Genomic DNA, 63,365 nt, shown 5'->3' on the forward strand with positions numbered 1-63,365 from the left:
CATTTAACAACTAAGAATACAACAAAAAATCGGACTTTACTATGAATTTTCGTCGTTAATCTGTGGCTAAATTGCTCTTAGCTAAGATTTTTTTTGTTAATTCGTCATTAATCCGTCGCTAAATAGGCTCAGCGACGAATTTTATTGTTTAACTTCCGTTGATAATTTATGTTTATTTAGTAGTAAAATAATTTAACATATGGTAAAAGAACATTACTAAGAGTTTTCATTTGTGGAATAATGTAACAGAAAAATCATTTAGAATATATTTTATTTTCTACTATTTTATCCTTGTTACTTTGAATTTGCATTTACCTATATGATATTTAACACTACAATATAATAAATTTTGGTTTATTTCTAATTTCTTTCACCACTGGTATTTATTTTATTTAACACGTGATTTACTCTTATATTGTGTAAAAAAAAATTATTATTCCAAGATAAATCATTAGAATTCGAATTGTATTTGGAAGTAAAGGTCTATATATGTTCATTCAGCCGATATTCATTATTTTTTTATAAGATATATTAGCATTTAATTGGTGAATATCCCCTCTATAATTCAATAGCTATTTTATTTTATTCAAAAAAAAAAATCAACTTTTTCATTAGATCAAATTGAAATTTTTGTACCCTGTAAAAAATAAACCAAAACTAACGTCAATAACTATCTAATGATTTGATACATAGTATTATTGTTAAAAGAAATTCTAATAATCAAACGAAAATAAAATTTGTGCATGTAATATTATTTGATATACTAAAATAGAGCTAATCTTGTGAAAAGTTTCTAACTCGAGCTAGTTAATCGGAGAAGAGAAGGTAGTCCAAAATTAAAAGAATACCAAAATATTAGGAATTCTTACCTAGTTCATATAAGGAAGTATTATTAATACATACAATTTTAGTTAAAAATAACAATTTTAGTTAAAAATAACAATTAAATGGCTATTATGTCTATCTATTTCTAAATGGTAAAAAAAGCGAACAACATTTCGCTAAGGCCTTCGTACTTTTATTACCGACACACACACACATTACATGCGGGTGTATAAGTTATATAGAATAATGATAATTAGTTCAAACTAATCTGTGTCTCAAGAATCATTTTATTTCCTTCTTTTAAGCCTTCTATTTATTTTCATCTAAAAGAATTTACACAACAAAAATTGATTATAAATAAATATCACATATCTGAATAAAGTAGATAAACATAAGAAAAAATATATTAAGCAATAAAAATTTTCAATCAATTATTAAAACTTGCACAATAAATTAATAAGAATTTGTCAACATGTCAATTAAAAAAAACTTAAAAAATTAAGAACAACATGGCACAGTAAAAACACTCTAATAGAACCCGTTCCTCCTAATTTCATCCAAAAGAATCATATTTCATACATATCATATAATAAATATTAACAAAATAATATGAAAGAAGAAAACTGAACCTATCAACCACTGAGGGTAGTGGTTAAACAGATTGGACCCCTTTCATCCTTAATCGGAGATATCAACTTCTAGTCCTGAGAAGAAAGCTTTTAAATTTTAAAGAAAAAAATCATGAGTTATGTTTTTGTACAACGTTATTGGTGAATATCTGCTTCACAAAAAATTCAAGAAGAATGATTGAACAGTCGCGTTATTAACCAAACAAAAAGGAAATCGTGTTTTCTAATGCAAAATAGATAATGAACTGAGTAAAGATATTGGGATTTCAAAAAATTCTTGGACTAAATAAATAAAGGCATACCTTATTATGTCATAGTTGGTGTCAATGATGAGTTCACTGCAAAGTAAATATCAAATCACATTAGGAGAAAACAAATGATTTCATCAATGAAAAATAAGTAAAACTCAATATTACAGATACATATGTATTATCCATGTAATCAATTTGAGCATTCTGAAAGAACACACGCTTCAAACGATAATTTTGCATGATTAGGGATAGGAGTGTCAATTTCTGACATACAAAAATAAGAGATCCCTATAATTATTCTTGATCAAATCCGGTTGTTCCCTTCGTTTTCTTATGAGTTTCGATCAATTTCTTTTAAGATATGCTTTTAAACTATAATTGAATTTTTATTAGTACATGGCTAGAAATAAGAAAGTGAAAGTTTTCTAACTTAAATAAAAATGAATTTCTAACAATCCCCAACGTAAATAAGAAAAAAATAGACAGAAACTACCTGCAATTTACTCCCAACATAATCGACACTTACATTAGATCAATCAAGATGTATGGTAAAAAAATCTTATGAATTCTTGATAAGCAAGTCATAAAACCAAGAATATTAGTATGAATAAAATAACATACTTGTACAATAGTTAAAACTTACCAATTCAAGAGGAAAAGAGTTTAATTAGGTTATTGCAAAAGGAGAGACAACGTGTGAATTTGATGAAAGAAATTTGAAGCTTTGTCGAAGTTAAATAGTAATGTTGTAGAAGAGTCTTAATTGATTTGAAGTAAAAAATATTAAGACATAATTTAAATAAGGAAAATTATCGATTTTTAGTCCTAAATCGATTGTATTTACATTAGGCATGCGTGAATATGGTATGTATACCACTTTTTAATTACTTCCATTCCTAAACCCCAGTACTTCCATTGTTATTGTCATTCCAATTTTATTTGCAGCAGGCATGCGTGATTTTGGGGCAGGACTTTAAAATCTAAAATTTTATTTATTAAATTTATTTCCTCATAGACTATTATTTGAGACAAATAATAAATGACAATTTTGTTTATCGTAGTGTCTTTTAATGAAGAGCAAAAAATTCAATTAATATTTCTAAGGTCCTTCGCGCTTTTAACCCAAAGTCTCAAACAACATAACTTCTTATTCCCAAAAAATATTGAATTGGATGGGTAATAACTAATAGAAAAGAAAAGGATATCACCTTAAAGAAGAAAAAAACTTGAATTTTAATCACAAAACTGTATATTGAAGCTACTTTTGACCAAATAAAAAATTCTAATACTAAATTGTTTAGATACTTTCAATCCTGAATTCTTTTTAACCCAAGGCCTTAATCAGCATTGTCTTTTTATTTAAAAAAAACAATTGAATTGAATGGTCAATAATAATGAAAAACAAAATTAAACGGTAAATCAAAACATTCTTACAAACGCATTAAAAACAACAATAAACTAAATCAAGAAAAAATACCCAAGGCTATAGAACAACAGAAAAAAAAAAGTTTAAAGAACTCACCGTATGAATGGAGCAATTCCTACGTTGTCAGCAAATTTGCTACAGATGAGCAAGTAGTTTTATATTATTAGGTGATTATTACGTTTATTTAAGTATGGAAAGAATTGATATAAGGTAAAACATAATTGGTTTTAAATTCCTAAATATTAGGACTCCCTACATAATTTAAATAAGGAAAGTTTTTTAACTAAAGCTTTTAGGGTCAGGTGAAAATTATAAAAATAATTAAATAATAATTTGAGAAAAATAGTAAATGACGATTTTGTCTATTGTGGAGTCATTTAATGAAAGACAAAAAGTTCAATCAATATTCCTAAAGCCCTTCGTGCTTTTAATATAGTATATAGATTAGAAGCATGAGTTTGGAGGTGGTTTCGTCGTCCACCTCCAACTCATGTTAAAAAAAAAACGTGGACAAAAAAAAACGTGGACCCTATATTAAAAATCAAGCAATATAAAAAAAAAAACGTGGACCTCATATTAAAAAATCAAGCAATATCCATGTAATTTCCAAAGGATCCCCCATTACGTCAATAATGGTGCATTCATTCAGTTGGATTTCTATACCACGCGCTGCATTTGTAGCATTTTTGAATGACTGTCCAAAAAAAGTGGCCCCTATTAAACTGTAATGTGACAATCTCTTACTTATCTATCCCTTCAATCTCCATAGCTTTTTTTGTACTCCTGTAGTACTAATATTCAATAGACAGATAAAGTACAGGTAAGGATTAATTTTTCAAAAGTAGTTCTGAATATATTATTATCAAGCTTCATTTTTTTGAAAGTTAGTATTACAACTGATTACATTTTGTAGTTCCATGAGTAATATCTTACCTCACCAACTGTAATTTTATAATCAAATTAATTGAATATTGTTACAACTGATAAAATAAATTACTCGAATGTTTATTGCAGTACTATTTAATATCCTAAAAAGAAACAAAGATGGGTATTACATTCTCAAAAGACATTTTCCAATGTCTTAAGTTTCTAATTATATACGGAGCACCATAATAGTCAAAATAATTTATTAGTACATACTTATGATAGGTTAAGTAAAAAAAAAGGATAGAAATCTTATACTGCATCTATGCCCATATTATATGACACAATATACATAATCACCATATGTATAAAAAAGTTTCACGTTTTAGCCTAGGGGAATGGTAGTTCAAATGACGTTTCCGTATTTAGAAGTAGTTAAAAATTCAATAAGTTTTGAAATTCTGGTTCAAATTTGATTAACGTGTAGTTTAAAAAGTGTCTATTAGCCTTTTTCTTAAATAAAGTCATATAAACAGAAACAAAGAAATAACATCATCGCACAAATTATTGAACCCGTGCTCCCAAAATTTCTACCTTTACATATGTGACTTTCAAAAAATGTTGTAGAATATATTAATTCTTTTTATAATTACATAAAAATAAAATTATAAATATATGTCACGGGCTCTGGTATCTAGTATATAAAAGAAAAGAAAGTCTCAATGAGATTTAGCGTTTTTCCTTTTAAGTTTTACCATTAATAAAATTTTAATCAGTAATAAAATAATAAATCCAAAATAAAATTCAATATTTAAATCCAAGGGACTTTCCTGTAACACAAGTAGACGTGGAAAAATCATGAATAATAATGTTGAATGACAAAAATTTCCCGAAAATATAGATCGATTTAAATACCCTTTTAATCTAACTAGTATTCATACTCCGCGCGATATGCGGACAACAAAAATATGAATCATACTAAATTATAATCTATTTTTTTAAGCACATTAAATTATATTGCTTAAGACAATCACAATTCTCATCTTGTTATTGCATTTATGCATTAATATTGTCCAAAACATGTTAAACAATATTTTATTTATTTGCCATCTGATTTGATATCCTTGCCCACCGGGGGCGGATCTAGCCCATTATGTGGGGTTCAATTGAACCCCCAACCTTCGATACGGAGTATAAATTTATGTGTAAAAAATTTAAAAAATAGTATATATAGTAGATATGAACTCATAACTTTTAAAATATAATGAGCTCAATATTAAAATTCTTAAGATTAAACTCACAGAATCTAAATCCAGGATCCGCTCCTGTTGCCCACAGGCCACGACAATACACATACATACTTTTATAAATCTAAGATAAATATCAAATGAGAGTAAACTTTTTCTTTGATTATGTTATAGTTTCCTCTCTCTTTCGAGCTTCCACCATACCCAAGAACGAAAAAATTTACGTTAGCTTTTCATTTGTCATCTTACTTTCTCCAAAGATATTCTATCTATATATTTCGTATTTTTAATTTGTTAGGCAGTTATCATCTCTTTTTTTTTTTTTCATTTTAATTCTTAATTTTTTTATTTATAACAATAGTGTCGCATATGCATAACGAAGGCATTTAATAGAATTACATTTAATTAAAGAATTACATTTACAAAGCCAGAGAAGAAAAATGCATGGCGAAAGCATAACTAATTTTAGTAACAGTAATGGCAAACGATTTCTAATTCTATTATATTATTTTAGTAATTTCATAATAACTTGATTTTTCACTTGCACATATATAGAAATTTAATAAACGTGAGGATATCACCAACAAATTCAACAACAAAGAAAATGTGATCAATATATTTGATTCGATAAAAATTAATAAAAAATAATAATTAAATAAAGTATATTAGATTAACATCATTAAAATTAGTCAAAAACAACATACTTCATAAAAATTAATAAAAAACAACACACTTCATTATAATTAATCAGAAACAACATACTTCAATCCCAATATACTTCAATCGAGAAGATTCAACCATTACGCATGCATCAACTAAAAGTTATTGAAATGATCTCTTCGGAAGATACAATAGTTAGAACTTCATCCCCTTTTTTTTTATCCCCTTCTTTCTATATTATTTCCTCTGCTATGATATTTTATTTAAAATTTTCATTTAGTATTTAATCCTTTAACAAACTTTTTTTTTAAAAAAGTGCATATAATCCTACTTTATAATACTTAACCAAAATCTCACGAAATTTTATTATTGAACTTCTAGTAGTTGTTATCTTTTAAAGTTGTGCCAGCTTTTAGAGGATTTATTTGTATTGTTATATAATAACTTTTGCATGTTGTGAATGCTTAGGAAAATCTATCAAATATTTGTAAGCGAAGAACGACCAAGTCTTATTTTAAACCCTGAAAGTAACCAAAAACTAAATCCCTTTTTTGCTAACTTAATAGCCCATTTTTAAGGAATTTTACACTGTACACCCTCCCATCAAAATTATAGCCAGAAAATGTATATTTTTGTATAATAATTATAAAGTATGACTATAATAGACAAAAGTATGCATACTTTTTACATAATTAAAGTATATTTTTATATTAGCTAGCGGCTGTACTTATTTTTTGCCCAGCTGTTAAATGTGTTAACTAATCTTTTTTGTATGTATCATTTAATGAGGTCATGTGGGTCTGAATTTTTTATTGGTCACCAAAACTTTTTTTTTCTTGCATAATATCTCAAAGGTGCACAATCTTATAATGAAATTAAAGTGATATCTAAACAAAGACAGTCCCAATAAATTTATAAACGAACTGAACAAAGACTAAAAAGACAAAATTAAAAGAAGTAAAAGCTAAAAGAAAAAAAAAACCTGGCCGGACGACATATATGATCAAAAAACTAAATTCCATAAAATGATAGTATTATTAATAATAATAAAAAAAAAAGATCAAAAGCTAAACGTAATGAACCTAACATGAAAATTCACAGAAAATGCGAATGTTTCTAATTAATTCTATTTTATGGTCTCTAAAGATTTAAGAACTCTCTTCCCTGAATTCTCCTTCTCCCATTAAAAATCAATGGAAACTTTACAAAGATATAAAATAATTAATTTTTTCATGGTAATTTAATTTTTCCAAAAAGGATAAACAGACTCCAATTTCGTAATCCAACATTTTAAAAATGTGTGATGCTTGCATGTCTGCAAGAAGGTCCATGGTTGTTATTTGTATTATTGAGAAGGCTGATTGGAAAATGAAGAGAAGGACATCTTTAACTCAAATACGGCTCAATCAATGTCAGTAACAAGTAAATAACTATTAAAGCATTGGAACCGAACAAATTATATAAATTTACCAATTGTATGCATTACCGCCTAAATTTCTTGATTCAAAAGTCACAATTCATAAGCTTCATAAACCTGCAATAGGATGAAGATATAATAGTCAGTATTGATAGTCTCATGAACTATAAGCAGAAAAAATTACAACTGACAGACAACAGAATTATTGATCAATTGTCAAATTATAAGTGATAGCATACACATATTTATAACTTATTGTAGAACTGCAGACCAAGCAAATAACTAATTGCTACAATTTCTCGAGCAACTAAAATGCACAGTTTACCAATAACTTGTAAATAAAACATTATAATAATAAAATTGACAGTTTAATAATTCAAAAGAACACCAATATAGGGATGACTTTGCATTCGTAAGCCAAAGTAATTCAGATGGCGAAACTAAATTTCTCATTTTCAGAACTTTCTTCATGAAATTTCTAATTGTCATCACAGAATTTTTAGTGCCTGTTCAAGCTGAAAGAATGTTTTGTTTCCGTAAATCTGTGTATATTATTTTCATAAGGTAACAACATTTCGTTTTAAAAAAAAAGGGCAAGAAACATGCCCGTATACGAGGAGTATACCAAAAAATAGATAATCTTACTAAAAGACATGGTTTTCTGCAAACGACACCCAATCTTCTATACTAATAAGAAATAATCCTATACGTACTTTTCATTTTCTATCTTTGACATGTCCTTCTCTTCCATTTTGTTTGTCATTGTCACTATTTAGAGGGTCAAACGTCTTCTAATATTGGCTATGGTTGTGTTTAAAACTAACTTTTATGTACTACCTTTATTAAAAGTCACTGAATAGATGTGCAATATGATAACGTCCAAATACACTCCTCAAAGAGAAAGTGTACACGGTCGTATGCAATATATTTACCCAACTATGAGTCGGGGTCGATCCCACAGGGAACAATGTGCTAGGCGATTAAGAAAGTAAGGAATTTTTGCTAACTAAGCTCTGCCAAACGATAAATGATATTTTGGGTTTTTGAGAAATTTATGACTAATGCGAAAATATATAAACTAACCTAGAAAGCGAGTAAAATGATCAATGGCCACAAGCATGGATACAAGGGAAATTACTCTCAAGTAACGATCCAATGTATTTTACAATTTTACAACTAAGAGTGGGTCTATGTTAATAGATAATGATTTCTAAAATCTCATTGAAAGTTTCTCAACCAAATCAATGAATTTCACTCTAAGCTTTCTCAAGCCTTAGGGTTTGATGTTAAACACAATCAATTCAATCTCAAGTTAACTATCCTATCTCTAGCTCAAGTTATTAGATGGGTTTAATGACCCAAATCCTTGCTATCAAACTCTTTTCCTAACTTTCACTTTCTTTCTCAAGCAAAGTAAAAGTGCTTAGGCACAAATAATGTTTGCAACCATTAGGAGATATTTAAGCATGAAGAGTTAATAGAAAAACAATAAACCCACTTCATTAGAAATAAAAATCATTCAATACATAAGCATAACAAGAGATTCAATCCAAACTTTAATCAAGAATATTTTCATAAACAAGATTCAAGTATTGAAATGAAATACTACACACTTAGATATACAATACAAAACATGGAATTGAAGAAAGGTTTAAGAATTATCTCATTTAAGAACTTCAATCTTCTCCTCCAATGGTGTAGGTGAAGGAAACCCTAGCCCCCAAGCTTGCAAAATGGCAAAAGATGTGTTTTACAAACCCTAAAAGAGTATTTATATCATCCCAAAAACGGAAACAAAATCTGGGCAAAAATACCCTCGTGCACAACATGCTGCACAACATGCGGTTCGCATGTTCAACATGCTGCACCGCATGTTCAACATGCTGCACAGCATGTTGTTCGCATGTTGAACATGCTGCACCGCATGTTCAACATGCTGCTTCGCATGTTCAACATGCTGCTTCGCATGTTCAACATGCTGCACCGCATGTTCAACATGCTGCACCGCATGTTCAACATGCTGCACCGCATGTTCAACATGCTGCACGCATGTGTTGCTAGCATATGCTGCCAGAAAGTGCTTCTTGTTCAATTTTTGCTCCGTTTTGCTTCATTTTGCTCTCCGGACATCTTATCCTACAAAACAACATAAAAACACACAAAGTAACAACAAAAGTTCTTAAAGAGTCACAAAAATTTAAGGAATTAGCATCGAATATCGCGTAATTTCACGACTTATCAATACCCCCAACTTAAAGTCTTTGCTTGTCCTCAAGCAAATCAAAACTAAAATCTCAATGAGGAATCACTTTAAGCACAAGAACATGACTTTGGTTGGTACCAACAATTAGGCTACAAGCATGTGAAGATTTAACCAAATAACTCCCTCATTTCAAAATACAATTTCAAGAATGCAATAGAGAATTAAAACTAACAAGCAACAACACTCAAGTCTCAATAAGTGACTCAAAACCACTAGTTTCCTAGATATGCTCAATTGACTCAACTTGGAATTTAACATCACCACTCTATCGTAATCCATATGCCCTCACAAGAAAGAAAGTCCCAAAATCACTATATTCACAACAACAACACAAAGGACAAATACACAAAAGTCACTCACGCTCAACAAAGAAGTTCTAGTGCTAACAAATATCACACCATAAGCTTGCCCTTATTTTCGTTCATCACTAACTCAAGAACTTTCAGTCGGAGATCACATAGGGACTTTTTAAGATCGTAATGTAGGCTTAGGGAAGGGTAGGATAAGTATTTGAGATACAAGTGATTACACCCTCCTTGAACACTACACAAACTTTCCTCTTCATTTCAAAACATCGCTCCTTCCTTTGCATACTAGTTTCCCTAGTTATTCAAACTTTTTTTTTTTTTACACAAATGGTTTGCAACCTTTTTTTTTTTTTTTTTTTTCTTCCTTTCTTTTGAATTTTTCACAACACCAACCTTCACCGCTCTCAAGCAACACTAACACCCCCAACTTAGGCTTTTGGCCTCAAATTCACAATTTCATGTTCAAAGAGGGAAAGGTTCAAAAGAGAGACTTTTCATCAAACATGGTAAAGGCTTGTAATGTGGCAATCAAAGAAAAAGTCATAAGCTCAAATGGGGTTACTAGTGATATTATTTATGCAATGGTAGGCTAGAAAGACTAAAGAGGTTTTTTTTTCACAAAGATAGCCCAAGGTCATCTCTCCAACCAACATAATCAAAATTAGCATTGAACGACTAACCGGGCAAGTTCTAGATGATAAAAGTAAACACAAGATTTATTCAACAAACACTCACACACATGGCATATGAACTAGTCAAGATGGATCAATTTCACTTTCCAAGCAAGAACAACTAGTGCAATATCTCATAATCCAAAGTCAACACACTAGTAGGTAAAGAGTCACAAAATGAGCCAAAAAGTTGTCACAAAGATCATTCTTTCCTATGCACCTTGCTTTTTAACTTTCACAACAATTTGGAGAGGTATTCACATTTCAATTTCACATGTAAGAGACTAACTCTATTCGTACCAAACAAGCCAAGAGTTTTCACATTTTTCCTCAAAGGAGAATAAAATAACAAGAGTGATTAATCCACAATATGTCAAAAGAACAAAATTTTCAAAAATTTTGAGCAAGTGTCAAAATATAATGCGCTACCGCGTGCCACCCCCAACTATAAACATTGCAGTGTCCTCGCTGCACATAATCAAAACAAAACATAAAAATAGAAAAGGATTTTTTTTTTTTTTTTTTTTTTTTTTTTTTTTTTTTTGCTGGCATGACATGCGACCGAACATGCGATTCGCATGTATGACATGCGAGTCGCATGTGATGTCATCAGTTTTTTTTTTTTTTTTTTTTTTTTTTTTTTTTAGTCTCTGTCACCAGATGCGACGACACATGCGATTCGCATGTATGACATGCGAATCGCATGTTATGACACCAGAAAAAAATATTTCGCAGCTTTTACTGGTTTTGGGGGCTGTCCGGGTATCCGATTTGCTCAAAATAACTCCAAAAATTCTGAAATTTTGCAGATTAGTCAAAAACCATAGACTAAACTATTCTAAAAAATAAAATTTCAAAAACGATTAAAAACTTTTAAAACGATGGGTTACCTCCCACCAAGCGCTTGATTTAACGTCGCGGCACGACGGTTACCTTTACCACTTTTCCTTCCATTTGGAAGATATGAATTGGGCACCCAACTTGGACTCAAGTTTGTGACCACGAGCGATGGGGGGTGGTAAGTAGATGAACAAGCCAAACGTTAATTTCTTCATTTTGCACTTCTTGGCTTTCAAATGAGGAATGTCATTTTGCCTTCTTACTCTTTCGAATTGCAAGATGTAAGGCACTTGTCTTTCTTCTTCACCATCCAACATGGATGTATGTGGCTCAATTCCCATATCACCATACAAATCCAATGTTGAAAAATGCTTGGAATGAGACTTCAACCTCCCAATTTGCAAAATTTTTCGGATTTTGACATTCTCATTTTCCCCCAAACTAGAGTCAACTTCCACCATTTTTCTCAAGACAACTGTTGACTCTAATTTCTTTTCTTCTTTGGCATCTATACTGAAAATGGATTCGTTTGGAGGACTTTCAATTCTTGATTCCTCCTTTTCATGATTGGCCTCCAACATGGGCATTCTCTCCTCATATTGAGCATTTGAGAATTCTTCTTGATTTTGTTCAAATGCCCACGGAAGATTTTTGTATTCATTCATCAAGTCATTTTGGAGACTAGTTTCCAAGTACTCCTCCAAGACTTTTTGCTTTTCATTTCCTCCTTCAAGTAGGCATTCCATCATGAGCTTGAACTCTCCATTTTGTCCATTCTCAACTTCTTCCACTTCCATTTCCCTATCATTGTCACAACAAAAAGTAGAATCGTCATAGTGGGGGTTCGGGGAAGGGAAGGACAAATAAGCACAATTAGCCCAATGGCCATTTTGACCACCACATCTATCACATATGCTCCACTCATGGGTTCGAGATTGTGCGCACAATCCTCCCCCGGGAGACTTTAAACAATTTTGCCAAGAGTGGGGTCCTCCACAATAGGGACAAGGGTCATCAAAGTATGAACAACTTCCATCCGACCCATTTTCATGGAATGATGCCATATTTTTTTTTTTTTTTTTTTATAAAAATAAAATTCAAGCAAAGAAAACAACTACACTAATATTTACGAATTTGGACCAAAGCAAGCAAGCTTAAATCCCAAACTAACTCAAATACGCCAAATTGTTCCCCGGCAACGGCGCCATTTTTGATAACGTCCAAATACACTCCTCAAAGAGAAAGTGTACACGGTCGTATGCAATATATTTACCCAACTATGAGTCGGGGTCGATCCCACAGGGAACAATGTGCTAGGCGATTAAGAAAGTAAGGAATTTTTGCTAACTAAGCTCTGCCAAACGATAAATGATATTTTGGGTTTTTGAGAAATTTATGACTAATGCGAAAATATATAAACTAACCTAGAAAGCGAGTAAAATGATCAATGGCCACAAGCATGGATACAAGGGAAATTACTCTCAAGTAACGATCCAATGTATTTTACAATTTTACAACTAAGAGTGGGTCTATGTTAATAGATAATGATTTCTAAAATCTCATTGAAAGTTTCTCAACCAAATCAATGAATTTCACTCTAAGCTTTCTCAAGCCTTAGGGTTTGATGTTAAACACAATCAATTCAATCTCAAGTTAACTATCCTATCTCTAGCTCAAGTTATTAGATGGGTTTAATGACCCAAATCCTTGCTATCAAACTCTTTTCCTAACTTTCACTTTCTTTCTCAAGCAAAGTAAAAGTGCTTAGGCACAAATAATGTTTGCAACCATTAGGAGATATTTAAGCATGAAGAGTTAATAGAAAAACAATAAACCCACTTCATTAGAAATAAAAATCATTCAATACATAAGCATAACAAGAGATTCAATCCAAACTTTAATCAAGAATATTTTCATAAACAAGATTCAAGTATTGAAATGAAATACTACACACTTAGATATACAATACAAAACATGGAATTGAAGAAAGGTTTAAGAATTATCTCATTTAAGAACTTCAATCTTCTCCTCCAATGGTGTAGGTGAAGGAAACCCTAGCCCCCAAGCTTGCAAAATGGCAAAAGATGTGTTTTACAAACCCTAAAAGAGTATTTATATCATCCCAAAAACGGAAACAAAATCTGGGCAAAAATACCCTCGTGCACAACATGCTGCACAACATGCGGTTCGCATGTTCAACATGCTGCACCGCATGTTCAACATGCTGCACAGCATGTTGTTCGCATGTTGAACATGCTGCACCGCATGTTCAACATGCTGCTTCGCATGTTCAACATGCTGCTTCGCATGTTCAACATGCTGCACCGCATGTTCAACATGCTGCACCGCATGTTCAACATGCTGCACGCATGTGTTGCTAGCATATGCTGCCAGAAAGTGCTTCTTGTTCAATTTTTGCTCCGTTTTGCTTCATTTTGCTCTCCGGACATCTTATCCTACAAAACAACATAAAAACACACAAAGTAACAATAAAAGTTCTTAAAGAGTCACAAAAATTTAAGGAATTAGCATCGAATATCGCGTAATTTCACGACTTATCACAATATCAACTTGAGAGTTTGCTGCTTGACTACCATACTGTAGATTGTGATTATCTGGTGATCTCTTATTATTTCTGGGAAGTGTTGAAGGATAAAGTTTTCTGATGTCTTACATTTTTCTTATTCCAGAAGAGGAGAAGAAAGTAGGATGTTGTTCACCTCAGCTTGATGATTATTTATCAGAATCCTGCGACAAGACCGATCTTGTTCTAGATACTGCAACTAGTAAGCAGGTGCTTATGACAGATTTGCATTGTGGGATCTGCAAACTGTTGTTGTGCCGGCCTGTAGTTCTAATTGTGGCCATGGTCAGTTCAACTTCCTCCAACTTATATTGATTACTTTCTTTCTTTTTTCTGATAAGGAATTAGTATGTTCCAATCGCCATTTCTTACTATGTGATTTTCCTTTCTGTAGTTTATTGTGAAAATTGTGTGATCAGTCCAAGTGGACACCCCAACGTTTGCTTGGTTCTTGAGCACTTACTGGAAGAGCAATTTCCCAAGTTGTATGCAGAAAGGAAAAGCGCATCAGTGGCAAGATCTGATCATCAGATTCCACCAACACGTATGTCAATACTTCTTTTGTCAGATATCAACTTTAAAAAATTGTATCACTACAACACTCTTTATCTTAAAATTTGTAATATGACATAGACTTTTCACATGCACATTATACTCGTCTTTATGTAAATAATATAATCAACATGGAAACCACCTCAAGTTTCACTGATCATTCAAAATTTAAGGGCTGCAATCTCTTGTGCATTGTGGTAATTTTGCTCCTTAACATGAAAAGCAATAGATGGCGGAAGTCATGTTTGTAAACTCTGATGCTTATGTTGATTAATAATGCAAACTTTCCTTAGTGGTGACAACTTTAAGTGCTCGAATTTTCTATTTTCGATGTTTCCATTCCTTATCACCCCCTACTCATGATCAGATCAGACTCCTATGAGATGATAGATCCTTTTTGCTGCTTCTTGATATATTCGATCTACTAGAAGGTATTTCTATGATTGAGGAATAAAGAAAATCTTTGCAGATTAGAAAGGTGAGAGGTTATAAATGATCCTCAATCTCTTCTTTGTATTTTTCTCCTTGGCTCATGGTACTGTTTCTTGGAACAACTGGTGCTCATGTGTTACGGTGATGATGATCCTATTTTATGTAACATAGTTTTTGATATATCCAATAGGAATAATTGCCCAACTTCCAGAACTCTTCTTTGAAGAAACTCAGTGTTCTGTTTCCACTAAAATTGGCTAGAATTAGGAAATTTCTATTTTACCATAGTGTCTTGATTCAGCTGTCATTGGACTTGTATCACAAGTTGCTATCTTGTATGACAGGAGATGAGGCCAAAGCTGCTGATTGCAAATCGCTACCTAAATTTAATCTTTCAACATGGTTAATGGGTGGAGGATCAGTTCATTATGGATTTGGTTGTGATTGTTGTGGGGTAAGATTAGCTTCTCTTTTATTCTTGTTTTCAGATTGAGAATATTTAATTGATTTTTCACTGTAAAGTTTGATAATGGATGTCTCTGGTGACTTTTTTTCTGTGGTAAAAATACTGTAAACTGTAGTTACATAATTGTTGCTTGCTCAAGAGGCACCAATTTCTGCAGTGGTAAAATGATTGTTTTCAGCATTCAAACCACATTATAAGATTGTCATTCAATCTTAACAAAAGAAAGTATTTACCTAAAACTGCATTTCGTGGTTCTGGATGCAAGTAAAGTTGTCAGAATCTGAAAGATAGGGAAAAAAAGATGGGAATATGAAGTCTCTTTCTTTACATATCTCTCTATTTCGTTGGGCCTTTATTATGAAGTTGATGATGTGTCAGAACATATGCTTTAGGTACCAGGAAATCACTTCCTCTTGTCTGAAATTAAGAACAAATAATTAAAAACCAAAAAGGTGCTTGAATAGCCTACTATTCTTCTAGAAGAAACAATATTTTAGCAGACAACTAAGATAGGAACAGTAGAAAACTGAACTTTCAGTCATATCTCGACTTTGGAGAACTGCATACAGTTAGTAATTAGAGTTAATGGTCAAAAACACACCTAAACTATCACCTTTTATCTAGTTTCATACCTCAACTTTGCATTGTTCCATTTACCTCTCTAAACTATCACTTTGTATTAAACCACACCTCTATGCTAAGTTGGCCTCCACGCGCCTATCGTCTTACAGATATTTGGCCAACTCAGCATCGAGGCGTGTTTTAATACAAAGATAGTGATAGTTTAGAGAGGTAAATGGAACAATGCAAAGTTGAGGTATGAAACTAGATAAAAGGTGATAGTTTAGGTGTGTTTTTGACCATTAACTCTAGGAATTACATGGGTAGTTCCCTGCTATGTTGAATTTGCTTTTGAGCAATTGTCTTTAGAAGCCTGAAAGTTACAGTATTTCTATGTTGGTATTCTAATGGCAACTGTAGTTCCTTTTGCAAACTCAATATACCTGTTACGCACTCTTTTGTTAACAATAAGCGCTCTCTCTCTCTCTCTATATATATATATATGCAGATGTATCCTATTGTTGGGGAACGATACAAATGCAAAGACTGCAAAGAGAAAACAGGATTCGACCTTTGTGAAGGGTGCTATAAAAATTCGTCGAAGCTCCCTGGACGATTTAATCAGCAACACACACCACAACACCGATTTGATCTAGTACAGCCACGCTCAAATCTTTTCTAATGCGTTGGGCATTGGCCGCTTTTGTATTTAATGGGCTTTTTACTTAGTGCATTCCGTTAATGGAACATTAAACTATTTCCAGCCAACAGTTTGTGCTTTATTCTTTCCCTTTTTGACAGAGTAGATAGCTACTTGTTTGAAAACTTCCTTGGTCCAAATTATGCATGGGCATTATGAAGCATGACTCCTGTTCCTGTCACTCCTCTCTTTTTTTTCTTTTCTTCTTTTTCTTTTATGACTTTTTATTAAAAAAATACATGAAGTTCTATCGTCAATTTATGTACATTTCGACTAATCTACCATGTCATTGTTATGTCCTATCAGTGCATGTATTGAGTGACTCTACAAGGTTTAGACCAATGAAAAGAGTTTACCTTAAGTGTCGATTGCCGCATCTTGTAGTTTTTTGGTCAATTTGTGCACATCTAAACTAATCTGCTGGGTGCTTACTATGTCCCGCCAGCACAAGGCATTGATCAACTCTGTCAACCTTAGATTTAGACTTTAGACAAATCCAGATTTAGACTAATGTGAAGAGTTCATCCAGTGTTGCATTTACATGAATTCACTACTAGAAATACACATATTTCTCATGGAATTTCCGATGAGAGTTTGAATATTGGTTCCTAAGAGGCTAAGATTGTCACTCTAACTCTTCTTTTCAGTTTAATGAAAGAAGTAAAATTTAAGAAACAATTAAGGAGCTGGGCATCAGCTTCTTTGGTTGAAATTGCTCAGATTTCTACAATCGCAGATGAATCTCAATGAACATAAAGCTCTCAAACTCACATGCAAAACTTAAAACTTGTCGAATCAGCTTTGTAAAGGAAAAAAAACAGATAGAATTGACTGGAACAAACTTTGAGCAGCAAAAACCGAAACCAAAAACATCAAAAATTTATTCATTTCTTGTTTCACTTAGTAAAAAAAAAGCAAGAAGAAGATACAACGGATACTTCTCAGTCCTCAAGCCTCAGCCAGATACTACATACAACAGACATTCAAGGGAAGGAGAAGCTTGTTCAACCTTTTGCCATGGCAAACTCTTGACCTCGAACCTCAACCAGACACCACTACTTACAAAATAGGTAATTGGTGAACATAGCCAAGTCTTGCTCTATGAACAACAAAATAGAATGAGTACATTCGAGTGAACATTGAGAACCAGATAATAATGCTTCATCATTTTGATCTGCGATATCAGCAGGAGGTGGAGTTGTTCGCAACATCAGCTTTCATTTCTTGAAGAAACATTAGTACATAACAATCAATAAATGCCTCGCTGATATGTCGCATGTCAACTTTGATATAATTAGTTCTATTAAGAAACAAGATCAGAGAGTTCAGTAAATTGGGACCTTCCTGTTTGAAATGACAAAGATGACAAACATTTTGCATTTTCATATACTAGACAGGATCCCAATAAATAAAAATTCATACCCAAATCCATTTCTCCTATAATTCCCTGTTCACAGGTATCCCCAATTTACTCTCATGATCATAGCAGCTAAATATTTCCTCAAATGCTTTCTCCTCATTCAACCATTTATTTTTTCTAGTGGCAATGTTACTGCCAACGTGAAGGAAGATTCAGCCATTTCTATAGCTAAAGTAATGAAAAATAGAGTCGAAGCAATAACAGTAAACTATCAGCAACAAGGAAAACCACCAAACCTAGATACCATATATCAGAAGATTACTAACAAGTATATTACTGTATAAGCATTTTTGTATGGTGTCCTTCCCGTCACCATGTATCACTGGATATTCATTACAAGGTGAACAAATCATCACTAACATCATCATCATATATAATTAGCAGGGGATGGATTAATTGTTCTTAACATCAGCTTTCACTTCCTAAAATCTCAAAAGTACATACCAGTTAATGAAGCACCTCATGATATGTCACATGAAAAGAAAAAACAGTTTAGATTGTAAGCAACTAGGAAAACCACCAGCATGTTCAAAGGGTGGGATTTTCATTCTTCTGGATTTCCCACCAATTCGTTGGATCCCTAGTCTTAGAGCTAAAGAAATTCCTCGGTCTAATGTCATTTACTTTGGTAGTAGAAGACACCAAACACCACAACCAAATAACTGTTGTCACATAAAGTTATTTTATGGACATACGCAAAAAGGAAAAGGGCAAATAAAATCTCCAAGTAGATGTGGTGTAAAGATGTCCCTAAAATATGAAATGTCTTTTTCGATATTTGACAAAGCACCAGAGAAGTGTATAAGGAGGAACCAGGGGCGGAGCTAGCCCTTCGAGCGTGAGTTCGGCCGTACCCAGTAGCTTTGGTCCGACCCATATATTTGTATTAAATTTTTGGTCAAATATATACAATTTAATAATTTAGAACCCAATAACTTTAAAGAATTAGAACTCAGAACCCACAAGCTTCAAATCCTGGCTCCGCCTCTGGGTGGAACTCGTACAAGTCATTAGCTACACCATTGTCATTCATCTGAGCTTCTGCAACCTTTAGTCTTGTTGTGTGCGAGGTTCATCTTGTAAAAAGGGACAAACTAGGCTTTCAATGTGGATGTCTGCCTCAATACAGAAACGAAACTTAGCAACCTTTGTATATCTGATCGATTCATCCTTTGGATTGTATCTCATGAAAGTTGATCTACGCATAAGCAATATTTCACCTTTGTTTGACATGAAAAGCGTTGGAGAAATACCAGAAGAAAATAAATTCTCAAGATCACTAGGATATCTAATGGTGTACATTTTTGTCCAAGACTCTTTAACCCCATACTGCTTCATAACCCACACATCTGTGTGAGTTCTAGGATAATTACAAAATACAGAAAGATCACTTCCCAACGCTCCCAGCAACAAAAAATTGTATCCTTCATCATAGCATGGCTGCTCCACCTTTCCCCATTTCTCATCAGCCAAATCGATAGAAATGATTTTCCACTCCTTATGCAAATCACGACAATCATTATTAGCCCAATATATTCTTCCATTTACAAACTTTCCTGTCCTAGCGAATTGAATCTCGCCCGAAAAATCCTCATCATGAGTTCTCCAATAATCACTCTTTAGACTATATAGTTTTACCTCAACGTGACGCGAACGGCCATGTATGTAACAAAACATACCTATTACCTTATAATCATCATGACACTCATCATATCCAAAACCATATTTGAAACATGCAGGTCTACCGGTAGGTCTAGAATCAGGCAATTTCTTGAAATTTCTAGTAGACGGATTCCATAGAAACAAGTCAGTGAACCCAATGGCAAGACAAATCAATCCATTGACAGAGCCCACAATCCAAACATTTTTGAGGGGGTTATTCATGGGATAATCCAAGTCAAATGACTCAATCACAGAGTCATTATTAAGTAAAGAGCTAAGAGAACAACTCTCAATATTGTATTGGTATTTATGAACAGAAGAAGTCAATACAAACTTGTGATGTGTCAACACAAGTCTCTGGTTATTAGCTGATATACTGAGATGGGTATTGATAAATTCAGGGGTAGAGATCAAAGCAAGCCAAGATTTTGAAACAGACCTGAATTTCAAGAGTGATTTCACTGGTAGCCTTAAAAGTATTTCAATGATGAGTTCTTCTGGAAGGGTAGGGATTATCAAGATTGATTCTTGAATTGAAGTTGATGAAAAATGAGACTTGTTTGTGGGTTTGTTCTGTTTTGGGTGTTGATGCGAGCCTTCATCTTCATCATATTCCATTTGGGTTGCAGAAATTTGAGTTTCTTCAAGTTCGAATTCTTTTAGCCCAACAACACTGTTTGTGTTACTTAAAGGGGAAGAAATCAACTTAGGGGTCCGTTTGGTTTGAGGAATAAAGGAGAATAATCCCAAAAATAAATTTGAGATTACAGTCAAACCTTTTATTATTGTTATTCGTCGTACCTAACACTCAAATATTGTATAATAATATTTTATAATAACAAGAGATAATACATGCAGAAGTTAACAATAAAAGTGTTGATGAAGAGCCTCAACCTATCACAACTTGGGGTGAGCTTCAGCCTAGTATAAATAATGTAATGATATAAAAGTTATTATGAGATGCAAATCAACTCTAACATCATTATGAGATACAAATCAACTCTAACATCTTACTTCAAACATTCAAAGGATCATAATTTCTTAAAATACATTTCTATCATACTACGCAATTTACTTTCTCTGAAAGAAAATAATCAATAAACATTATTTTTATTATAATTAAAATATCACTCCTTTATGAATAAAATTAAAATTATTTTTAAATAATGAAATAATAAAGTATGATACGGTTTCAACTTTCTTGTCACTGAATTATAGCATTGTACTACTAAAGGTTGCTTAAAAGACTAGCTCTCCCACACCCACACCCCTGTTGATTATTTAGTTAGTTCACATTATCCATTCAGGTCAATTCGTGTTTAGGTAAGATAATTAGACCCCACCAGCTAGCTTAATTCCTAGCTCAAATTTGGCAACTTTCTTGATCGTGACTGATCATAGAATCAATAACATTATTACCCTCTAACTAGGCACTAAGCTTTCAATTCCGACCAATCCGACGATACTACATACAAAAGAAATTCAAGCGTGTGAGACGCTTTTTCAACCTTTTGACACGACAATCTCAAAATACTACATTCAACTGAAATACAATGAACAGAGCAGTTTGTTCAACCTTTCTCATGACCCATTCAAGCTGCAACAAAATAATACATTCGACGAACATTGAGATCAGGAAAAAGTTAGGCTTCACTCTTTTGATTCAAGCAGACAGCAGGGTAAGGATTGGTTGTCCTTAACAGCAACTTTCACTTCCTGAAATTTCAATAATACAGAAAAGTTAATAAAGAAACTCAGTGATATGTCACATGACACAATTAAAAACAACGTATATGTAGAAAGCACCACACGCAGTGACATTCCTATGCATGATCTACATTTAAACGCAGCAAAAATCATTTTCATCAGAAATTACCTGTCTTTACAGTAAAAAGATGAGTTTCATACTGATTGCCCTACCAACTTCTAAGCAGTGAACAGTAACAAATATAAGATAGTTAAATCTAGGGCTGTTCACGGTTTTGGTTAAAACCAAAACCAAACCGAATAAAAAAACCGACATTTGGTTTGATTTGATTTTAAATTTTAAAAACCAATAATATTTGATTTGGTTATGGTTATATTAAAAAATAACCGAATAAATAACCGAACCAAACTGATAAATTATATACATAAATTTTATAATTATTTATATGTATAATATTAGTTTTTCATAAATAATTATAAATATTTTATACCTTTTAATCATTAATTTTATTTTTGATCTGCTTATTTCACATGATTGTTTAAGGCCCATGTTTTTAAGAATATGTCCAAGCTCATGTCTTTAGTCTTTTAACTCTTTAAGTATTAAGTGTAAATCTACTAACAGAAGCTCACGTTAGAGTCTAATGTCTTTAACTTAAATTTTTAGCCTTTCTTTGTCAGCTATTTGATTTTAGGTTTTTTTTTTTTTTTTCGAATTTATACCTTTTTTTGTCTGAATGGGTCCTAAACTTCTAATATTTTTCATATGAAAAGGACAGGGGTTGTAGATTTGGAGGTTCCTATAGAAGATACTTCAGTAACATCAGCATTTGCTGCAACTCAAACACATGGACATGGTAATGCCCTAATACTTCTTCCGTGGGTAATCCTCCTAAAAAACAGAAAAGAACAACTCCTTGTAGTTGAGACCCAAGCCTTTGGGATAATGATAGAAAAACATCTGAAGTTTTGGATCATTATAGAAAGTTTTTTTAATAAAATGGGAGAATTGAGGGCAAAATGCAAGTACTGCCCCAAAGTTTGAGATCATTACACAAAGTTTTTTTATTTCATATTTTCATTTTAGGTAGTCTTTATGTTTAATTAATATGTATGTTTAAAACAACAACTAAAAGTTCCTATGCTCTACTTTATTTCCAGGTATGTGTATTAAGATGACAAAAATGATGCAGCCACTACTTAGTTAGTTTTTAGCTCTATATGTAATAGTTTAGCAACTTTGGGTAACTTGAATACGACACTATCACTAATAGTGAAAATGTTTCTATGATGTATGTTCCACCTTAAACGATAAATAAAATTTATCGTTTGAACAAAAAAAAAAAAGACATGTCTTTTAACTTTTTAATGTTTTACTGATAAGTCTTATGGCTGTTAGTCATAAACAAAAAATCCAACCAAACCGACAATAACCAAACCAGTGGTTATTATTTTATTTGGTTTGGTTATGGTTTTAGACATTTAAAAACCGACTAAATTGGTTTGGTTATGATTTTAATCAATAACCGATCCAAACCGAACCATGAACACCCCTAGTTAAATCTACTGCATTCAAAGGAAAAAAAAAAAGGGGGTAGCTGAATAATCTGATGGCTCAATCATGATTCATGAGGGTGCAACTTCGAATGGTATATGTAGTCTATCATAATTCATAAATACCAAAAGAAATTAAAGATTAAGACTAAAGTCACAAGCAGTGGTCATATTGATCTGCGTCAAACATTATATGCTGCTCAAAATTGGTGGTAAGTTGATTTAAAGCTGGTCCATTTCATAGAAAGTATGCGCCCCTAAGCTCTACTAAGTCTACCTTGCAAGAATTTCCATATGCATTCCTTTTGTTTTTTTTTTTTCTTTCCTTCATAACGTTTCAACTAAATTGAACAAATAAGTCCTTTTAAAAAAAAAAAGAAAATTGAACAAATAAGATAACTTGGCTGCATCGCATTTCCCCTTGTTCCCTAAATTTAATGTCTCACATACGATGCAAATCAACAAATAGAGCCTCATGTGTGTCAAAGCTCAAAAGTTTGACATTGTTTTCATACGTGTCGCAATTGTTTTTCCTCGTCTGCATTTCCTTGGTTACATTTGATTTGACTCAAAATTCACAATGCCACAACAAAGAGTTGATACCATAACAAAGTAGAGTTTAATTGACAAGGCTTTTGAACTATTAATTAATATCAAAGAGAATGCATAAAACTCTCCGAAATAGCGAACTTAGTTATAATTAGCCCTATTAAAAAAAAAAGATAAGAGAATTCATTATAGTAGGAACCTTCCTGTTTGAAATGACAAAGATGACAAACATTTGCACTTTCATATACTAGACAGGACCCCAGTAAATAGAGATTCATACCCAAATCTATTTCTCCCAGAATCCCTTGTGAACAGGTATTGGAAATTTACTCTAATGATCATAACAGCTAAATAGTCAAATGCTTTCTCCTCATTCAACATTTTTGCTAATGTCAATGTTACTATCAAAGTGAAGCAAGATTCAGGCTCTGATTGTATAACTAAAATAATGAAAAGATAGTGTCGAGAAAATAACAGTAAGCAATTATCAACAAGAAAAACCACCAAATCTAGATTTTATATCTGACCTTAAACCTTATAAAACGGTTCTTTTTTCCCTATTAAGTTTCACTTTAAAAGGGACTACCAATGAAGGCCCCATATCAAAATAGTAATCTTGGAAATGGTTATGCCTAGTGTTATAGGCGCATTCATGATTCACCTGCCCTGATTGTCACATCCCTGGCATTATTCTTACTCTGTCCAGAGGCACAACAAGTCCCCTCAAAACACTGCTCAAAAGAGCAACTATGTCTCAAGTCATTTACTTTTGGGCTATGTTGCTCGGACTCTCCAAAAACGACGTCGCACCCGTGTTGGATCCTTCAAGGATGCACTAATTTTGGAGGATCCGACACGCACCCATGTGCATTTTTGAAGAGTCCAAATAACATAGCTTTTGAGTGTTGACAACACCAAATACAACAATCAAATAATTGTTCTTGTGAAAAGTTGTTTTTTTCATGGAAATATGCAAGTAGCAATAGGACAACAAGATCTCGAAGATGTGGTGTGATTACGTCCCTTTTAAATATGTCAATGTCTTTTTCTATATTTGATAATATAAACAAGATTGAACAGCCGTAGTAAAAAATGTATAAAGTGGAACTCTTACAAGTCACTTCTTACCTAATTAAGCTAATCATCGATTTTGCATCCTTCATTCCTGTTGTGTCCTTGGTTCGTTTTGTAAGAGGGGGCAAACTAGGCTTTCAAAGTAAATTTCTGCCTCAAGACCAAATTCACCAAAACCAAACTCCGTATACTTTGGATATCTGGTCGAGTCATCCTTTGGATTGTATATCATGAAAGTTGATCCAAATTTCACCTGTATTTGACAAGCAAAAGGATGGAGATAACCGATAATGCCCAAAATTATCTTCCACGGGAACTGGAGGATACTTGATGGTAAACATCTTTGTCCAAGATTCTTTAACATCATACTCTTTCATAACCCACACTTCTACAACACACACATCTAGGTGAGTTCTCGGATCAGTGCAAACCATAGAAAGATTACTTTCAAACACTCCCAGCGAGAGAGCACTATTTCCTTCTCCATAGCAGGGCAGCTCCACTGCTCCCAATTTCTCACAAGCCAAGTCAATAGAAATGATATTACAGCCCTTATCCAAATGATGATCATCAATAGTAGCCCAATGAAGCTTCCCATTCACAAACTTACCCAACTCCCTGAAATATACCCCACCCTGAAGAGAATGGATGCTTCTCCAAGAATCACTCTTTAGACTATAGATTTTGACCTCAGCAGGACAAAACTTATCATAACTAGAAAACATACAACTCACTACCTTATAATCATCATGGATCTCATCGTATCCAAAACCATATATGACACTGTTAACATTGTTAAGACCCCTCATTTTTTCAGTTCTAAAATCAGGCAACTTCTTGAACTTTCTAATTGATGGATTCCATAGAAGCAATTTTGTTGACTCAGCAAAACAAATCAACCTATTGATAGAACCCACAATATACAAAAACGCATTGGATCTTTCAACGGGATAATTCATGTCAGATGCCTCTACAACAACAGAATCATAAAGCAAAGACCTAAGAGAATAGTCCTTAAGATCACCTTCAGGTGGAACAACCATCAACATAACCCTATGGTGGTTGTAGTCCTTGTTATTAGCTGATAAACTGAGATGTCTCTTGATAAATTCAGGACTAGAGATTAAAGAAAGCCAAGATTTTGAAACAGACTTGAACTTCAAGAGGGGTTTCACTGGTAGCCTTAAGAGTGTTTCAGTGATGAGTTCTTCAAGCAGAATAGGGGTTTTAAAGCTTGAATCTTTCACTGAAGTTGATGGAAGTTGAGAATGGATAATGGGTTTGCTTTGTTTTGGGTGTTGATAGAAAGCTTCATAGTCATCATATTCCATTTGGGTTGCAGGAATTTGAGCTCTTGGAGTTCTGCACTTCTACTATTGATTCTTGATTTTGGGGGGAAATTATACTAAATGGATATTGAGTTTATTATTAGGAGCAAATGACAAAATTGATCCTTTATCTGGGGGTGGTAGGTTCAAATGTTCAATATAAAGTCAAATCTTTCTATAATTATCATTTTTTCCGAAACTTATTTTTATATTATATTTTACTTCTCTATTTTATACACTTTGTAAAATTACTTCTCTATAACAGTCATGCTCAAATATTGTGTAATAATATTATGATAAAAGTAAAAAGCTGTTGTTAAAATTCAACTGCTACTTGGCGTGAGATTGAAGAGTTAATTGTTAAGCTCTCAGACAGCCTTAAGGGAAAACTATTGAATTTCCTTTTGTTGAAAGTTTGTTGGACAAAATTCTTGTCAATTCAAGCATTATATTATGACTAAGAGATTGAAATTTACGAAACAACCTACAATTGTAGAATTCTTACGTAAAACTTGAAATATTTCAATTCTCAATTATTTTAAGTGCATATGTTCCTTAGATTTAATTCTTAATCGGTATGTTACAAATAGTTATGAATTTATTAGTAATTTAAATTTTTAATTAATGAGATATGAAAATCAATTGAGACTTTAAAATTAACAAATATATTATTTTCATTTATATGTAACATAAAAAGTACAGAAAAATAACCATTTACTTACTTTTATTTATAACAGCTAAATGATATCTAAACATCAAATGACAATATACCTATATAACAACATCTCATTATAGCAGCCGTGAAATTTTCAGATAAACGCTGTCATTATAGAGAGGTTTGACTGTAGTCATTAGATATTACTCCCTGAGCAATTATGCTCTTTTTAAGATTAATAACAAAAGTGAGTACTTTGGGTCCCTTTAAATATTTATTAAATTTTGCTTATTTAATTTAATCAGAATTATACAAATTAAAAGTACTTAACAGAAACTCACATATTATTAAGTACATGTACTTAAAAGGACTATTTAGACCCCACCCTAAGGGACTTTTTCCTTGAGAAGAAAGTGTGAAGTAAAAATGTCAATAGTATCTTGTAGTCTTTTCCAAAGAGCTCAAATTTCTGCAACCCATAGTGGTGGTAAGATGAAGGCTCCCATCAACACCCAAAGCAGAGTAAACTAACTAACCTTTCTCAGTTTCCATCAACTTCAATGCAAGATTTGAGCTTTAATAGTGTATACGGTAAAAACTGGATATGAGTCAAACCGGTGAGACGAGGAACCGAAGGAAGAAGAGGACGAGAGCATACATGAAGACTTTTATTCTGAACCGGAGGAACGTTTGGACCGGAACTAAGCAGAGGCACCATTTGGTCCGATTTCTCCATCACCAGGCCGTTCTAGGCCGTTAGTCCGATTATCCGTAGTCATTGGTCCGGTAGGGCCGTTGCGCGTGAGCCACGCGTCAGTAGCGTCCTGCCATGGTTAACCACCAACCATGCGTGTGTCAGACAGTACAACTTACCTAATCCGCTCAGAGTTGTCCTTCTCCGTATTTTTTAATGATTTGTATTGTATGAGGCCCATAGAGGCAACACTATAAATAGAGCTCATCCCCCTCCTTTGTGGGGGTTGGCTTCTTCATTTTCCAAGAACACTTGTAATAGCAAAACATATATGCAATCCCTCTCAAATATCGGATTCGGGCCATAACAATTATTTTCATTTCCATTGTATTTCTTCAAACAAGTATTGCATGTCATTTAGCAAACGTTAATATACATCATCAATTGCTTTGCTACATAACGCTCATACACTCCATTTCCCCACGATATATATTGAGATCCAAACACATATTCTATACCCACTTACAAATTCAATTGATTATCCAAATTCGGGGTAAACAATTTGGCGCCCACCGTGGGGCTAGGATAATAGTGGTTTTTGGTCTTGATTTCTATCGTATTCATCAAAATCAAAAGCATCTCCTGCCCGTCTCTGCAAAAACGGACTAAATGGCTGGCATCGAACAATCTGGTCATGTCAACAACACGGAGATTGTGGCGGAAAATGAAGGCAGCGGACCGCGGGGATTGCCAAATCCCGCTGACCCAAACCCTGTTGATTCGAGAGAGGGCCTCAATCGGCAAAACACCGTGGATCAGGAGAATGCCGCCCTACCGGCCACCGATCCCCTAAATACTCACAATTCTGTTACTTTGTCCCGCACCCAGGGCCGGAGAGAACTGGATGCACCAAACGACAATGTTAACTTACGTTTAATTTTTGAAATGTTGCAGGAACAAAGAGCGGCAATCGCCGAGCAAGGAATCGCGATTGCCCGGTTGCAGAGCGAAAAGATGAAGCAGAGCCGGAGAAGACAAAGGGCGTTGCCGAAACCGGAAGGAATGAGGAACGAATGGTTGAGAGCAATGGCTCCGGAGCTGGTTCTTCTACCGAGGTTCTGAAGATGCTCGAAACTTTGGCAAAACGGGTAGACTCAACCGAAAAGAGGGTCGAAACATACAATTCTCGGGTGGACCAGATCCCGGGAGCTCCGCCTTTACTGAAGGGGCCGAATTCGAAGAGGTACATCCAAAGGCCTTTTCCTCCGAGCATAGCCCCGAAACTGATCCCAAAGAGGTTCAAAATGCCGGATATACAGAAATATGACGGCACAATGGACCCGCACGAGCACGTGACCTCATATACTTGTGACATAAATGGCAATGATATGGAGGAAGATGAAATTGATTCAGTGTTGTTGAAAAAACTTGGGGAGACTCTGTCAAAGGGAGCATTGACGTGGTACGATCATCTGCCCGAGCATTCGATCACTTCTTTCGAAATGCTCGCCGATGCCTTCGTAAAAGCTCATGCCGGTGCCAAAAAGGTGCAGGCCCGAAAAGCGAACATTTTCCGTATAGCCCAAAGGGACGATGAGTTGCTCCGATAATTTGTCAACCGGTTCCAAAGGGAACGAATGGAGCTCCCTCCGGTTCCCAAAGAATGGGCCGCACAGGCTTTCACAAAGTGACTCAATATTCGAAGCTCAACGACTTCGTTCAAATTGTAGGAGAGCCTGCTGGAGTACGAGACCGTGACATGGGCTGATGTCCATAACAGATACGAGTCAAAGATTCGGGTGGAGGATGATCAATTTGAGCTTCCCTCGGGGCCGATTAACACGAGCAGGAATTTTGAGAAACCAAAGAAAGGCTAGGAAATGAAGACCGAATCGTCAAAGGAAAGATATCGGCCATATTCCCATTCGGAGAAGCCAAGTTTTGGGTCGGAGAAATCGAGGGATAGCCCAAGCCATTTCTCCGGTCGGGGAAACAAACGGGTCGAGCGCCCGTTGAACAGTCGGAGTCTCTCATTCAGGAGCGATGCCGGAAGCTCTGCCGGCAACAAGGACTTACCAAGGATATCGGAATATAACTTCAACGTCAGTACCTCGAGCCTAATCTCGGCCATTGGTCGTGTTCCGGATGTAAGATGGACAAGACCACTAAGGTCAGACCCGGGACAACGGGACCCGAGCATGGTGTGTGAATACCACGGAACCCATGGTCATAGAACCGAGGATTGTCGCCAGTTGAGAGAGGAGGTAGCCCGGTTGCTGAAGAATGGTCATCTCCGAGAGCTGCTGAGTGAACGAGCCAAAAGTCACTACAAGGAAAGGGAGACCCATCGAAGGACCGAGCCAGAGGAACCCCAACATACGATCAACATGATAGTTGGTGGAACCAATGAACCTCGAGGGCCCGTAATGAAACGGGTCAAGGTCTCTGTTGTTCGTGAGAAGCGCGACCGGGATTATGTACCCGAGAGTTCTATCTCTTTCAGCAACGAGGACGCGGAGGGCATCATTCAACCGCACAATAATGCATTGGTAATCTCTATACTTATCTTTAAAACCAAGGTTAAATGTATTTTGATTGACCCAGGTAGCTCAGCCAACATCATCCGGTGGAGAGTGATCGAACAGCTAGGGCTGCTCGACCAAATCGTACCGGTAGCCCGTGTACTCAGCGGGTTCAATATGGCTAGTGAAACCACAAAGGGGGAAATCTCATTGCCAGTAAACATTGGTGGCACCATCCAGCAAATGGTGTTCTATGTACTAGAAGGGGACATGAAGTACAATGCGTTGCTGAGTAGACCTTGGATACATAGCATGAGGGTCGTGCCCTCAACATTGCATCAGTTGCTGAAATTTCCGACCCAGGAAGGAATAAAGGTAATCCGAGGTGAACAGCCCGCTGCTAGGGAGATGTTCGCAGTGGAGGAGGACAATGCCCCTCAGCCCGAGAAATCGGATCCCAAGGAAGAGGACCCAACCGGAGGACAAGGGGCCAAATAGCAATCAAAGCACTCGGGTATGGACCGGGAGTATGAAGAGGATGATTTCAACGTACCCAGATCATTCGTTATGCCGGATGACTCGGATGCAACCGCGTCGACAGTGGAAGAACTGGAGCAGATCATCTTGTTCGAGTACTTACCGGACAGAAAGGTATACCTGGGCATGGGGTTGACCCCGGAGCTCAGGGACAAGTTAATTAAATTTCTTCTAGCTAACGCAGATTGCTTCGCATGGTCCCATATAGATATGACAGGTATATCACCGGAAGTAGCTGCTCACAAGCTCAGTTTAGACGGGAGATTTCCCCCGGTGAAGCAGAAGAGAAGGCCCATGGCGGAGGCTAAACACGCCTTCGTGAAAGACGAGGTAACAAAGCTTTTAAAAATAGGTTCTATCCGGGAAGTCAAGTATCCGGACTGGCTAGCTAACGTGGTAGTGGTGCCCAAAAAAGGTAATAAATTTCGAATGTGTGTTGATTACAAGGATTTAAATAAGGCATTCCTGAAGGATTCATTTCAGTTGCCACACATCGATAGAATGATCGATGCGACGGCCGGGCATGAAATGTTAAGTTTCCTCGATGCCTACTCTGGGTATAACCAAATTCGGATGCACCCGGAGGATCAAGAGAAAACATCCTTCATCACCCGATATGAGACTTACTGTTATAATGTCATCATGCCTTTCGGACTAAAAAATGCCGGTGCAACTTACCAACGCCTAGTTAATGGAATGTTCGAAGAACAAATAGGAAAAACAATAGAAGTTTATATTGACGACATGGTTGTTAAGTCCCTGGAAACAGAGGACCATTTAAAGCATTTGCAGGAAACCTTTGATGTGCTCCGCAAATACAACATGAAGCTCAACCCGAAAAAATGTGCCTTCGGAGTAAGGTCCGGTAAATTTTTGGATTTCATGGTGTCAAACCGGGGAATTGAAATCAACCCGGACAAGATCAAGGCCATCGAGGATATCGAGGTGGTGAATAACATAAAGGGGGTACAGAGGCTCACCAGAAGGATAGCGGCACTGAGTCGCTTCATATCGAGGTCCTCGGACAAGAGTCATCGTTTCTTCTCCTTGCTTAGGAAGAAGAACGACTTCGTTTCGACACCGGAGTGCCAAGAAGCTTTACAAGAATTGAAGAGGTACTTGTCTAGCCCCCCGTTGCTACACACATCGAAGGCGGACGAGCCGCTTTTTCTCTATCTAGCTGTCTCCAAAGTAGCGGTAAGTGGCGTTTTGGTCCGAGAAGAATCAGGTACACAATTCCCTATCTATTATGTAAGTAGAACTTTGGGGGATACGGAGACCCGTTATCCCCATTTGGAAAAATTGGCATTAGCACTGGTAAGCGCTTCCAGAAAGCTCAAGCCTTATTTTCAATGCCACCCAATATGTGTAGTGACTACTTACCCTCTGAAAAACATCATGCATAAACCGGAATTATCGGGTAGATTAACAAAATGGGCTGTAGAAATTAGCGGTTATGATATCGAGTACAAACCTCGAACGGCCATCAAATCCCAGATCTTGGCTGACTTCGTGGCAGATTTTACCCCGGCTATGGTCCCCGAGGTCGAGAAAGAGCTTCTGCTGACCTCGGGAAAGGTCTCGGGCATTTGGTCTCTACACACGGATAGAGCCTCGAACCTTAAAGGTTCAGGGCTAGGGATCGTCCTTAGGACCCCGGCCGGGGATGTCATTCGACAGTCCATTAGAACTGCTAAATTGACTAACAATGAAGCCGAGTATGAGGCTATGATTGCAGGCTTGAAATTGGCTCGAAGTATGGGAGCCGAAATAATCGAGGCAAAGTGCGATTCTCTTTTGGTCACAAACCAGGTGAACGACGTCTTCGAGGTCAAGGACGAATGGATGCAGAGGTACCTCGAGAAAACCCAAGTGGTGCTTCATCGATTTAAAGAATGGACCATACAACACATACCAAGGGAGCAGAACAGCGAGGCCGATGCATTAGCAAATTTGGGATCCTCGGTCGAGGGGGAGGAAATCAACCTCGGGGCAACGGTGCACTTGTCAAACACAGCCATAGAAAATGGACACGCCGAAATAAACACAATGGGTTTAACTTGGGATTGGCGCAACAAGTACATCGACTACTTGCGTGATGGTAAGCTCCCAAATGACCCAAAGGAATCACGGTCACTAAGGACCAAGGCTGCTCGATTTTGCTTGGTAGACGGCCAATTGTATCGACGATCTTTCCTCGGACCCCTGGCTAAGTGTTTGGGCCCCGGTGAAACAGAATATGTGATGAGAGATGTACACGAAGGAACTTGTGGCAACCACTCCGGTGCGGAAGCTCTGGTCCGAAAGATTATCAAGGACGGTTATTACTGGAACCGGATAGACGAAGACTCGAAATGTTTTATGCGAAAATGTGATGGGTGTCAGAAACATGCTCCGATGATTCACCAGCTCGGAGAGTTGCTGCATTTGGTGGTCTCACCTTGGCCTTTCATGAAGTGGGGAATGGATATCGTGGGTCCACTACCCTGGGCACCAGGTAAGGCTCGTTTCATTTTGTTTATGACTGATTATTTCTCTAAGTGGGTTGAAGCGCAGGCCTTCGAAAAAATCAGAGAAAAGGAAGTCATCGACTTCATATGGGATCACATCATCTGTCGTTTCGGCATCCCCGCCGAGATAACCTGTGATAATGGTCCTCGGTTCGTGGGTGGCAAGGTCAACAATTTTCTCAAGGGATTGAGGATCAAGAAAATTGTATCAACCCCGTACCACCCGTGTGCAAACGGATACGAAAAATCCACGAACAAGACGATAATCCAAAATCTGAGGAAAAGACTTGAAACATCAAAGCACCATTGGAGAGAAATATTACCGGAGGTACTGTGGGCTTACAAAACCACATCCAAATCGAGCACGGGGGAAACCCCATTCTCATTGGTTTACGGGGCCGAAGCCCTTATCCCTGTGGAAGTTGGAGAACCGACTCTCCGGTTCAGGTATACCACCGAGGAATCAAACGAGGAGGCCATGGCCGTGAAGCTCGACCTCACGGATGAACTACGCGAAAATGCGTTGGTCCGTATTGCAGCCCAGAAATAGAGAATGGAAAGATACTACAATCGAAGAGCCAATTTTCGACACTTCGAAGTCGGGGACTTGGTGCTTCGAAAAGTTACCTTGCACACCAAGAATCCCAACGAGGGAAAGTTGGGTCCGAACTGGGAAGACCCGTATAAGGTAACCGGGATAACGGGCAAAGGGTCGTACCAGTTGGAGTCCATGGACGGGCAATGGTTGCGTAATAACTGGAATGTGGCTCATCTGAAAAGATATTACTGCTAAGGTATGGGCTCCCCGTGCTCTCCTATTAACCTTTCTCTTTTGCAAGAAATCAAGAACGGGATAAAATTAGAGTTTAGGCCTGAAAACACGTGTTGAACTCTTTTCCTTAGTACGCTTTTGTCCCAAAATGGGTTTTCCGACAAGGTTTTTAATGAGGCAACAAGTACAACGTGTTACTCGACAAAGATAAAGGACCAGCGCTCGGAAATTCGAGGCCACACCCTCCGATTGGGGACTTAATAGCACTCACCCGACCTCGCAGCTCGGATAAGTGCTAGGGGAATACTATGCCCATAATTGAAGTTTACCTCGGTCAAGGAAGACGGAGAAACTTAACAGTTGCTACGGCAAAACAAAGGCCCGACCATTGGCCATAGCCTTCGATGTAAGGACCAAACGATCATAAAGAATCATGTCCCATATAGCATTTGCTATGGCAATACAGAGGCCCGGCCATCGGCCATAGCCTTCGATGTAAGGACCAAACGATCATAATGAATCGTGTCCCATTTAGTATTTGCTACGGCAAAGGCAGAAAGAATGAAAATTCTCATATGTACAAACATTTCGCAAACACAAAACTATCGAAAGTTTGGATAACAATATCTCGGGTGTCTTTCTGCTAAATGGACTTTACCCCAGTGATAACCGCCGTATTTCGGCACTGCCTCATTCACACACCCTATACCGGGCACTATGGTCGAAACTCGACAAAGGCAACAAGGTCAAAACGAGCCGAGCCAAAATCGTTGAAAATTCGGCTAAGGCAACGAGGCCACAATGATCCGAGCTAAAATTCGATAAACTTCCCTAAACGGGGACTGCTATGTCAAAATTTAGCCAACGCCGAAAAAATACCGGCCCTAAAATATTGCCAAAAAATACCGGCTCGAAGGAAATGCCTATCGTGCTTCGGAGACATCTGAACTCACAAAGCATCGGGTAAGTCCTACGGGCGCAATGAATTAACGACTATGAGTCTACTTTTTCTAAAAGGGCATTAGATAAGTCCTACGGGCACGAGGATCTAACGACCACGAGCCAACTCGCTCTCAAAACGGACCAACAATTCTGGCAAAAATAGTAATGAACATTCAAACAAGGAAACAAGAAAGATGCATTTCTCATTCATGTAAATTTATACAAGGGTGTTTTACACCAAAACCAAAGGCAAAAAAGTAAAAGCCCAAGTGCAGGCCCTATGCTATCCGGCGTGACCAGAGGCGGAGTGTTCGAACTCGGTCCGCTCGTAGTCGTCTGATTCAGAACCGAGAGCGCGGTTGGCCTCCTCCTCGATCCCCTTGGCTTCGAGTATCAGGGTCGAAAGATCCTCAAAACCATGCTCAGCTTGCTCGAGGGTAATTCTCCGAAACTTTCACTTCTCATATTCGGCAACAATGGCAGTATGAGCCTCGGTGGCCTCCACATTCTTCAAAGCCTCCTCCAAATCGGCCTCGGCCTTGGCCAACTTTGCAGCCAGAACACCCCGATTCTCTTCGAGGGCATCTTTCCTTCGAGTGGCCGCTTCAAGCTCGGCCTTGAGAGCATCGTTGGCATTAACCGCCTCCGCAAGCTCGGTTTTCAGGTTCTCAGACATCTGGGCCCTTTTCTCAGCTTTCTCCTCTAACGTCCTCATGCGCTCTTTGTACAGGGCAGTCTCAGATTCGAGCAACCGGTCTTCACCAAATCCAGCTCCCCCCGGAGTTGAGAAACGGTGATCTCGAGCTCATCTAGCCTCGAGGAAAATCGAGCATTCTCCCGGCTAAGTCCGATCTTGTCAGCTTCGAGACTCCGATTGTACTCGGTCATTGCGGCCAGATCACTCTTCAACTGACAGTTTTCGGCATTTTCCGCATCAAGCTCGGGTCGGAGGTTGGAAAGAGCGACCGCCTGGTTCAAATCCTCCTCTTTCTCCCGGAGGAGGTGCAGATACTTCTTCGTTTCCCGGCCCTGGGCATCCAGTTGGCCCCTAAGATCATCCATCTCTTGCTGGGCACGGACAATGGCTTCGTTGACAAGCACCACACTCTGTAAATGAAGCAAATTAAAAACTTGGATAAAACGAAGTGTAAATTCTCGATGAAGCTGTGCAAAGACGGCTAAATATCTTACCCGGTTGCCAGCATGCATGCCCTCGTTCATAAGGCATTGCCAGGAGACCCCGGCCATCTTGCGCTTGTCTGAATCCAAGACAAGAGGCCTCAGATAGCTCGTCATGCCCACCGAGCGGGAAAGAAAGCTACAGTCTTCAGGGACGGCGACCGTAACCGATCTTGTTCTCCTCGGCTCCACACTTGGGGTTGGAAAAATACGCACCAAGCTGTCCCTAGCCCCAGAGTCGGAGGTCCGGCTAGCCGACCTCGTGGCCCGAAGGATCGGGAGATGCCCGAATCATGCAGCTTCGCCGGTTGCAGGAGGAGTACCCACGAACATGTCCTCAAATTCATCCACCCTTGGAGTCGGAGTAGAGGAACTTGGAGCGACCTCAGTATCAGGTGGGCCAGCGTGAGCTCCTTCTCGGCATTATTGGCCAACAGTCGGAGGCATGCTACGACCCTCCAAACGATCGGACCAATTTGTGCCAAGGTCACGTCGTAGGTTCGGCACATGTCCAGGATGACCGGGTCAATCAGTGGGTCGAGCTTGAGAGTGAAGGGGTAGGTATAAACGTACAGAAAGCCTTCCCGGTGGTCAGTGACAGATTTGTTTGGCCCGGGGGCATAAACGTGTACCGGACGGGTGTCCCACCCGCAATCAGCCCGGACCAAGTCGAGTTTTTTCTCGGTAATGGACGAAGGGTACCGTCTCACGTCGTACCCCCTGTCGGATACCGAAGAAGGTTTTTCGACCTCTAAGTCTTTGTTGAAGTTGGTTTTGGTTGGGATAATGTCTGAGGCCGTAGGCTCGAAGGTGCTCTTTGCTTTGGCTGGGGATGCAGCCTCGGTTCCTGGGGATGAAACCGAGGGAATGTCATGAGAAGTGGTTTCGGACATTTTTGAAATATGAAAAGAGGGGACTGAGTGGGTTCTGAAAAGAAGTGAAAAGGAGTAAAGAAACAGACGGACCAAGAAAATGGCAGAATAAGAAGCAGCGACACTCGAGCAAGAGCAGTTAGCAAAGGTGGTAACAAGTTTGCTTCTTTTCACGTGGTGTGAGTGATGAATTAGCAGCAAATTTATGTTGAAGGAGAAGGAGTGCAACAAAGAGTGAAAGTAAAGGGGAAATGGATCGTAAAATGTTGAAATAAAGGAGTGAAGAGCCTTATATAGGCATGGGAATGGAGCGGTTACCAATGCCGGCCAATCAGGGGAATCCACGTGTCCCCATAATTAATAAGAGGCGACTCGAAACGACGTGCGTGCGGCGGTTGTCAGAACAGACCATCCGGGATAAGACACGTGGCCGATGAAAAGGGGGACGTGATGCAACCGTTCCCGCCAAAATGAGAAGATAACGATGAGCCAATAGAGTCACCGGTTTCATGATTCACCCACTTCCCGTTACTCCGATAGATCGGTGATCCGGAAAGTGTGGGGACTATCTGTATACGGTAAAAACCGGATATGAGTCAAACCGGTGAGATGAGGAACTGAAGGAAGAAGAGGACGAGAGCATACATGAAGACTTTTATTCTGAACCGGAGGAACATTTGGACCGGAGCTAAGCAGAGGCACCATTTGGTCCGATTTCTCCATCACCGGGCCAGTCTAGGCCGTTTGTCCGATTATCCGTAGTCATTGGTCCGGTAGAGCCGTTGCACGTGTGCCACGCGTCGGTAGCGTCCTGCCATGGTTAACCACCAACCATGTGTGTGTCAGACAGTACGGCTTACCTAATCCGCTCAGAGTTGTCCTTCTCCGTATTTTTTAATGATTTGTATTGTATGAGGCCCATAGAGGCAACACTATAAATAGAGCTTATCCCCCTCCTTTGTGGGGGTTGGCTTCTTCATTTTCCAAGAACACTTGTAATAGCAAAACATATATGCAATCCCTCTCAAATATCGGATTCGGGCCATAACAATTATTTTCATTTTCATTGTATTTCTTCAAACAAGTATTGCATGTCATTTAGCAAACGTTAATATACATCATCAATTGCTTTGCTACATAACGCTCATACACTCTATTTCCCCACGATATATATTGAGATCCAAACACATATTCTACACCCACTTACAAATTCAATTGATTATCCAAATTCGGGGTAAACAAATAGTGTTCCTAATCTTCCACCAGAGCTCATCACTGAAATACTCTTAAGGCTACCAGTGAAATCAATCTTGAATTTCAGGTCTGTTTCAAAATCTTGGCTTTCTTTAATCTCTAACAATGAATTTATCAAAACCCATCTCAGTATATCTGCTAATAACAAGGATTTCACTCACCATAGGCTTATGTTGAGTTGTTTTCAACCTGAGAATGTTGAGGATATTTCCCTTAAGGACTGTTCCCTTAGTTCTTTGCTTTATGACTCTTTTGCTGATTCATTTGACTTGGATTATCCTATGAAAAAACTCCATAAATATGTTAAGGTTGTGGGTTCTGTCAATGGGTTGATTTGTCTTGTTGTTGAGAGGAAAGACTTCATTCTCTGGAACCCATCAATTAGGAAATTCAAGAAATTGTCTGATTCTAGAGCTGCTAGATGCTATTTCGTGTATGGTTTTGGATATGAGGAGCTTCGCGATGATTATAAGGTAGTGGCTATTTCCAGTAGTAGCAGTGTGCATAAGGTTGAGACCAAAATATATAGTCTAAATGGTGATTCTTTGACAAGTATCCATTATTTTCGGGTTGGGTTGCTTTCAAGTTTGTCGGGTATACTTGTGAATGGGAAGTTTCACTGGGCACATAATACTCTTAATGTTCGTCACGGTTGGGACATCATTTCGATTGATCTGATTGATGGGAAATGGGGAAAGGTGGAGAAACCATGCTACGGGTAAGGAGATTTTGACTTTACGATGCAGCCAGGACTAGGAGTGATGGGAAGTGATCTTTCTATGTACTGATCATTGATACCAAAAATATCCAAATACCAAATCCGACTTCTATATACTCCCCACAAACTAGAAGAAACTCGCGGGAAGGTCAAAGAAAGAACTTGTTCTTCCTATGTTAAGAATTCTTCCAATAATTCCGAGCCCGATCTTTTCAAAAAAGTGCGTAGTCGGAGAACTCGCACAGATTTCTGGATTATGAAGGAGTATGGGGTTAAAGATTCTTGGACAAAGGTGTTTACTTTTAATTATCCTCATGACAATCCTACTGGGCATTTGTTTTCTCCGCCCTTTATCATGTCAAGTAAAGGTGATATTTTGTTTCGATTTGGATCAGCTTTCGTGATTTACAATCCAAAGGAAGACTCCTTCAAAAATCAAAAGGTTACGAATTGTAATATCTTTTGGGATGCAAACATCTACATTGAAAGCCTAGTTTGGCCATTTTGGCAGAAGGAACCAGTGATGCAACAACGAAAGCTGAAAAAGCTTAGAAGAAAACGATCTGGTAAAAGTAACTAGTACGAGTTCTATATTCATATTTACCAAGTGCTATCAAATATTATAATAGACTATGCATGCCACCTGAAATTGCACCATGTTCCATCTACACATCACATGAGCCAACCACGGTATATTTTTTTTGGGTTTATTGTTTTTAAGTTGAATGGAATCAACTTTGCCATGTCTCAAATGTCGTAGGTAAATGGAGCTCGTCTTTTTTAATATTATAGTAGACTATGCATACCACTTGAAGTTGCACCATGTTCCATCTACACATCACATGAGCCAACCACGGTATATTTTTTTGTGTTTATTGTTTTGAAGTTGAATGGAATCAACTTTGCCATGTCTCAAATGTCGTAGGTAAATGGAGTTCGTCTTTTTTGCTCAAACAGTTTCTAATGAAAGTAATGTTTACATGCGGATAGACCTGCATTTGTTTCTCTCATAATCTAAACAGCTTTTTATTTTTGAGGCGCTTAGTTAACTGTTATGTACTATTGAACTTTCAGGAAGTGAACGCTGATGTTAGGAACAACTAGTCTACTAATTGTTGGCGGTATGGATTGCAATAAAGAAGCATGGCAGTTCTGAGTTTTTATTGGTCACTGCAATGTACTAATTTTATTTCCGTGTGCATTGAGCAACACTAAGCTTGCTAATTGCTCCAACAGTCTGATTACTGTTACCGGGTTAACTTTTTTCTAAAACAAATTTGCATCAACTATTTTATTGCGAACCGGGATAATTTTATTGTGGCTCGCTAAGTTTTTAGCAGTTGTTTTGGCCGCTACTCTATAATGCACGTTTTCAGTAAAATGAGCATCCCTTTGTTTAGTGGAACTCGAATGAGTAATTGTTTAGTTTAAGCTCCATTTAGATTCTTACTTAGGTAATCAGATAGATTAATCTTCTAACTATGTAGTTACTGTAATAGATGATTATCTCTTAAAGTAGCAGCTCGAGCCTTGTGTAAAGGCACTATTATCAGTTAACAGAGAAATTGTTGAAGCCACTATTGTTTTGAGTATGGATCACTGGATAACTTCCTCATTCTTTTCCTTCTTTTCTATTTCCTTTTCTTTGAATAAGAGTATTACAACTTGAACAAATCTGAGTGACACTATATTGTAATCATAAATATAATAAGTAGCAGATGAATCTCAATCTGATAATATCGACACACAATCGTCTTGAATGCTTCAAGAATATATGTTTAGCTCTCTGGACATGGAAATGAAATATAGCACATCACAGTACACTACTGTCATCCATTTGAACTTGTGGAGCCTTCATTCCTAGGGACAAACTAGGCTTTCAATGTAGAGGTCAGCGGCAATACAGGAACGAAAGTTAGCAAGACAATTGTTGAGTTTGTTAGTACTTTTTATCTTAATGGAATCTTATTGTTTCAATTAGTTGAGTTTTAATTAAGTAAAATATTTAAACGAAAGATAAAGGGTAGCTTAGGCAAATATGTACCTTTGTGATCAAGACTAATAAGTAATAACACTCTAAATAACACATAATATGTATGAATGAGGAGATTCAAATCCCAATGGAGGCAAAAACACATAAGTGATCTTCTCGTCTGTCCATGCTTTACTGGATAGAGTTACCCGATACTTGTGATGTGGGTGGTTACTAGGTATTCGTTGGAATTAGCTGAGGTACCTGTAAGCTGCTACCGTAAAAACATGACACTTAAACAGCTCTTAAACTAGTAATACAAAGGAATTTTGTCAACTTAGAGAAATATGTCAAACCAAGCACCAACAAATATTGTTACTTGCATTTTTAGATCATGAGCATGCCACGTACTTCACCGTATTAATGGAGTATCGCAGATGTCCCATGAAGTTTTAGAAGGTACAAGCCATGGGAAGTTCGTAACAATGAGGTAAAGGATGAATTACGATCTCGTAAGTCGTAACCGGCAAGCACAACCTTGAAACCAAAGGAAATGACCATTATCAAGTATGATTAATGATAAATATCATGTATGGAGAGTTTCGGAAGATTCCGGGACCAAGCAAATCAAAGAAAATAAGTTTGTCGAAAGTTTGGAAAAAAGTTGGCAGAATTTTGGACAGAATTTTGGGTCAACTTTGGAGGGGTATATCTCCAGGTATATTAGGAGTTTTAAGGTGTTTCAAAATCTTAAAATAAAGTTCGCCGAGTCTAGTTTCCAATACGACAACCGCTCATCAAAATGACATCGGAGTAGGGAGTTATGACCATTTTAAGATAAAGACTGCAAGTTGCCAAATGGCTTCCACGGGTCCCACTTGAGAAGGTCGGTGGAACCGACTTATGAGGGGTATAAATACCCCATTAACTCAATTTTTTTCAGCATTTTACATTCTCAATAGTCCTAGAAACTTCTCAACACAACCCCCAAACATTTATAGCGCATTAAATCAAGAATTTAACAAGATTACACCAAACTAGTCCATGAAAGGTGATTGTTCTTGCTTCTACTTGATGTTGTGGTAAGTTTGGTCTTGAACAAAGTTGGTGCGGCTGAATTTATTCAAGTATAAGGTATGTTCTTCATCCTATCTCTTATGTTGAGTTGAGTTGATTTGAAGGTTAGCAAGTCTTAAAAGTGAAAATAGTTATGGAGGAAAGGTCATAAAGTGTCGTGTTGTAGTTGTTGTGTTTATGGACTATTTTGAGCATGTTGTGGCCGTGTGGCTGGGCTGATTTACATGTATAGAGATGGTATCTAATGTTGTTGGTGTGTTGATGAGATTATGCTCCTTGATTGGGAAGAAAGGAAGTGTATATTGTTGTTGTATGTTGAAAAACATCGTGTGAGATGTTTTATGGAATATATTGGTATTGCTAATATTGTTGTTGATGTTGGTATTGTTGTTGTTGTTGGTTACTGGATTGTGATTTCGGGCTAGGCATATAAACAAGGGAGATGCTGCCTGAATTTTGGCAGATTCTAAAGGAGTTTGGTTTAAGGACTTGAGATAGGCATATGACGATAAGTCTAACGGTAGTATAATTTCTTTTGAGTGTAGATTTGCAAGTTCAGGAGAATAAGCGTTAATTCGTAGGAGATCAATCAGGCATGTTAAGACTATCTTTTCCTTTTTTTTGGTATGATCTATGACAAGTGCGAAGTGTAATGATATCCATAATGAATCCACTCCTAGATGTAGGATATCCTAAGTTTGTTGACTTCTTAAGTCTCGAAGGGGCATCCATAAGTTGTACGATTTCATAGAGATGTCTTGTTATGTCCCGTGCTTTCGTATAATTGGAAATCGAGAAATAAACAAGACTTGTGTGTTATAAGGAAATATTTTTGATTTTGGTGAATATGACTATGTTGGTTGTGGAATCATTAATGTTAAGACATCGGGGAAGGCCGAGGGTAAATTTGGAATTTCGGAAATTAGTTTCGGGAATTACAAAACGGGACTTTTATGAATTGGGCCAAGAATTGGACAACATAAAATTGAGGCCCAAAGGATGAAGTGGCCGGCCAAGGTAAAGGTCCAAGCCCACATTTTAAAGGTCATGTGATATACACATGACCTATGGATGGATATATATCAACTCCACACTTAGTAATTATCAAGAACCTTCAAGAAAACACAAAGCAAGAAAGAAAGAAAAGAGAGGGCAATTCGGGTTTGAGAGGAGAAAAGAAAGAAAAGAAAGAAAAATTTTTTGGAGCCAATTCCTTGGTTTAAAAGTTCATCTCTTGTGAAATTATTATCAAGTGCAAAGCCCTCTACAAGTTGATATAAGTATTGTGGCAAGAAAACAATTCTTATCTCCAAGTGAAGGACTTGAAGAAAGGTGAGGATTTCATGCTTTTGTTATGTTATGAATGGTATATGTATGTTGTAGTATGTGTGAATGAATGGAAAACATGGGAATTTTGTGTGTTGGGACTAAGTGTGTGTTAGCCGTAGGTAAGCATGTATATTGCATGGTTTTGGTGGCTTGAATTCATGTTAGAATCTAGTATGTGATGGTAGAAATTGTATTAGAAATGAAAGTTGAATGAATTGGGTGGAATTGGAAAAAAATGAATGTTGGCCGTGGCTATGGAAGAAGTTGGAATGGTGATAAATTGTTTTGTTTGATATGTTAGTTGTATGGTTATGATCCTTATAATTTAAATGATGTAAGTTTGCATTGATTTGGAAGTGTTGGAAGAATTATGGCATTGAACTTGGTTGTATGTCATTATGGGAAATTATGCGAATTTATATAGTTTTTGTATAATTGTGAAAGTAAGATCATAGGATGTAAATTGATGTTGTTGTTAGTGAATTCGGAATGAAACGACGCAAGTTAGAACGTTCGTTGTAAGTTTTGATGTTTTGAAAGAATTATGGAAAGTAATGAATCTTGGGCAATTTCGTATATGGCTTGGAATATATTTGGAATGTGATTGAATAATCTTGAATGAATACAATAATATGGATATAGATTTGGAGTTTTGGAAGTTTGAATGAAAAGTTGCCAACTTAAGTAATAAGGTAGAACTTTGAAGCTAGAGTGGTTTGATTATGATTTGTGTTGTTTGATGATGTGTGGGCTGTTGTTGTTGATGTATTTGGAGCCGAGCTAAGTCTCGGGGATGTTAGATTTATAGGGGAAATGCTGCCGAAATTTCGGTAGGCAAAAATGAAGTTAATGGCATTTTAAGCCTAAGAATCTCAAATTGGTAACTTTGACCATTTGCAAATTTCGGACGAAACGGGACTTGACTTTTGGGAGAGCATAAGGCGTCTGTAAGGTATGTAAAGCTTCTCACTTCTTCGTTTGGCATGTCTTAGTATGCTAGGTGAATATTGGAACTTCCGGAGCATTTCTGCTCCTCGAAACCCGATCCACAGAAAAGTTACTATTCATTCAATTCAATTGAAGCCTAAGGGCTCTATTTTGGCTAGAATGCCACCAATCGTCCGAAACCTATCGAAATGTGATCGGGTCACCTGGTAATGATTATGTATGACCTTTTGGCCTATTAATGTTCGTAAATTATGTTCGCCACCTCAATTTGATTCGAGGTGGGCCCGCTAACCCCGAGACGCCCTATTTGTCCTATCGGGCTCTCCTTTGGAATAAGGTTTGATATGAACCCTTTGATTTTGAAACGTTCTGCTATGAGCTATGTTATGAATATTATGATATGCTAGGTTACGTTTTGAGCCATACGTACCATTTTGGAAACTTTTTGTGAAACGAACCTTCGTATCGACTAAGTATTCGATTATTTTGTACTATGGAATGACTTATGAAACTATTATGTTTTGAAAGACTATTTTGAAATATAAATTTGCATTTGTTTGCTCACGACTCCGCTCGTGCCTCATTATGACTTCGTTCACCGGTTCCCGGGCCGGTTATGATTCGTGCGCCTTATGATAATTCAGCCGTATGCTGTGTTGCGGTTCCCGAGGCTTCGCCATATGGCCGGGTTCCGTTTGGAGTTATGCTGTGATATGGCTCGTGATGCGATGCGCTCACCTATGTTTGTGTTTGTGTTTGGGGATATACGGAGATTTGAAACTTTCTGGTGTTATGCTGTGTGTGGCGCCAGCGTCGGAGTGGCGACCATGTTCTTAAGCGTTTGCATGATTTCGTTTGCATTATGTATACGTATATGACTTTGATACGGATTTTGACATACTGATTTGTACTCCACTTTGTCATCTGATTTGTTTTCGGTTTTGGCCCATATTTCTGTACTCCGTGCTTTACATACTCAGTACATATTTCGTACTGACCCCCTTTCTTCGGGGGCTGCGTTTCATGCCCGCAGGTGCAGATATTGGTGATCCTCCACTGTAGGCTTCACTCTTTGCTACTTCGGAGTACTCCTTCTTGACTCGGAGTCCCTTTTTGGTACAGACTCCTTTTGCTATGTGTATATACTCTGTACATTTGACTATTTGGGTACGGCGGGGCCCTGTCTCGCCATATGTTTTTGTTTTGAGTTCGTAGAGGCCTGTAGTCATATATGTGGGGCGAGGGTCCTATATATGTTTGTTTGATTTTGGTTTTCTGGTCTTAAAGCGGTCCGTTTGTTATGATGGCCCTAAATGGCCTTTATGCTTATGTTTGCACTTCTGACCGGCGATGTCTATTCCGCCGCTCCGTTTGGATTTGATTTGACATTTTGATTTGGGCGACCGCTTAAGACATATTTGATAAAAATTCTGGTTGATATGACTTTTATGAATTTTTGGAATATGCTCGGATTTGGTAAATGAATATGCGATTTGGTCTGGGTACCCAGATAGGGTGCCAGTCGCGGCCCACGGGGCTGGGTCGTGACATGTCTAATTCCCGAAGGGGACATTCTTAAGGTTTCCTTATTCCCATGCATTTCACATTTGATTTTGAGTCTCGAAGGAGACAAATGAAAAGGGCTAAGGCGTTATATACGCAAATCACCTGATCAGCTGGTATATGATGATTATGATGCCCGAAGGGGCCATTATAATATTATTCCCGAAGGAGCTGCGAGCAGGGCGAAGGCATGCATTATATATGTATATATATATACATGTTTATCAGAGTTGGTTACAGGTACAGATTGAGTCTGTTACTCTTTTATCATCCGAGTCGAAATATATTGTTTCAGTTCTGCCTTACATACTCGGTACATTGTTCATACTGACGTCCCTTTGCTTGGGGGCGCTGCGTTTCATGCCACGCAGGTGTATACAGATGAGTAGAAGACATTGGCTATAGGATGTTCCTAGGCTATCAGTTGGATTGGTGAGCTCCATCTCAGTTCGGAGTGTTGCCGAGTCAGAGTACTTATGTTATGGTATCTCGTGTATGTTAGAGAATTTTGCAGACAGTGTCCTGTGGATAGTGCGTCGAGATGTCGACAGTTGTGTAAAGCGACCATATAGGTCGATGTGTTTTTATGCTTTATTTTTTTAAAGATTTTATTGTGACTCTAGGTTTTCTTTGAATTAACAATAAGGGAGAAGTCCCTGATTTGACGAAAGAGTTTTATTGAAAAGTTTTTTTTTACCTTACGGAAGCGTCATTTCGTAGATTAAAGGTTCACAAAAAGTTGTGACTCCTGGATGGAATAGTAGTATGACACTCAGCCGAGTAGGGTCTTGGGTGTCAGTTGCGGCCCTCCGGTTTGGATCGTGACAAATAATAATCATTTTTCAAGCTTCTTTCCTTTAGCATGTATCACTGGAAATTCATTACAAGCTGAACAAATCAGCACTAGCATTGTCATCATAAATATAATTATCAGAAGAAAAATCTACTTATAGTTCAAATCAATCTCAAGATACTACATACAAAAGAAATTCAAACGTCGGACAAGCTTGTTCGGCCTTTATCACGATGACTGACAAAGTGGGATATCCAATTACCGAAGATAGGTAATACTACATTTAGTGAACATTGAGAACAGGGAAGAGTCATTTTGATACGTGCAGTCAGCAGGGGTGGATTAATTGCTCTGTAACATCAGCCTGCACCTCCTGAAACCTCAAAAGTACATAACAATTAACAAAGCACCTCAGTGATATGTCACGTGACAGGTAAAAACAGTTTATGTGAGCGACAATAAAAACCAGCAGAACTAGTTATATCAAACCTTAACTCTTGTTACATTATCCTGTTTCCTTATTAAGTTTTCCTTTATGGAGGATTAGTACGAAGGCCCTACTTAACACATGAATCCTTGCAAGGGCAATGCCCCTTTACCTGCCATGATTTCCATGTCTATGGCCAGAGGCGGGTCCTACAATTTCTAGGACATGAGTAAACCACGAAACAAAGGAGAAAAAAAAATGTATTTAGTGGTAATTGATCTGAGTTCTTTTGGATAAACAACTCGGCATTCAACCAAGTGCACCATTCAGCGCTTTTGGAGCATGAGTGCCAGCAAATAATATTAGGTAACTCTAGGAAATATGCACATAAAATACCTAGTTTGGCAGAGAGACCTTAGATTCACGTGCACCACAATTTCTAGAGTAAGTTCACCCCAGGCCAGCGCTCTTTGTTCTAACTCTGTCTGGAGGCACCACACCGATTAAAACACTGCTCAAAAAGAGCTAACTTTGAGTGCTTTTTTTTTTGGGTTTCCCACCCGGTGTCCGATACCTGCATTGAAGCCCAACTATATCTGGATTCGCGCTGTGTAGGGCCTCATTCGAGGGTAAACGCTCCCTACTAAGGATTTTTAGATACCTAAGACTCGAACCCGAGACCTCTAGTTAAGGGAGAAGCAGCCCATCTGCTGCACCACATCCTTTGGTGGTGGCTACTTTGAGTGTTGAAGAGACCAAACACTACAACCAAATAGTTGTTCCCACAAAGGAAGTTGTCTCATGGAAATATGCAAAAAGACAAACAAGATCTCGAATAAGATGTGATGTAATATGCAATGTCTTTTTCTATAATTAACAAAGAAACAGAAAATTGTATAAGCGGAATTATTACAAGTCATTGGCTACAACACTGTCATTTGTCTGAGCCTCTGCAGCCTTCATTCTTAAAATGTACTTGGTTCGTTTGGTAAGAGGGGACAAACTAGGTTTTCAATGTAGATGTTTGCCTCTTAAGGCTCTGTATACCTGATCGATTCATCCTCTGGATTGTATATCATGAAAGTTTATCCACACAAAAGCAATAATTCACCTTTGTTTGACATGCATAGTGTTGGAGAAATACCAGAAGAAAACAAACTCTTCTCAAGATCAGCAGGATATTTGATGGTATACATCTTTGTCCAAGACTCTTTAACCCCATAATCTTTCATAACCTACACATCCGCGTGACTTCTCAGATAATTAGAAAACACAAGAAGACCACTTCCCAACACTCCCACCGACGGAATAATATCTTCTTCATAGCAGGGCTGCTCCACCTTTCCCCATTCCTCATTAGCCAAATTAAAAGAAAAGATGTTCCAGCCCTTATATCTATTAAGACCAGGAGCAGTAGCCGGCCAATGAAGTTTCCCATTCACAAATTTAGCTGAGCCATATAATCGCGGCCTATCCTGAAAATAGTCAACATTTTTCCAAGAATCACTGTTTAGACTATATATGTTGACCTCAACTTGATCTGAACTTCTAGAACTGAAAATACACACTACCTTGTAATCATGATGAAACTCATAATATCTGAAACCATCTACGTGCCAATCAAGCCTCATTAATGTAGGTCTAGAATCAGGCAATTTCTTGAACTTCCTAATTGACGGATTCCATAGAAACAAGTCAGTATACCCAATGGCAAGAAAAATCAATCCATTGACCGAACCCACAACCTGGACATTTTTGCGGGTGTTATTCATGGGATAATCCAAGTTATATTCCTCAGTCACAGAGTCATTGAGTAAGGAACTAACAGAACAGTTCTTAAGATTGTATTGACATCCATTACCAGAGTGCCTAAGTTGAAACAACACAAGCACGTGGTGTGTGTAATCTTTGTTATCAGTAGATACACTAAGATGGGTTTTGACAAATTCAGGGCTAGAGATTAAAGCAAGCCAAGTCTTCGAAACAGACCTGAACTGCAAGAGGGATTTCACTGGAAGCATTAAGAGGATTTCAGTGATAAGTTCAGGTGGCAGAATAGGGATTTTCAAGATTGAATCTTTCATTGAAGTTGATGGAATTTGAGAATGGATGGTGGGTTTACTCCGTTTTGGGTGTTCATGGAAGGCTCGAAATCTGCCTCTCAAAATTAACGAAATTCACTTTTATACTTATCAGGTTGGATGCCTTTGCTACTAAATATTTGCAAATTTACAATAAATCATTTTATTACTTAATTGCCCATATATTATGATAAGCTTGTATTGTTATTTGTTACTAAATATATTTAACAGAAAGCTATATACAAAAATAGTTCAAACATAATATACTTCCTACGTCAAAAGGACTAAATACATATATTTCAATTAACAAAGTATTAAATGTGCTTAGTCAAATATCACAAAGACCAAAAAAAGAGTTTATCATTAATTGAGTGACTAAATGTGTTATTATATCCGATAAAACTTACCCTCTTCGCTAATCCAAATCAGCGGCCCAATCAGCACAAAAGCAACTCATCAAACATAAGATCTCATGCTCATTGAGTTCATCACACACGGCTTGCCTAGAAGTGCTACTATATCCCGGATAAAAATTCGGGCAACTTACATAAATAACTACCTTTTAGGAGCAATTAAGCATGCATAACTACCTTTTTCATATTTACAATTCGTAGCTACATTAGGCATTTTCGTTGTATTTGATTTATATCGGTGTATTTGAATACATTGTTTAGTTGTATCCAACCTTATCTGATGTCGCATGTATTTGACTGTATTTGAACCTGCGCGGGTGGGGGCAGAGCCCATACCGAATAACCACTCTAGCCACGGCTACTTGATGTATCATATAGCTACGAAATGTAATTATTGCAAAAGATAGTTATTATCAATAATTACCTCTTAGAAAAGGCTACACCAAGTAATTTTTCCTAAAAATTACCCCTTCGCTAATCCAAGTAAGCGGCCCAATTAGCACAAAAAGCAACTGATCAAACATATGATCTCATGCTTGTCGAGCTCATCGCATAGGGCTTTCCTAGTGCGGTTTATCTATCCGGTGTGATTTGCGAGCTATTACACTAGAGCAGATTCCCCCAGAACGCACCAAAGGGTAACGGCTGCAGATTCCCTAGTTTTTTTTAAAAAAAAAAAATTATGATCGCATCCGTTGAATTTGAAAATTCTTGATCTGTCCATTTACAAAGATCTTTCTGAAAATGGAGTTTAAGTGTTATTCACTAATTGTGTAACTGTATTAGAATTATTTATACAACGAGATCACTTAACTGCGAATGTTAATAAATACTCCCTCCGTTTCAATTTATGTGAACCTATTTCCTTATTAGTCTGTGTCAAAGAATGACATCTTTATATATTTTGAAATAATTTACCTTTATGCGATGATTTATGGCGACGCAAAATATATGTGAATTATTTAACACTACAAGTTTAAAAGTCTTCTCTTTTTTCTCAAACTTTGTGTCCAGTCAAATAGGTTCACATAGATTGAAACAGACGGAATATTATTTATATTGAGTAGGGGTTGGTATATTAGATAGAGAGTGGTACTTGTTAGGCTATTAGCGAGTAAGTTTTTTCTTTTTTCTTTTTACATTACCGGTGCATAAAACTACTTACATTCAAAATTTCCCAGTTCCCACATTGAGAATAGTTCAAAAGGTAAGACTTGTTAGAAGGCTCGATGTTACACCCTACGAAGTAAGAATCAGTCCTAGGATTTTCAATCCTAGAATATATGATACTTACGTCTTTCATTGTTCTCTAACTTTATATTCGAGTGAGGAACATTAGTTAAAAGAAATTGAGGGTCTATAAATTAAGGAAATACGAACAAGATTTGCATAGAAATATAGGGCAAGCCCTGAACTTTAAGAGTTGTGCGTACTTGGAACACATAACAGGGCACTTAGGGCATATGATTCGTGAGACAAGTCCTCCGACATGTGTCTCGGGGCATATTCCAAGTGTCTCATCTTGGGGTGATCGGTAACACGAGTCTGAAGAAAGCCTATGCATACTTAGTTTTAGTATCAAAAATTCAGTAATTTGACTTGGGGTGTCAAATAAGCGGGTTGAATTCAATTTTGGTGAGCTGATGCGGGTTGAATGAATTCATTATTTTCCGACTATGCTGCCACTGTAAAAATATCACCTTATACAACTCTTAAAATAGTAGCCTTGGTGCCACTGGTTTGTGCAGACTGCGAAGGTTCTTCCTTGCTCTGAGCATCGGGTTCGAAACCTGGTGCAGGCAGCCCTCACCTCGCCTACTCCTTTATTTTGCTGTTAGACCCTTTTGCTTTTTAATTAATACAAAATAACCTTCTGGGGTTTTAATTAAAAAAAAAATTAAAATAGTTGCCTTATATGAAGGAATTTTGTTAGCTAAGAGAAAAAAATCCAAACAAAGCACCAGAAAAGTAACAGGAAGTTGCCAAGTACACTACTGGATAAGCATTTTTCAAGCCTCATTCATTTTAACTAGATATTCATTACAAGCAAAAGAAATCAGCACTAACATTGTCATATATATGTGTAGCAAAGGGAAGATGCATGTAGTTCAGTCAATCTCAAGATACTACATACAAAAGAATTCAGAGCGTAGGAGAAGCTTGTTCAACCTTTTGTCATGAATCACGATCAAAAAACGAAGCCGGGATTTTAACTTTACGGGCTTTGAATTTTAGAACGATGACTTCAAGTGCCAATAACTGCATTCTAAATTTAATACAACAACAAACCCTGTGTAATCCCACGAAGTGGGGTCTGAGGAGGGTAGAGTGTCGCAGACCTTACCCTACCTTGAGAAGGTAGAGAGACTGTTTTCAATACACCCTCGCTCAAAGAAAGATACAAAAGGAAGGCAGTAGCAACAAGCATAAACGACAGCAAGATAACAATCTAAAAATATCTAAGAATATAATAACGAGCTAAAGAAACAACAGATAGTAATAGAAATCGCATTCTGAATTTAATATGTAAACATATTCAATGAATTTCTTAACACACAATACACTAATTAAGCAAAAGCTAGTGGATCCAATCGAAGCACATCTTGAGATCACGATCTTCTCAAGATATTACATAGAACAGATATTCAAGGGAAGGAGAAGCTTGGTCAACCTTTGTCATGACGCATTCAAGCTACAGCGGCGACATACTGGGATAGGCAATTAGCGAACATAGGTAAGTCTTTCTCTATGCAGATTGAAATAATAGTACATTCAGTGAACATCAAGAACAAGGGAGCATCGTTTTGATACGTCCAGTCAGCAGGGGATGGATTAATTGGTCTTTAACATCAGCTTTCACCTCCTGAAATCTCAAAAGTACATAAAAGTTAACAAAGCGCCTAAGTGATATGTCACATACAACAACAACAAAGTACCCAGTGAAATCCCACAAAGTGGACTAAAGGATATGTCACATGACCGGTAAAAACAGTACAGATGTGAGCAACAAGCAAAACCAGATACTATATTAGACCTTAACTTTAATAACTTTATTCATGTTTCCTTGTTTGGTTTTGCTTAAGGAGGATTAGTATGAAGGCCCTAGATCAAAAAATATTCCTAGCAAGGCAATGCTTAGTGTTATTGGCGCATTTACCTGCCATGGTTTCCATGTCCCTCGCGCTTTTTATTCTAATTTTGTCTAGAGGCACAACGTCCCCTTAAAACACTGCTCAAAAAGAGCTACAATGTCCATGTAAATTTACTTTGAGTGTTGAAGACACCAAACACTACACCCAAATATCTGTTCTCACAAATGAAGCGGTCTCATGGAAATATGCAAAAAGGAAAAAGTCAAACAAGATATCCAAGATGATGTGGTTGTAAAGATGTGCCTAGCATATGCAATGCCTTTTCTATACTATTTGACAAAGAAAACGAAAAATGCATAAAGTGGACCTCTTACAAGTCATTAGCTACAACATTGTCATTTGTCTGAGTTTCTGCAGCCTTCATTCTTGTTGTGTGCTTGGTTCGTTTTGTAAAAGAGTACAAGCTAGGCTTTCAACATAGATGTTTGATGCAGTACTGTAATCAAAGATAGATCCCTTTAGATATATGATCGATTCATCCTGTGGATTGTGAATCATGATAGTTGATCCAGATACAACCAATATTTCACCTTTGTTTGACATGCAAACTGTTGGATAAATAAAAGGAGGAAACCTAAGATGTTTGATGGTATACATATTTATCCAAGACTCTTCAACCCCATACTCTTTTATAACCCATACATTTGCGTGACTTTCCAGATAATTAGAGAACACAGAAAGATCGCTTCCTATCACTCCCACCGATGGAATAATATCTCCTTCTTCATAGTAGGGCGGCTCCACCTTTCCCCATTTCTCATTAGACAAATCAAATGACAAGATGTTCCAGCCCTCATACTTATTAAAACCAGCATGAGTATTATGCCAATGAAGTTTCCCGTTCACAAACTTACCTGGAACAATTAATTGTCGCGCACTCGGACAATTATCAACACTTCTCCAAGAATCATTGTTTAGACTATACAAGTAGACCTCAACTTGATCTGAACCTCTAGAAATGAAAATAAACATTACCTTATAATCATTATGAAACTCAACATATCCAAAACCATATATGTGTTAATCGAACCACATTAATGTAGGTCTAGGAGGAAGTTTCTTGAACTTACTAATTGATGGATTCCATAGAAACAAGTCAGTTGACCCAATGGCAAGACAAATCAATCCATTGACAGTACCCACAACCAAAACATTTTGGCGAGCATCATTTGTGGGATAATCCAAGTCGTATTCCTCAGTCACAGAGTCATTAAGTAAAGAATTAAGAGAACAGTTCTTAAGATAGTCTTGACTTTTGTAAACAGACACGAACCTGTATTGGGTCAACACAAGGCTGTGGTGAGTGTAATCTTTGTTATTAACAGATACACTAAGATGGGTTTTGACAAATTCAGGGTTAGAGATCAAAGCAAGTCAAGACTTTGAAACAGACCTGAATTTCAAGAGGGATTTCATTGGAAGCCTTACGAGGACTTCAGTGATGAGTTCAGGTGGCAGAATAGGGATTTTCAAGATTGAATATTTCATTGAAGTTGATGGAAACTGAGAATGATTAGAGGGTTTGCTTCGTTTTGAATGTTGATGTTCTACGAGACTACTAGAGAGATTCTTGGATTTTTCCACAAATTATTATAACTGCAGACCCCCAGTGCAATTTAAAGGGTGAAAAATCATGTTGTTTGCAAATTTACATATATCAAATAAATGGAACTGAAAAAATGTTATTGATTTATTGATATTAGATAATCAGTTTAATGGTTTGAAACTGATATTATATTTTATGATGTTTTCGGTAACGGTTTTTTGAATATTTACTCCATTTTATGATGTTGGTTTATTGGTTCGATAACGATTTTTTGAATTTACTTAACGGTTTAATCGGTAACCTAAGGTTTGCTAAATTTATCATTTCACCCAATAAGTTATTAATTTTTTATCATCTCCTTAATTCACGCTACATTCATAGATATTATGTTGGTTTCGAATAGATTATCTAGTATTGTGTTAATGTTCTTCTTTTGGTCCAGTTCTACATTATTGCCCACAAATGGTATATATTTGCTTTCTTACCTACATTGTCAATTACTTCAAACTTGGACGAGTCACTATATCTTTGTAAAATAACAGGTGCTCTTATATATTCTATTGTAGGCGTGTGAAAAAAGGAAGAGAAAAAAAAACTACTACCAGCTTATATCAATTAAATCAAAGATGAAGTGCTAAGGACAACTGATTAACTAATATCTTAATGATTCGATTATCAGTTTAGTACATTTATGAAATGATAATCGATAACAATAAAAATCAAACCAACCAACAAATAATTATCATTCATTGGATTAGTTACTTTTAGATAGAACTTTATTGTTAATTTTATCTCAGGTACTGTATTTTGGTGCTTATGTATAATCTTTCCCATACTTTTGGGGTGTTTATGAAATTCTACATATTTTTCTGTATTTTCATAGGTTTTAAATTCACAACTTATTTTACCAGAAATCTGATATTGTTTTACGAGAATGTGGTTAGTTTGGCTAGAATCTTCCTTGGAACATATGTAAATCTTTTATAAGTCCATTGATGAGGACCCTTGGGAGGCAGGGCTGATCTATCTTATAACGTGCGAGTTTAATTGAATTAGTAGTTTCGACTCGAATATTGTATATGTATCTTTATAACACGGGATACAAACAATTATGTTGAACATAGAAGATCAAATGAACTATGGCTACAAAAAAATTCTAAATCCATAAAGCCGAAATCATGAATGTGAATGGAAATGAATACAAGTAAATTATGAACCAAAAATCAAGTTCCATCAAATTTGATGGAGTATGTTGTCCCCCGGCATAATAAAAAAAAGATGTGTTCTAATTTTTTCAATGAGCGAGTTCACACAGGTACTCTGTAGAATTTGTCGAGGTGCGCATAAGCCGCTACCGTAAAAACATGACAGTTATACAGCTCTTAAACTAGTCGTATAAAGGAATTTTGTCAGCTTAGAGAAAACATGTCAAACCAAGCACCAGAAGTTACCAACAGCTATACTCTGAATAATCATTTTTCAAGCTTCATTCCTTTAGCATGTATCACTAGAAATTCATTACAAGCTGAACAAATCAGCAATAGCATTGTCATCACATATATAATTACCAGAGGGAAAATCTACTTTACTTGTACAGTAGTTCAAATCAATCTCAAGATACTACAACAAAAGAAATTCAAACATCACAGAAGCTTGTTCAACCTTTTGTCACGAATCACTATTATCTCAAGATACCACAATAGATATTCAAGGGATGGAGAAGCTTGTTCAACCTTTATCACAACGATTGACAAAGTGGCATATGCAAATAGCGAATGTAGGTAAATCTTTCTCTATGCACATTGAAATGATAGTACATCTAGTGAACATTGAGAATAGGGAAGCATCGCATTGACTCATGCAATCAGCAGGGGATGGATCAATTGATCTCAACATCAGCTTTCACTTCCTGAAATCTCAAAATTACATAGCAGTTAACAAAGCACCTCAGTGATTTGTCACATGATGGGTAGAAACAGTTCAGATGAAAGCGACAAGGAAACCCACCAAAACAAGGTACTATATCAGACCTTAACTGTTATTACATGATTCTTGTTTCTTTTTAAGTTTCAATTTAAAGAGGATTATTAATGAAGGCCCTAGATCAAACAATAATCATGCCATGACTTTCATGTCTTTAGTATTACTCTTTCTAGAGGGACTACTCGTCCCTTTGACCTAATGTCAAAAACAGCTATAATCTCCAGTCTCATTTACTTTGAGTGTTGAAGGCACCAAACACTACATAATTTTCCTCACAAAACGATGTTGTTTCATGGAAATATGCAAAAAAGGAAAAAGGCAAATAAGAGATCCAAGGAGATGTGGTGTAAAGCTGTATTTAAAATATGCAATGTCTTTATCTAATTTTGTTAAAGAATAGGAAAATGTATAAAGTGCAACTCTTGCAAGTCATTAGCTATACTATTGTCATTCACCTGAGTTTCTGCAACCTTCATTCTTGTTGTGTACTTGGCTCGTTTTGTAAAAAGGGACAAACTAGGCTTTCAATGTAGATGTGTGCTGCAATATTGGTACTAACGTTTGCTACCTCTATATTTCTAATCGATTCATCCTCAGGATTGTGTATCATGAAGGTTGATCCAGACATGAGCAATATTTCACCTTTTTTTTTTACATGCAAAGCGTTGGAGAAAGAAAAGGAGAAAACAAATTATTCCTAAAAACAGTAGGATATTTGATGGTAAGCATCTTTGTCCAAGATTCTTTAACCCCATACTCTTTCATAACCCACATATCTGTGTGACTTTTCATATAATTACAACAGACAGAAAAATAACTTCTCAACATTGATAGCAGCAAAAGAGTATCACCTCCTCCATAGCGGGGCTGCTCTACCTTCCCCCATTTCTCATTAGCCAAATCAATAGAAATGATGTTCCAGCCCTTATGCAAACCACAACCATCATTACTAGCCCAATGAAGCTTCCCATTTACAAACGTACCCACGTCACTGGAACACATTTCACCCGGATAATTCCCAACAACAATTCTCCAATAATCACTGTTTAGACTATATATTTTGACCTTAACAGGGCGCAAACTTACATATCTGCAAATATAAAACATAACTACTACTACCTTATAATCATCACATGACTCATCATATCCAAAACCATATTTGACAAGCATGACAATCAAAATGGCAACCACTTGTCCGTATTGAAGGATCGGGCAATTTCTTGAACTTTCTAATAGGTGGATTCCATAGAAACAAGTCATTGGACCTATTGGCAAGACAAATCAATCCATTGACCGACCCCACAAGCCAAACAGATTGGTGGGTGTTTTTGGTGGGATAATCCAAGTCAAATGACTCAGTCACAGAGTCATTAAACAAAGAGCTAAGAGCACAGTCCTTAAGTTTGTAGCTGGATTCTGCTGAACTCAACGCAAGTCTGTGGTGAGTGTAATCTTTGTTATTAGCAGATATACTGAGATGAGTTTTGACAAATTCAGATCTAGTGATCAAAGAAAGCCAAGATTTTGAAACAGACCTGAATTTCAAGAGGGGTTTCACTGGTAGCTTTAAGAGGATGGTATTGTCAAGTTTGAATCTTTTATTGGAAAATGAGCACATTTAGTGGGTGTGCTTTGTTTTGGGTGTAGATGGGAGGCTTCATCTCCCTCAGATTCCATTTGGATAGGCATAAATTTGAGCTCTTGAAGTTGGGACTTTTGCTATGGAGATTCTTGGTGCTTTGAGTTTATCAAAGCAAAGCTTCAGTCCTCCAATGCAATATAACAAAAGGTTCAAAAATCAAGTCTTGGACCTTTGAGTTTGTTAAGAATGAAAAAAGTCCCTCGTCAATGGTTAATGAAATGGGTGGTCTCCTTATATGGATTTGGGCAATCCTCCCCTCATAAACTAGCTTTTGGGGTTGAGTTAGGCCCATGATCCATTTTTTTATATGAGATGAGTGGTCTCCTTATATGGACTTGGTCAATCCTTCCCTCATAAACTAGCTTTTGGGGTTGAGTTAGGCCCATGATCCATTTCTTTATATGGTATCAGAGCAGAACCCATCTCACCCGATGTGGGCTCCCAAATTAGATTGCCCACGCACCAGATGTCTAGTCCTGGGCGTGAGGTGAGGTGTTGAAGAATGAAAAAAATCCCTCATAAGCTAGTTTTTGGGGTTGAGTTAGGCCTATGATCCATTTCTGTACAGAGTTTTTGCCTTCCAATGGGTTGGTCTTTAATTTTTGTCATTCAAAATCGAACTTAGGTGTAGAGGGGCATAAATTATGCATCATAATATATACAAGTTATGGTTATGCCCCTCTAGGCATAAATTCGGTTTTGAAGGGAAAAAATTAAAGATCATCCCATTTGAAGAGAAATAATTAAAGATCAGTCCATTTGAAGGCCAAACCGTGAAATTACTTCATCTCGTTTTTGTCATACCTAAACTCAAGGTGTATTTTAATACATAGATGATCATAGTTCATATAGAAAAAGGAACAACCGATAGTTGAGATGTGAAATTTGCGAAAAATTGATAGTTCATGTGTATTTTTGACCATTAACCCGTAATTTATCTCAGATACGTACTATTGTATTTTGGTGCTCTAGCGCTTAACCTTTTTCGTATTTTAGTAACCCATCTAAGTTTATACTGGATGGGTTTCAACTTGATCCACTATGTTAATTTAAAACGACCTATCAAACTATTGGGTCAAAACGGTTCAAATAGTATAACTAGACGAATCAATATGCAATCCAAATCTAAACATATGATACAAATTTGGTGATAAGAAATTATGAAAATTAAAAAAAAAAAAAAAAAATTAAGCTAATAATAATAAAAAGAAAATAGCTTTCACATTTAAAAAGAAAAACAAAATGAATAGGTGGAAAGGTTGGGTCATATGGGGCGGGGCAGGTTATAACCCGTTATTTGACCAAGTTTGACCCGAAGTAAATTTTGGCAAGTTTGGTCATGACCAACTACTAATTTGACTTATTTTAATTCGTTCAAATTTGACTAACTGTCCATCTGACACCTTCAGGTATTGGATAATTTAATCTATCAAAGTTTATACAAATAACCAGAAATCATATAAACACAATTTATCTTTTTTGAAAGGTAAAAGGCTCAAATATGCCATCGAACTATCAGAAAAGGCTCATTCATGTCACTTGTTAATAGTTAGGCTCAAAAATGCCTCCGCCGTTATCATTTTGGGTCATATATGTCATTACTCACTAACAGAACTCTACTACTATCATATTTTGCCACGTGACATTATCTAAAACCTTCATTTTACGAGTGACATTTTTGAGCCTTTTCTCAATTCCTATATATATATATATATAAAAATCTCCATCTTTTCTAATCTTATGTAAAAAGCTTATAAGGACAAGTTTACTCCTTATACTAATAACATTATTATTTTACATGAAAACACTATATAATTTCTTATTTAGTTATATTATGAATCTAATCTTATTCTACATCTTTCACAATTTTTACGTACTTTATGCTCTTTAAAAAAATTTAAAAAATACATAAAATTTATTTAAGAAAAATAAGATATAGATTTAAAAGAGAGTACACTAATAAGGTGTAGATGGGTATGGAGAGTTACATGTGAGTGAAATTTTGGGTGTTATTAGTGGTTGGAAGAAGGCTCAAAATTTGTCACATCCATATGTATTTTTCGTACACATCTCACCTCATTAGTGTAACTCTCTTTTAAACCCATCTCTGTTTTTCTTAAACGAATTTATGTTTGTTTTAGATCTTTTTAAAGAGTCATAAAGTACGTGAAAAATGTGAATAATCTAGAATCAGATTAGATTTATAATTTAACTAAATAAAAGAGTATATAGTTTTTACATGTAAAATAAGTATAAGGGACAAACTTGTCCTTATAATCTTGTTACATGAAATAAGAAAATATGGAGATTTATATAGGAATTGGGAAAAGGCTCAAATATGTCACTGAACTACGAAATGGCTCATATATGTCATGAAGGGTTTAGATAATGCCACGTCGCAAAATCTGGTAATAATAGAGTTCTATTAGTGAGTAATGGCATATATGACCCAAAATGATAACGACGCGGCATATTCGAGCCCAACTATTAACGAGTGGCATGAATGAGCCTTTTATAATAGTTCGATGGCATATTTTAGTCTTTTTCTTTTTTAAATGCCATATTAGAAAACAATGGTTACAAGCAAATGCATATAGGATTACAAGTAAGACTTGGAATTTTATCATTGAGTGTATGAAAACTTTGCATGGTTTCATCTCCAATTTGTTTTTTATGGAGACATTTGGCTTGCTTTCTTCACTTATGTTCATGGTCTTTAATTTAACTTCTCCCGCTATTTAATTCTATATGACGACAATTGGATACAAAGCTCTTTTAAAATTTGTATTTGTCAAAATTATGTAATAATGTTTCTGTAGCTGTAAACACTGGTGCATCCATATCGGCTCAAGGGTCATCAGTTGAACACCTTTCATCGATAATTGTTGTTGTGCCGTAAGTCAAATATTACATTTTATAGATAAAAAGCTTAAATATGATATCGAACTATCAGAAATGACCTATATTCATGCCACAGGTTAATAGTTGAGAATAAAAATGCCACCGCGCGCTGACACATTTGGTTCATTCGTGCCACTAACCACTAATGACGCCCTAATACTATCAAATTTTGCTACGTGACATTATCTAAACCCTTCATTGTTTACTAGCCCCCACCCCTCTCACCCCCTTTTACGAGTTGTATATGTGAGCATTTCATTAAGTTCACTGGCATATTTGAGCCTTCTTCCAATCCCTTATAATACTAACTTATGTTAATATAAACTTATGCTAATTGGATTATGAATCTAATATTATTCTTCATCCTTCACAATTTTCACGTACTTTATGATTCTTTAAAAAGATTTAAAAACACATAAAATTTGTTTAAGAAAAGAAAGACGAGTTTAAAAGAGAGTATACTAGAGAGGTGTAGCTGGGTATGGAAAGTGCATATGAGCATGTGAATTAAGAGTATATATGTGTTTTCATGGTGGAATTTGGAGTATTGGAGTGGTGGGAACGTGGTGATGGCTTGGTAAAAGACATAAAATTTGTTTAAGAAAAAAAAAAAGAGATGAGATTAAAAGTGAATACATTAATGACGTATAGATGGGCAAGAAAATCACATATAAGTGTGTGAATTAAGAGCATTTATGTGTTTTCATGGTAGAATTTGGGGTGTTACATTGGTAATTGGGACATGACGGTGGTTTGGGAAAAGGACATAAAAATTTGTTGAAGAAAAAAAGAATAGACAGGTTTAAAGGAGCGTACACTAATGAGGTGTAGCTGGGTGTGAAAATACATATGAGTGTGTGAATTAAGAGTGTGTATGTCTTTTCATGGTGAAATTTAGGGTGGTAATAGTGGTTGGGTATTATAAGGGATTGGGAAAAGACAAATATGCCACTGAGCTTAACGAAATGACTCATATATGTCACTCGTAAAAGGGGATGGGGACTGGTAAGTAATGAAGCGCTTAGATAATGTCACGTGACAAAATCTGATAGTAATAGATGCTCCATTAGTGGTTAGTGGCACGAATGAACCAAATGTGTCATGATTGTGACATTTTTATGCCCAACTATTAACGAGTGACATGGATAGGCCATTTCTAATAGTTTAATGTCATATATGAGCCTTTTCTCCTTTTTATATAACATACATACACATATTAAATCTTGAATATTCTTAACGAATTCTTTAGCTTCGCCACTGGACATAAGAATATGTCATCAAGGGTAAATGAAAAGGTTAAGTTAAAATGTATTTAAGTATAAAAAGTTTCATTCTTTTGGAACGTATCTATATATAATATAAAGCTAGGCATAGACAAGGTGATGTGGCACCTCTCTATGACCTTCATTGGTATTTATCTTTTTTTCTCAAATTTTTGACATTTTTCCCTTATATGATGTCTAGAAAATCTGGAAAAAAATTAAATACACCTTATTTATTCATTCCTTATTATTAAGAGTATCATTAATTTCATTTATACCCACGTCCTTTCTCCACTCCTCATGAATATTAACTTATTGTCTCCTTTTTAATACCCACTTTTCCTTTCCCATAATACCTCATTACTTTGATCATTAATAACGTGTGTGTATATATATATATATATATATATATATATATATATATATTACTCCCTCCGTTCCATAATAAGTGGTGTTTTTAGCTTATGCACACCCCTTAAGTTAGGCAAAAGAAGAGTGATGTGGCACCTCTCTTTGGCCAAAAAACCCATTTATCTTTTTTCTCTTGTGTTTGACCTTTTCCCTATTTTTATCATTTTTGTTCAATGTTAAAAAACTTAAGTCACTTTTTAAATTCTCTTAACTATGTTGAATATGCCATGTTAAAAAACTGAAAAGTTATTTCATTCTCTTAATTAATAACAGATTCATTGTCTTCTTATTCCTAAACGGTTTGTCCCACTTCTCTAATTAACTAGACTACATAATGGATAGTAATATCTATGTCTTTTCATATTCTTTGCAAGTAACTATTTATAATTTGCAAGATGCTGGAAATACTTGAATTGGAATGCGTAGACAAATATTTTCAAAGATAGTATATTACTAAGTCTGCTCAATCATCTTTTTTACTCTAAGCTATGTGTCTTCTTTGATTGCTTTTGGTGTACTTCCTTTTTGCAAAAATGTTATGTTGGTTTTTTTCTGAATCTAGCTACATCTTATCTTTTCTGTTTTTAAATCTTTTGCATCTAAATGTGTTTATGTGTTTTGTTCTTTTCTAGGGGAGGGGATGTGGAAGTAAAGAGCATGACAAAGAGTTATGGTGGAATGCTTTATTATTTCCTTCTACCTCTTATTAGTTAGATCAACACAATTCTTCTATTTGAATTTGTTTTTCTATTTTATTTTTTATATGTATCTTTCCCTTATATATTTAGTTTTTGTTAGTTATGTGTATTTGGAGAAGTTTTAGATCGATAAGGGATTTTACAATGTAGATGTTAAAAGAAGATGAGAATGCAAATTTAATATTTCTCATTGTTCTTCTTCTTTTTCTATGTTGACTAAATTTCGCAAACAAATAATTTCATTTCACGCAATCATATCTTTTTTTTTTTGGGCCTTTTTTTGTTTATATTCAATGTTAAAAAAATTCAAAAAGTTACTCACTTATCTCTCTTAGTTAAATTATGTTCAAAATATTATGTCAAAAAAGTTAAAAAGTCATTTCTTTAATTCTCTTAATTTCTGTTGTTAAAACAAACATATATTCTTTGAAAACTGAAATAGAAGCAGAACGCAAAAGAAAAAAAATAAAATATAAAAAGTGAATTTTGAGAGATAAAAAGGAAGGCCTTTAGCACAAGGAC

At 36.4% G+C, this 63,365-nt stretch overlaps 3 protein-coding genes and 2 pseudogenes across 3 annotated transcripts; 2 read left to right on the top strand and 3 right to left on the bottom strand.

Moving 5' to 3' along the window:
- Positions 1–14,066: 14,066 nt before the first annotated feature.
- On the top strand, positions 14,067–16,678 carry LOC132611551 (E3 ubiquitin-protein ligase PRT1-like; annotated as a pseudogene).
- Positions 16,679–17,568: 890 nt separating this feature from the next.
- On the bottom strand, positions 17,569–20,529 carry LOC132610764 (F-box/kelch-repeat protein At3g23880-like). The gene has a single exon (XM_060325128.1). It carries the CDS (start codon positions 20,394–20,396, stop codon positions 19,167–19,169), a length of 1,230 nt encoding a protein of 409 aa, XP_060181111.1. The 5' UTR covers positions 20,397–20,529; the 3' UTR covers positions 17,569–19,166.
- A 641-nt stretch (positions 20,530–21,170) lies between these two features.
- LOC132610090 (F-box protein CPR1-like) lies at positions 21,171–26,071 on the bottom strand. The gene is made up of 2 exons (XM_060324349.1): positions 24,717–26,071; positions 21,171–21,494 (listed from the first exon to the last, which is right to left on the bottom strand). The coding sequence occupies exon 1, from the start codon at positions 25,991–25,993 to the stop codon at positions 24,872–24,874; it is 1,122 nt and encodes a 373-aa protein (XP_060180332.1). The 5' UTR covers positions 25,994–26,071; the 3' UTR covers positions 21,171–21,494; positions 24,717–24,871.
- Positions 26,072–27,071: 1,000 nt separating this feature from the next.
- LOC132611552 (F-box/kelch-repeat protein At3g23880-like) lies at positions 27,072–39,225 on the top strand (annotated as a pseudogene).
- An 8,764-nt stretch (positions 39,226–47,989) lies between these two features.
- Positions 47,990–48,838, bottom strand: LOC132611553 (F-box/kelch-repeat protein At3g06240-like). Its single transcript, XM_060325972.1, has one exon. It carries the CDS (start codon positions 48,836–48,838, stop codon positions 47,990–47,992), a length of 849 nt encoding a protein of 282 aa, XP_060181955.1.
- Positions 48,839–63,365: the final 14,527 nt, after the last annotated feature.

The sequence above is a fragment of the Lycium barbarum genome, chromosome 9 (assembly GCF_019175385.1).
Source record: "Lycium barbarum isolate Lr01 chromosome 9, ASM1917538v2, whole genome shotgun sequence".
In the NCBI taxonomy this organism is placed as follows: Eukaryota; Viridiplantae; Streptophyta; class Magnoliopsida; order Solanales; family Solanaceae; genus Lycium; species Lycium barbarum.

Excerpts from the sequence above, each read along its gene's own strand:
- LOC132611553 (XM_060325972.1), bottom strand. The coding sequence starts at position 48,838 with ATGAAAGATTCAATCTTGAAAATCCCTATTCTGCCACCTGAACTTATC.
- LOC132610764 (XM_060325128.1), bottom strand. The coding sequence starts at position 20,396 with ATGGAATATGATGAAGATGAAGGCTCGCATCAACACCCAAAACAGAAC.
- LOC132610090 (XM_060324349.1), bottom strand. The coding sequence starts at position 25,993 with ATGGAATATGATGACTATGAAGCTTTCTATCAACACCCAAAACAAAGC.